General features: G+C 46.0%; 1 protein-coding gene across 1 annotated transcript; it reads left to right on the top strand.

Moving 5' to 3' along the window:
• Positions 1 to 906: 906 nt before the first annotated feature.
• On the top strand, positions 907 to 21,489 carry LOC135058127 (waprin-Phi1-like). Its single transcript, XM_063963724.1, has 4 exons — positions 907 to 1,031; positions 3,134 to 3,322; positions 21,182 to 21,282; positions 21,384 to 21,489. The coding sequence occupies exons 1-4, from the start codon at positions 959 to 961 to the stop codon at positions 21,423 to 21,425; spliced, it is 405 nt and encodes a 134-aa protein (XP_063819794.1). The 5' UTR covers positions 907 to 958; the 3' UTR covers positions 21,426 to 21,489.
• Positions 21,490 to 72,089: the final 50,600 nt, after the last annotated feature.

Consider the following 72,089-nt stretch of genomic DNA (forward strand, 5'->3'; position numbering starts at 1 on the left):
CTTCACTTTTAATTAAAGAGTATTCAAATATACAACCTCACATGACAAGCGACACCAACAAAAAAATAGAATATTAGATATTAATAATGTTATTATTATTATTATTATTATTATTATTATTATTACTATTAGTGTTGTGCTGACTAGTTTAAAAATTCAAAGACAATGCACCTTATTGATGCTCTTAAATTGCATCACACAGAAGATGGGTGCTCTCATTTAGTTAGCCCGTAAAATGGCATCAAATCCTAGCCACCTTGTACAGTATAATTTGTGTGCATGGGCTCAGACAAAGGGCCTAATTCAGCTTGAGTCAAAGGCTTGAGAAAAATCACGAAACTACAACTCACTTCTTTAACATGCGGGGTCAGCTCAGCGCAGGGTAAGTCCGCCCCGCATGCCAGGTCCTGTCCCCCCCCTTCCCAGTTAACATGCGAACGCATTGCTATAAAGCGATGCACTTGCATGATTAGGCAGATGGGGTCCATGAGCAAAATAGTTTGAGATCACCTGGTATAGAGAATGTAAGACATTTATGATGAAGTACTTTGGGTAAGATATAATTGTACTGCTAGGTTTCCTTGAGCAATATCATTTAGTGGTTAAAGGATTTATTTCCAGTAACAATAGCTCTGAAGCAACAATAAGAATATCCCAGCTTTCATTATGCAATATGATTTTGGAAAACATGATATCAGTCATTACAAGCCATGTCTTATGACCATACAATATACGATGATGAATTTATTTTCTTTTTTTAATATCATGTTTGCTTCTGTAGTTTTAAATAGATTGATGTATTTTTGACTTGTCCTTTATAATTCTTTTGTTTGTCTTCTTTTGTGAGTAGGCTTGTAACAGTATATATAGGATTGCCACCACACAGGCATCACCCCAGCACACTGACAGCTGCTTCCATATTACATTGGTCTTGAGAGTTCTATTACTTCACTCCAGAATGCTCAGAGTACTGTTTTTGTTCGCACTGTTGACTGTGGCTCGTTGTCATGACAGTGGCCATAAAGACCATGGTAAGAACTTTATGAAATGCAATATATTACTTTATACATACCTCCCAACATGACCCTCTCCAGGAGGGACACAATGCTCTGCTTCTGGACTTTTCCTTAATTTATGATTGCCATCACATGTTTTGAACAGGTTAATGGATAAGAAAGGTGTTTCAGCACAGGTGATGGCAATCATAAATTAAGAGAAAAGTCCAGGAGCAGAGCATTCTGTCCCTCCTGGAGAGGGTCATGTTGGGAGGTATGCTTTATATATAGTAGACCATAGGTTCTCAAACTCGGTCCTCAGGACCCCACACACTGCATGTTTTGCAGGTCTCCTCACAGAATCGCAAGTGAAATAATTAGCTGCACCTGTGGGCCTTTTAAAATGTGTCAGTGAGTAATTTATACACCTGTGCACCTGCTGGGTTACCTGCAAAACATGCACTGTGTGGGGTCCTGAGGACCGAGTTTGAGAACCTCTGTAGTAGACTAAAGTATTTTGGTAACTGTAACTTAGTGTAACCAGAGCTGTGACCATTCTATGAAGGCATATATTGGTATTACTAAATGGAGTCTGTATGGTATAAGCTCTACAACACCAGCATTTCAATAGGCACAGACAGTAGTGGAATTTAGTATATTTATAAAACATTTTACAGCATACTTGCCTACCTGACCCTCTCCATGAGGGAGAAAATGCTCTGTTCCTGGACTTTCCTGGTAATGTATGATTGCCATCACCTGTGGTGAGCTAGTTAATTGATAAGAAAGGTGTTTCACCACAGGTGATGGCAATCATACATTACCAGGAAAGTCCAGGAACAGAGCATTTTCTCCCTCATGGAGAGGGTCAGGTAGGCAAGTATGTTTTACAGTTGTTCAAATGAATGTTTTTTTATTCTCTTTTTGCCCTAATATACTGTATGTTCATAGCAAAGCAGGAAATACTGATATCTGATAAGCAATAATAATACAATAAGTGCCTGGTGATAGGTGTCACATAAAAAGGGTATGCGGTCTGTAGGTCGACAACACTTAAGTCGACAATGTCTAGGTCGACCACTATTGGTCGACAATAAGTAGGTTGACATGGTCTCTAGGTCAACATAGCCTATATGTCGACATGTTCTAGGTCGACATGTCAGATGGTCGACATGAGTTTTTCTATTATTTTTTTAAACTTTTTCATGCTTTACAATCCACTTGGACTACAATTGGGAACGGTAACCTGTGGCGAGCGCAGCAGTAGCAGAGCGAGGCACCTTGCCCGAAGCATGGCGAGCCATGCGATGGGACACGGTGCACTAATTGGGGTTCCCGGTCACTCTATGGAGAAAATGACACCATTTGTTTTTAAACTCATGTTGACCTTCTGTCATGTCGACCTTGTACATGTCGACCTAGAGACCCTGTTGACCTAGAAACCATGTCAACCTACTTACTATCGACCAATGGTGGTTGACCTAGACACTGTCCACCTAAGTGTGGTCGACCCTATAATCCACACCCATAGAAAGATACATGTTGTTGATTCCTTTCTTTACATAGTTTTCTTCCTTCCAGCAATGTTATCAGTGAACCTGTAACCTATATCCAGTAGAGGTGGCCATTATTTGGGTGGAACCAATATGCATAGAAATGCAGTCTATCAATTTATGTGTGCCCCGTGCCTCAGATGCGACACTAGCCCCTACTCCTTTCATAGTCTTAACATTGTGTCAGCCACAAATACCATTTTCTGCTGTGGGGATGTAGTTATGTGACCGGCAGTCAGGAGATTGGCAGTCACAATACTGGCACCTACATCCCGCCGCCATCACTATCCCGACAGTCGGCATGCCAACTAACATGGACTATTCCCACTTGCCACCGAGCCCACGACAGGCTTTGTTGCTCTCGCCCACCCTGTCGGGCATCTGATTGCCGGGATCCCGGGGTCGGCATGGTGACCGGCGGTCTCCTGACCAACCTCTACTGTGTGCAGGTGACAGGAACACAGTAGAAGCCCCTCTATCGACACTGGTTCTTATATCAGGAGAAGTGGCAAGGTTAGTTTGGGCAATGTGAATCTATGGAAACATTACCAAGGCTTGTTGTCATTTGTATATTTGTTTTCCCAGAACATCTTGCAGAGATGAGAGCCCACTGCCCATCTGCCTCCAGTAACTCTTCTGCCGCAGCCTGTCCCACAGCATGCACTAATGGAACTGACTGCACAGTTATAAACTGCTCATCCGACACCAACTGCACAGGAGCCCAGAAGTGCTGTGACACCAACTGTGGACTAATGTGTGTGGATCCTGAGTACAGTGAGTATTTCTAAGTTATAAGGTCATTTATACTGTACAATAACTCAGTGTCATGTTTTACATGTGTACTAACGGATGGAATACGAAATAATGGCAGTCGGGATTCCAACAGTCAAAATGCTGACAGTGGCATCCCAACAGAATCCTGATGCATCATGGTATTTTATCCCTACCACTACCCAAAATCCTAACCCTATCCCTATCCCACCCCTCTCGCAGCCTAACCTTAACCATCCACTCCCGGAAACTAACTGTAACCCCGCCCCATCTAACTCAAACCTCACCCACCCCGCAGCCTAACCCTTACCCTCCCCCTAGTGCCTAACCCTACTTACAGGATCTGCCATAAAGGTATTATTAATGGTGTATTAAAATGAAAACACAATGTCTATGTGGTTGGAAACTTACAATCTTTGTCCCAATATGTTTAATGTAAGTTTTACTTATGGAATGGCGCAGGCATTATTTTAGGGTTATGGTGAGATAAAGCCCAAAGGTGCCTTGAATTAGCACCACCAGTGATGCACACAGGGGAGTTTCCTGAGTAACCAGAAACCAAACCCCCCACCCCCCACCCTCATGGGACCAAAACCCCCCCCCCCCCCTACCCATGGGACCAATTTTTTTTTTCAGAGACAGAGACTGCTATGCCTCCGTCTCTACATAAACCGCAACTACGACCACTACCGCGATCGTAGCTGCCACTACAGAGAGAGAGCTCTCTGGATACCAAATGTTTTAGGAGCAGGGGAGTTGCTGCACATGCTCAGTCACTGCAGTTCGCTCTCTATCCTTACACGCTGTCAGTTTTCTCATCACAGTTCCGTGTGTGTGTGCATACCTATACTGTACTACATATACTGTATGTATATGTGTGTGTGTATATATATATATATATATATATATATATACTATATGTGTGTGTGTGTATATATATATATATATATATATACTACACTATACTGTAAGTGTGTATGTATATAAATATATATATACAGATGTAGCCACCTTTATCTTGAGTGGCTGAGGCGTTTGTCCCGATCGAGCATATGCAGCGTAGGGAGGCGCGCCTAGTCACAGAGAGGCGTACCTAATCGCACGGAGGCAGACATGGCGTTTGGCGTTACCTTTACGTGTAATACCTGCGATCAGCCACCAGATGTCGCTTTTTACAATCACCACTGCGCATGCGTGTGGTCTCCCGTAAAATACAATACTGAAATACATAATAAGGACTACTTTACTAAGGCGTCTCATTACGCTGCATACAGTAAATACTCATTACGCTGCATTATTTAATACAGTACTGTATATACAGTACGACACAGACGCAAATAGTACAGCATACAGTATATGATCCATCTACAATACTTTATGAATACTGTAGGTGAGCGTCCAAGTCCTGCAGACAAAACATACTGTAAAACCAGTAGTGTACACTGTCGCAAATGGATGTGTGTTAGAAATTCACTATTGCCTCTCAAGATTAGGAATTTTGTACAGTATGTTATCGTCCTAATCCCGTAGCCATTACAGCATAATCAAAACCAATGGATTTATACATTTGTCTGCGGCGAAGTGGTGAAGTGTTTCGCTTCCTATACTCAGAGTCCCGGGTTCGATTCCTTAAGTACGAATGCATGTTAGTTTTTTTCAGACACTTTATTATTTTTTTTATTCACATAAACCAGGGCAAAGCTGCATGAGCGGTTCTATGCGATCGAGTCCGGTGTACCATAATGTGCAGGTTCTATGCAGGTTAAGGTTCTATGCTCCGTACAGTACACATACAATTCTGTAGCTGGGCAGACTGAATAGAAATGGCTACCACCTATGACTCCTTGCCCCACAGAGGCCCTAGGCTACGGAGCAAGTAATACTATAGTCCAGATTGTACAGACTATGGGGCAATGCTGAAGGAGCGTCACAATCCCCTAGCTAAAATACACAGTATGCACATTATGGTACACCGGACTCGATCGCATAGCACACTGGCAAAATGGCCGCCGCCCCTGAACCCTTGTGCAGGTTATGGGGCAATGCTGAAGGAGCGTCACAATCCCCAAAATACACAGGGGCGATGAGGATAAGCTACTGTAGGATTGCATACAGTATTACGGTACACCGGACTCAATCGCATAGCACACAGTCAAAATGACCACTACCCCTGAACCCCCACCTCCTGAACCCCCACCTCGTGGCAGGCAGCAGTCGGGTATGGAATGAGAAATGGCATAAGCTGTGCAGGCTACGGGGCGATGTATACTGTACTATACTATACTATGCTGTATGTGTGTGTGTGTGTGTGTGTGTGCGTGTGTACAGCATGTGTGTAGTGTGTTAAGTTATGAACTGTCTGTGTGCAATGTGTCTATCTATCTATCTATCTATCTATCTATCTATCTATCTATCTATCTATCTATCGCAGCAGAAAGAGGAATATGATATGTATGAATAAATATACAGCAATGTTATAGCACTAGGTGATTCATCGCGCCCTACGGGCGCTCTTCACACCGTCGTAAGGGGCTATGCCCCCTTAACCCTTGCACACCCTTGTGGCGTGCAATATTTTTATTATATGGAGTATTACCTCCAAGCATAATTGTGTGAGTGGTTAAATATTGCACGGACAAAGGGTGTGCAATGGTTAAGGGGTGGAAGCCCCTTGCAACGGCGTGAACAGCGCACGCAGGGCCTGGTGAATCACCTAGTAGGTGCTTTGGTTGGGGGAGTAGGGGGTGCGGGGAAGAGGCGGATGGGATCCTGGGGTGCCACGGGAGGTTGCGGTGGTGCCGCAAGTGGGGGAGGGTGCGTGGGTGCCGCGGGTGGTGGTCCGGAGGCGCTGCGGGTGGGGGAGGAGCAGTTGCAGGGTTGCCCCGGGTGGGGGAGGGGTGGATGGGGTGGTGTGGCGGGAGGTACGGGTGCGGGGTCGCTGCGGGTGGGGGAGGGGGTCCTGAGCTATCGCGGGCGCTGGAGGGGGTGTGTGGGGGTGCCGCGGATGGGGCCCGGAGGTACTGCGAGGGGGGTAGAGGCGGGTAATGCTTCTCCTGCTTCTCCTCCTGTCAGCAGCTAAGCTGCTGTCCTCCCTTTGGCAGCGGCTCTCCCAGAGACTCGCACAGCAGCCAGTCACTATTGTTCGCGCCGGTGTCCCAATGTGCCGCATTACAGGGAAGAAGATGTACGCAATAAACTACAGCTCCCAGCAGCCCTAAGGGGCGGAATGCTTAGGCGCTAAGGGCTGCTGGGAGCTGTAGTTTATGTAGTGCGTCTACTTCCCTGTAATGCGGCGCGTTGGGACACTGGTGCTAACAATAGTGACTGGCTGGCAGAACTGTGTGACTGGCTGAATCAATGTAAAAGGTGAGTGCTGTGCAGTGTCAGTAACACTACACACATGCAGCGGCGCCGGAAGCACAAAACCTTTTCTCCCCCTCAGTGCCGGCAGCACAAAGCCTCCTCTCCCCCTCGGCGCCGGCAGCACAAAACCTCCTCTCCCCCCTCCCCTCCCCTCCCCTGTGTGACATTCAGTGGCCGGGAGGGAGCCAAAGTGGGCGGAGCTAGATGGGAGTAAGGGGCGGAGCTACACGGGACCATGCTGCAGCAGGAGGATGATCTGCTACAGCTTCGGCCAGCCAGACTTCATTAGATAAGTGTCTGGAAAGAGAGTGAGTGTGTGTGTATATATACAGTGTCTGTGTATACTGTATATATGTGTGACTGTGTATGTGTGTAATGTATGTACAGTATGTATGTGCGTGTGTTTGTATATATGTGTGTGTGTATGTGTGACTGCTGCATAATGTGTGTGTTACTGGTACAGGGGGCGTTACGTGTGTAAGCGACACTGGTACAGGGGGCGTTACGTGTGTAAGCGTCACTGGTACAGGGGGCGTTACGTGTGTAAGCGTCACTGGTACAGGGGGCGTTGCGTGTGTAAGCGGCACTGGTACAGGGGGCCTTACGTGTCTAAGCGGCACTGGTACAGAGGGCGTTACGTGTGTAATTGTCACTGCTACAGGGGGCGTTACTTGTGTAAGTGTCACTGGTACGGGGGGGCGTGACATGTGTAAGCGTCACTGGTTCAGGGGGCATTACATGTGTAAGCGTCTCTGGTACAGGGGGCATTACATGTGTAAGTGTTTCTACTACAGGGGTCATTATGTGCGCTGTGCATTTGTAAAGTATGCGAGGGTGCAAATTTATAGTTTGCAGGGGGGCGCCGAACACTCTAGCAACGGCCCTGACTGCACACCCACTGCAGTGCACAGCACTGTCACCTTTTACATTGATTCAGCATCCAGACATTACCCTCCGCGATATCACCCTCTATATCCGCTACATTAACCATCTCGGGGCTTCCAGGCCGGCAGACCAGGTGCTGTGTTGCGGAGTCAGGGCCTCTGGGCATCTGGGTGCGGCTGTGGTGGGGAGGCACTTCTGTGACATCACACGCAGAGCAGGCTCTGGGGCTCAGAGAGTATGCGGCGCAGGGAGGCCTATGAAAGTCTTCCGCTGCGCCGCTTTCATACACATCTATGCCAGTGGCCGCAGCAGCTTTTGTTCCACCTGCGGTGCGGCTAGGGAGTGGGGATTGTTGATGCCGGAGGGGGCAGGTGGACTGGCAGCAAGACATTGGTGGTCATTCCGAGTTGATCGCTCGCTAGCAGTTTTTAGCAGCCGTGCAAACGCTATGCCACCGCCCAGTAGGAGTGTATTTTAGCTTAGCAAAAGTGGGAACGAAGGGATCGGAGAGCGGCTACAAAAATTTTTTGCCCAGTTTCAGAGCAGCTTCAGACCATTCAGTTCCTGATTTGATGTCATGAACACGCCCTGCGTTCGGCTAGCCACGCCTGCGTTTTTCCGAACACTCCCTGAAAATGATCAGTTGACACCCAGAAACGCCCTCTTCCTGTCAATCACTCTGCGGCTGCCTATGCGACTGAAAAGCATCATCGCTAGACCCTGTGTAAAACTACATTGTTTGTTGTAATAGTAAGACGCACATGCGCATTGCACTGCATATGCATGCGCAGAAGTGCCGAGTTTTAGTCTGATCGCTGCACAGCGAACGAATGCAGCTAGCGATCAACTTGGAATGACCCCCATAGGACGCTGCAGTAAAAGGATTGTTTTTTCCCCTATCTACAGCGCAGAGACTTGCTGCAGATGCAGTGGCATACCCTCCAGCTGCACCTTTTTGGCAGGTACATGACCTTTTTTTTATGGTCTGGCATACCCTCCAGCTGCACCTTTTTTTTATGGTCTGTACCGTTTTTTGACTCTCCAAGCTTCCATTGAAAGTATAGGAAAAGGGGCGTGGTCACGCAGCTGTACTCGTGGCCACGCCCCCTTTCGAATTTGCATCAATGTCTATGTGTAAATTGTTGGAGGGTGTGTTGCTGCAGATGCAGAGGGACTATTTTGGGTTGTGGGCCTGGGGCTGGAGCTGCAGCTCCATCAGTCCCATTGCTAATCCTGCTCTGTGAAAACACAGCAGGCAAAGGGCAGAGCCTCCCATTGGATGTAACCTGTGTGGGAGGGCGTTTCTCGGCCAATCAGCTGTGGGCTGAGTGTGATAGACCTGCCACTAACCCAATGGGAGCTCCTAGCCACGCCCAGCGTTAGAAACCCAGGCACAGAATCACAGGGCTATTATATAGGAGATTATTATTATTATTATTATTATTATTATTATTATATAAAAATTTGAAAAGTGCAAAATACCCAATTAAATAAAGAAGTGAATAACATAAAATAAATAAAAGTATTTCAGTCTCAAAATTCACAGGGGCTGAATACTAAACTACAATAAGTGGTTTCCAGACTAGTATAAATAAAATATGCAATACTCTTTTGTGTAGTAATATTGCCTGATAATGTGTAAAAATGTAAATAAACTTAATAATACATGCAATAAGTGTATTAGAAGGCACAGCACAAAGCTGGCTAGTATGGCCATGTCAATTGGCAATAACATTTTGAGGCTGTGGTAAGAATGCTGTGCTGCGTCATTTGCTTTGCATAGCATCTCTATGGGGGTCATTCTGACCTGATCGCATGCTGCCATTTTTAGCAGTGCAGCGATCAGGTCACTTCTGCACATGCACAGCGTATCATTGCTGGGCGATGGATTTAACGAAGAATCCATTCGCACAGCCGATCGCAAGAAGATTCACAGGAAGAAGGCGTTTGTGGGTGTCAGCTGACCATTTTCAGGGAGTGGTTGGAAAAACGCAGGCGTGTCCCAAGCGTTTGCAGGGCGGGTGTCTGACGTCAATTCGGGGACCAGACAGACTGAAGTGATCGCATCGGCTGAGTAAGTTCAGACCTACTCAGAAACTGCACAAACAATTTTTGTAGTGCTCGGCTGCACAGGCGTTTACACACTTGCAAAGCTAAAATACACTCCCCAGTGGGCGGCGACTATGCGTTTGCACGGCTGCAAAAAGTAGCTAGCGAGCGATCAACTCGTAATGACCCTTTTAATTCTTTAGTAATCAATTGTGCTATGATAGTAAGCGCCATTTAATTTTGCACACTGGTGCTTACTACATTAAGGGCCTAATTCAGCAAGGATCGCAAAGCAGCAAAAATCGCTAAATCTGCACCATATACCGTATATACTCGAGTATAAGTCGACCCGAATATAAGCCGAGGCACCTAATTCTACCACAAAAACCTGGGAAAACTTATTGACTCGAGTATAAGCCTAGGGTGGGAAATGCAGCTCTAGCCGTACACAGCCCTCAGTGCCAGATATGCCCTCATAGTGCCAGATATGCCCCCACAGTGCTGCCAGATATGCCCCCACAGTGCTGCCAGATATGCCCCCACAGTGCTGCCAGATATGCCCCCACAGTGCTGCCAGATATGCCCCCACAGTGCTGCCAGATATGCCCCCACAGTGCTGCCAGATATGCCCCCACAGTGCTGCCAGATATGCCCCCACAGTGCTGCCAGATATGCCCCCACAGTGCTGCCAGTTATGCCCCCACAGTGCTGCCAGATATGCCCCCACAGTGCTGCCAGATATGCCCCCACAGTGCTGCCAGATATGCCCCCACAGTGCTGCCAGTTATGCCCCCACAGTGCTGCCAGTTATGCCCCCACAGTGCTGCCAGATATGCCCCCACAGTGCTGCCAGATATGCCCCCACAGTGCTGCCAGATATGCCCCCACAGTGCTGCCAGATATGCCCCCACAGTGCTGCCAGATATGCCCCCACAGTGCTGCCAGATATGCCCCCACAGTGCTGCCAGATATGCCCCCACAGTGCTGCCAGTTATGCCCCCACAGTGCTGCCAGATATGCCCCCACAGTGCTGCCAGATATGCCCCCACAGTGCTGCCAGTTATGCCCCCACAGTGCTGCCAGTTATGCCCCCACAGTGCTGCCAGATATGCCCCCACAGTGCTGCCAGATATGCCCCCACAGTGCTGCCAGATACGTTCCCTCCCCAAGTGCCAGGTATGCCCCACAGTGCTGTTACTTACCCCTCCGTCGATCCCGCGCTGTCTTCTGGAGGGACACGAAGCACACAGCGTGCGCGGCTCTCCTGTGTCCCTCCTGCATCTTCGGCGGCCGCGGCGGGTCTATTATAGGAAGTGCCGGTTCGTGATCAGAGGTCACGAACGGGTATTTCCTGTAATAGAACCGCCGCTGCTGCCGCCGGAGATGCAGGAGGGACACAGGAGCGCCGCGCGCTGTGCGCTCCATGTCCCTCCTTCACACTGCTCTGCCTCTGCCTGCACTGACTCGAGTATAAGCCGAGGTGGCTTTTTCAGCACAAAAAAAAGTGCTGAAAAAGTCGGCTTATACTCGAGTATATACGGTACCACAAAAACTGAGAAAAAAAAATACAACTTCTGAGACGAAGCAAAAACTGCGTATGCACTACGAAAAGTAGGCGTGTAGGGGTCGTACTAAAGGGCTACAAGCAGGGGCGTGTTGTGGGTCGTATGCTGATGTTTGGTATGCGGTGCATATGCAATTTTTACAACTGATGACACATTTATGTTGTGCAGTTTCTGAGTGACTACAGGTCTACCTTATAGGCCCTACACACTGGCGATAATATTCAAAGATATGAACGATCTCGTTCATTAATGAATGAGATACCGTTCATATCTTTGAGTATGGAGGCACCAGCAATGAACGATGCGCGGCCCCGAGCTCGTTCATCACTGGTGCCCCGTCGCCTGTGCATGCAGGTCAATATGGATGAGCTCGTCCATATTTGTCTGCACTTCTATGGAGCCGGGTGACGGGGGGAGTGAAGAAACTTCACTCCCCCCGTCACTGCCCCCCCGCCGTCGGATCAGCCATCGGCCAGCTCGGCGGCGGATCGCTCAATGTGTATGGCCCTTTAAATTCTGCACAAGTTAACCTCAGTTGTAGACTGTTCGATGTATACTACAATCATTGTTTCATTACACCCAGCTGAAGAAGCTCACACCTCAGACCACAAATCACTACATTCAGCTGTATTGAAACTAGTGATGTGCACCGGACATTTTTCGGGTTTTGTGTTTTGGTTTTGGATTCGGTTCCGCGGCCGTGTTTTGGATTCGGACGCGTTTTGGCAAAACCTCCCTGAAATTTTTTTGTCGGATTCGTGTGTGTTTTGGATTCGGGTGTTTTTTTCAAAAAACCCTAAAAAACAGCTTAAATCATAGAATTTGGGGGTCATTTTGATCCCATAGTATTACTAACCTCAATAACCATAATTTCCACTCATTTCCAGTCTATTCTGAACACCTCACACCTCACAGTATTATTTTTAGTCCTAAAATTTGCACCGGGGTCGCTGGATGGCTAAGCTAAGCGACACAAGTGGCCGACACAAACACCTGGCCCATCTAGGAGTGGCACTGCAGTGTCAGGCAGGATGGCACTTCAAAAAAATTGTCCCCAAACAGCACATGATGCAAAGAAAAAAAGAGGCGCACCAAGGTCGCTGTGTGACTAAGCTAAGCGACACAAGTGGCCGACACAAACACCTGGCCCATCTAGGAGTGGCACTGCAGTGTCAGACAGGATGGCACTTCAAAAAAATTGTCCCCAAACAGCACATGATGCAAAGAAAAAAAGAGACGCACCACAGTTATAGAATGTAGATGGATAGTATACTTAATGACGACACAGAGGTAGGTACAGCAGTGGCCTTCCGTACCGTACTGCTATATATAGTATACTGGTGGTCACTGTGTCAGCAAACTGCAAAACTAAAATGCACCACAGGTATAGAATGTAGATGGATAGTATACTTAATGACGACACAGAGGTAGGTACAGCAGTGGCCTTCCGTACCGTACTGCTATATATAGTATACTGGTAGTCACTGTGTCAGCAAACTGCAAAACTAAAATGCACCACAGTTATAGAATGTAGATGGATAGTATACTTAATGACGACACAGAGGTAGGTACAGCAGTGGCCTTCCGTACCGTACTGCTATATATAGTATACTGGTGGTCACTGGTCAGCAAAACTCTGCACTGTACTCCTCCTATATAATATTATACTGGTGGTTCCCAGTCCCCACAATAAAGCAGCACACTGAGCACAGATATGGAGTGTTTTTCAGGCAGACAACGTATACTGGTGGTCACTGTCAGCAAAACTCTGCACTGTACTCCTGCTATATAATACAGCTGCTCCCCAGTCCCCACAATTAAGCAGTGTGAGCACAGATATATGCAGCACACTGTGAGCACAGATATGGAGCGTTTTTTTCAGGCAGAGAACGGATAACTGGTGGTCACTGATCAGCAAAACTCTGCACTGTACTCCTCCTATATTATACAGCTGCTCCCCAGCCCTCCCCACAATTAAGCAATAATGCACAATCAAGTTCAACAATAACGGAGAGGACGCCAGCCACGTCCTCTCCCTAACATTTGCAATGCACGAGTGAAAATGGCGGCGACGCGCGGCTGCTTATATAGAATCCGAATCTCGCGAGAATCCGACAGTGAGATGATGACGTTCGGGCGCGCTCGGGTTAACCGAGCCATACGGGAGAATCCGAGTATGGCTCGGACCCGTGTAAAAAGGGTGAAGTTCGGGGGGGTTCGGTTCCCGAGAAACCGAACCCGCTCATCACTAATTGAAACTTCTAAACATGTAAGGGAGCTTTAAACTCTGTAACACGTTTCTTTATAAAATATATGTTAGTTACCTAATTGTTTTTACACTTACTAACATTTAAGGTTTGACAACCACAGTCCACACTATTTTTTAAAAGCAAACGTTAATTAACATTTCCAAGCATTTTATTTTGTAGGGTCTGCTTAATGTTTTATAGCTTCCTAACAGTTTTTTAATGCTTTTTAAGCAACCAACACGTTTTTTGTTAACAAAACATACCCACATACATTTGGTTACATTTTTTATATATATATATATATATATATATAGTTACCCCGGTGCGGCACTCGGTACTTGACAAACGGACTCTGGAAACCAGTATAGTTTAACAACGTTTCAGTGCTCGCCGGCACTATCGTCAGGTTTATAAGATTAAACAAGCCATTACATACCTTAAATACACGTGCACCCGTGAAAGACGCCGCGCCGGCGGTTGAGGGAGAACCTCCTCCTTTCCGGACGCAGCTGATTACGTCATCCTAAAGTGACTACCATCACCATAGTAACATACAAACATTAAAACAACGGATCTGTAAATGCAGAATCACATAGTTATAGAATCAAAATAACATTAGTCCCTATCTCAGCTACATATTGATACAAGTATCTAATCATCAAAAGCAGTTAAAACTCAAGTACTCATTTAGCCCGCGTGGGGCTACTACATCCAACCGGTGAATCCATTGGACCTCTCGCTGAATTAATAACCGGTTTCTATCACCACCTCTCACTGGTTTTTTTACCCAGTCAATCATCCTATATTTAATGCTTGCAATTGAATGTTTTTGTTCTGCAAAGTGACGTGCAACAGGTTGATCTGCTCTAGTGCTGCTACTTAAAGCTGCTCTTATTGCAGATCTATGCATGGCCATACGATCTTTAAATCTCCCCTGGGTCTTTCCTATATATGAAAGACCACAGGGGCAGATGATCTGATATACAACATAACTTGAGTTACAAGTAAGATGGTGACGGATCAGAAATTTTTTACCTGTATGGGGGTGATAGAATGAGTCCCCTGGTATCAAGTAACTACAAGTAGTGCAGCCGCATTTAAAACATCCAAAAGCTTTCTTAGAGAGAAAGTGAACAGGTTTATTTTCCTCGTATTTACCTATGTCAGCATGTACTAATAAATCCCTGAGATTTTTCCCCCGGGTATAGCATGGCATAGGATTTATATCTCCAAACGGTAGTTGTCGATCAGATTTAATAATATGCCAGCTATCTTTAATTACCATGTTCACCTCCCTTGAGTGTGTGTTAAATTGATTGACAATGGGCATCTTATTACTCCGTTGATTGGTATTGATTTTTTTAAGCAAGGAATTCCGATCTATTCTTAAAACTTTGTCTCGAGTATGTAAGAGCATTTCTCTAGAATAGCCTCTTACTACTAATTTTTCAATAAGAACTTCAATTTGTTCAGTGGCAATCTCACTGTTCGAATTAATTCTCCAGATGCGTAACATCTGGGAATATGGTAATGAGTTCTTTAGTTTACCCGGGTGACAACTATTATACTGTAATAGAGTATTTCTGTCAGTTGATTTTATGTGCACAGATGTTACAAACTGGTTACCAATTAGTTTAATATCAACATCTAGGAAATCAATTCTTTCCTGACTCATACGGTAAGTAAATTTAACCGGACATGCACTAGAATTATTATCTTCCATTAACTTCACAAAAACATCCACAGGCCCTGTCCAGACAATAAATAAATCGTCAATAAAGCGGGTATATAATGCAATGTGAGACGATACAGCCAAATCTAAAAAGAATAATTCCTGCTCGACCACAAACATAAAAATATTGGCTATTGCCGGGGCTACTGCTGAGCCCATCGAGCAGCCACTCATTTGAATATAATATTTTTTGTCGAACAGGAAATAATTCTTCTTTAGAGTGAACTCTAAAAGTGCTAAGCAAAATTTCTACATATTTGGACGCAATATTCCAACCTTTAGTACAACAGCATAAGAACTTTTTGTTGGACACAACAATGTTTCTGAATAAGCTGACCACACTGCGTGAGATCCCGGAAAATTCATGGATGATCTGCGCTGATGTGGTTAGCTTATACACAATAATTCCACATGATTCTTGTCTATATGCAGTGAAAAGGTTTCTGATTGCAAGTAATATCTTTGATATGGCATTTATTGATTTTTGCTTAGCACTTTTAGAGTTCACTCTAAAGAAGAATTATTTCCTGTTCGACAAAAAATATTATATTCAAATGAGTGGCTGCTCGATGGGCTCAGCAGTAGCCCCGGCAATAGCCAATATTTTTATGTTTGTGGTCGAGCAGGAATTATTCTTTTTAGATTTGGCTGTATCGTCTCACATTGCATTATATACCCGCTTTATTGACGATTTATTTATTGTCTGGACAGGGCCTGTGGATGTTTTTGTGAAGTTAATGGAAGATAATAATTCTAGTGCATGTCCGGTTAAATTTACTTACCGTATGAGTCAGGAAAGAATTGATTTCCTAGATGTTGATATTAAACTAATTGGTAACCAGTTTGTAACATCTGTGCACATAAAATCAACTGACAGAAATACTCTATTACAGTATAATAGTTGTCACCCGGGTAAACTAAAGAACTCATTACCATATTCCCAGATGTTACGCATCTGGAGAATTAATTCGAACAGTGAGATTGCCACTGAACAAATTGAAGTTCTTATTGAAAAATTAGTAGTAAGAGGCTATTCTAGAGAAATGCTCTTACATACTCGAGACAAAGTTTTAAGAATAGATCGGAATTCCTTGCTTAAAAAAATCAATACCAATCAACGGAGTAATAAGATGCCCATTGTCAATCAATTTAACACACACTCAAGGGAGGTGAACATGGTAATTAAAGATAGCTGGCATATTATTAAATCTGATCGACAACTACCGTTTGGAGATATAAATCCTATGCCATGCTATACCCGGGGGAAAAATCTCAGGGATTTATTAGTACATGCTGACATAGGTAAATACGAGGAAAATAAACCTGTTCACTTTCTCTCTAAGAAAGCTTTTGGATGTTTTAAATGCGGCTGCACTACTTGTAGTTACTTGATACCAGGGGACTCATTCTATCACCCCCATACAGGTAAAAAATTTCTGATCCGTCACCATCTTACTTGTAACTCAAGTTATGTTGTATATCAGATCATCTGCCCCTGTGGTCTTTCATATATAGGAAAGACCCAGGGGAGATTTAAAGATCGTATGGCCATGCATAGATCTGCAATAAGAGCAGCTTTAAGTAGCAGCACTAGAGCAGATCAACCTGTTGCACGTCACTTTGCAGAACAAAAACATTCAATTGCAAGCATTAAATATAGGATGATTGACTGGGTAAAAAAACCAGTGAGAGGTGGTGATAGAAACCGGTTATTAATTCAGCGAGAGGTCCAATGGATTCACCGGTTGGATGTAGTAGCCCCACGCGGGCTAAATGAGTACTTGAGTTTTAACTGCTTTTGATGATTAGATACTTGTATCAATATGTAGCTGAGATAGGGACTAATGTTATTTTGATTCTATAACTATGTGATTCTGCATTTACAGATCCGTTGTTTTAATGTTTGTATGTTACTATGGTGATGGTAGTCACTTTAGGATGACGTAATCAGCTGCGTCCGGAAAGGAGGAGGTTCTCCCTCAACCGCCGGCGCGGCGTCTTTCACGGGTGCACGTGTATTTAAGGTATGTAATGGCTTGTTTAATCTTATAAACCTGACGATAGTGCCGGCGAGCACTGAAACGTTGTTAAACTATACTGGTTTCCAGAGTCCGTTTGTCAAGTACCGAGTGCCGCACCGGGGTAACTATATGTATGTACTGCAGTACATGTGAAGGCACCGGTATATTATTATAGCTTCATCGAGGAGTGCCGGACCTATGCTACCGTATATATATATATATATATATATATATATATATATATATATATAGCAGAAATGAAGGAGCGGCACTCAGCGTCTTGAAAATAGTTGAGTGTATTTCAAAAAACACAGTGGGAAACCAACGTTTCGGGGCTTACATGCCCCTTTGTCAAGGTGTGTGTAAGTGCTAAGAATAAAACATACCATTATAAGGTGAAAGAAACCCCGTGCGTTCGATCCGTGTGCGCCAAACAGTCACATGGTCCGGCGCTTATCGGTGACATCATCCGCGAGCGGCCGCCCGGTATCCTAGCAACCATGTCCGTGTCGTAGCCGCACAGGGACATGGGAAGTGTAGTTCTGTGAAAAAACGTGGAAGTACAGTGCTGTGTTGTGAACGGACATAAAGTTACAGTGCCCACACCTGTTATATACTGTGTACAATTGCAGCAGAGGGAATTGAGCGTGTCTGGTATAACATGTTAACTTGAAATAACCAGGGTCCCTTAATCTATGCAGGGAGAAGTGAACCCGTGTGGGCTAAATTGGTCCACAGGGTATACTTATAATATAAAGGTCGTAATGGCCCTGGGTGACAATGTTGAATCCTCTGCTGGGATTATATCACAGGGTGGGGGGGGGGGGGGGAAAGGGGGAAGGAGGGGGAAACGATAAGCCAGCTACACCCTAATAAGGTGTGTACATACAAGTTGGTAAATGTATAAATATAAATATATGTAAAGACATCACATAGATAAATTATAATATTCCCAGCTGTGAGTATGTAGAGCAAGAGCACTGGCGTGAGCTGAAAGTGGCCTCGAATTGGGCTCTAAAAGACAAAAAGATCTAACATAATAATTATATAATATAAAGATGTAGGGAAGTCCCGGTGAAATCTGTCATCGGTGTACAAATAAATGCCAGGGCATCATCTCGTTCAGTCCTCCTGGGTTGAGGGTGCCCAATCGATGAATCCATCTGGCTTCCAATCTGAGGAGTCTGCCCTCACGGTCACCTCCTCTTGTTGATTTTTCCACATGGTCAATAGCCATGTGTTTGAGGTCCTTGATGGAGTGACCTGCTTCCAAAAAATGCCTGGCGACTGGTTGATCTGATGTTTTGCCCGAGCCGGCTTTTTTGATGGCCGAGCGATGCAAGGCCATTCGCTCTCTCATGGTTCTGATTGATTTTCCTACATACATCAAGTTGCATGGGCATACTATGATGTAAATAATGAATGAAGACGTGCACGTGAGTACGTGTCTGATAGCCATATCACGATTGGTATGTGGATGTTTGAATGTGGGTCCAGTTAGCATATGTGAGCAGGTGGTACATTTTATGCATTTGTAGCACCTGGGCGCTTTGCTCAAAAACCCAGCTGTATTTTCTGTCGTCTTAGAAAAACCTGTCACATCCGTATAGACTATCAGATCCTTAATGTTGCGTCCCCTGGTGAAACATGTCATAGGACGTTTGTTTTTAAAAATTGGTAAAGTAGAATCTGTGGAAACCAATGGCCACAATGCTCTAGATGCACGGGGGACCACTGCACTAGTGGTGTTGTACTGTGTAACAAAAGGAATGGCTTCTACATCGCTTTTCTTGATTTTAGGGGAAAAAAGTATGTTACGTGGTGTTGACATGATTTCCCGTTTGTGTTCCAATAGTTGTTTATGGTCATATCCCCTATGTAGAAACTTCAAAATCATACGGTCAATTTCATCTTCTAGCTTGGACCGGTCACTTGTGATTCTAGCGATCCTTATCATTTGTGACCTGGGTAATCCTTTTATTAGGCCTTTCGGATGATGACTATTGGCCTGAAGAAGGGTATTTTGATCGGTGGGTTTGGTGTAGAGACCCGTGTGTATTTGTCCATTCGTGATGGTCACCTGGACATCCAAGTAATTGATGGTAGTGTCATTGGTGTTGTAGGTAAATTTGATCGGTGACTCCCGTGCGTTTATTGTGGACATTAGGATTCAAAAGTAGCCAGGGGGCCAGTCCACATGATGAATAGATCGTCTATGAAACGAGTGTACAGGAGAATGTGCTGGGCTATTTCTGGATCCTTGAAAAAAATATCTGCCTCTTCTTTGAACATAAAGATGTTAGCAAAGGAAGGGGAGACATTGCTCCCCATCGCACACCCCGTTCTTTGACGAAATAAATGACCGTCAAATAAAAAGAAATTATGTGTGAGAATTAGCTCTAACAGGTCAAGAAACAATTGATGGTCCAAGGTGTTTATTTGTTCTGATGTTAGGAATTCTTTCATCACTAGTAAACCCTGTTGGTAGGGTATGCTAGTATAGAGGCTACATACATCAACCACGCACATAATTGTGCCCGCTGGTACTTCATTCACTGTGGCCAGTCGTTGAAGGAAGCAGGTGGTGTCTTTGATAAATTTTTGGTGCCTTAAGATAAACGGTTGTAAGATGTTGTCCAAGAAGACTGAAATGGGTTGGAATATGGAATTCCTGGCCGAGATGATGGGACGGCCAGGGGGCGAATGAAGGCTTTTGTGGATTTTCGGTGCCGTGAAGAACACTGGGACTTCAGGATGAGGCTTTGTAAGAGCCTTAAGTAATTTCAAAGAAATAAGTCCCTGTTTATGTGCTGCTTGTAGCAAATTGTCGACTTCGGTCTTGTATTCAACTGAAGGATCATGGGTGAGTTTTTCATAGGTGGATTGGTCGTTCAGTTGTTGGTAAGCTTCTTCTAGATAGTCGCTCAGGTTGAGAATTACAATCCCGCCCCCCTTATCAGCGGGGCGGATGACTATGTCTCTGTAGGATCCTAGACTTTTAAGTGCCTGTTGTTCCATTCGAGACAGGTTGTGATGAATCCTAGGCTGCGCCTGCTGGTACCTAATCACCAATCTCTTTGGAAAAGGCACAAGCGCAGCATTGGGACTAGTAAGGGAGTGCCAACTCATCCACTCACTATATATATATATATATATATATATATATATATCGCTACACACACAAACACATGTTCAAGAACAGCAACACCATATTTTTATTTATTTTTTGGCCAGGAAAGTAGGTAGTGCAATATTTGAGATTAACACACAGTTGTTTGCAAAAATTGCAACGTCAGAAACATGTAAGCAAAAAATGCTTAAAATTGTAAACTTATACGCAAATAATGCATATTTTTTTAGGTCTTCTCAATAGTTGCACATTTCACAAGCCCACCTTATTTTTGTAACATTAAATTACTGTTGCAGTTGGGCATGCTTTTCGCAATTTTGCGAATGGTCGCAATTTTTGCAAATTTGTAATTTTTACAATCCTTACTGAATTGGCCCCTAAATCATATCAAAGAGAATGTATATAAATGGCAGGACAGATAAGTTTGTTATTAATGCCAATGGTGACTTCCAGTAGTTATTAATCTACTCAGGATTGCATTGGTTTTAAAGAAAGTTTATATTCTGTAATAAATCAAGAGACAAATTAAATATGAGAGTTTTACATATGAGTCAGTCCCGATACTATTACATATAGTGTAATATTTTCTCATTGCTTGGCTGCTATTTTTTTTCCGTGTCAGTAAAGATATTATATTTTAATTCCAAAATAAATTCCAAAACACACACACACACACACACACACACACACACACACACACACACACACACACACACACTTATTTATATACACGGAACCCCCCTTCCCCCAGGTAAATCCTGCATTTGCACCTGCTTGTAACTATTAATGTACTGTATTTGTCATCTTTATACTAGTAAAAACATGTATTGTATTTGAAATATCACATCTATGACTATTTTAAAACTAGAGACAATCTGTGGCGAGGATGATGACTGTGTAGGAGCTCTGGTCTGCTGTAAGGAAAGCTGCGTCACAGAGTGCGCACCCCCGAAAAAGGAAATGAAAATGGTATGTCTAGCTCCATTACCACTGCTCTCTTGTACGTACTTTACTTTCCCTCTGCTCAGACCACCAGTCTAAACACTGTGTACATCTTCTCTTTTCATTAGAATGAAGAAGAAGACGAAGACGAAGAAGAAGACAATGAATAATGTGTTAAGGAGGATTCTCCATTCACACAGGAGACACAGCAAATGCTGTTCATAAGATTATAAAGCATCAACTAATAAAATGTTGCAGAAATGCAAATATGTGTGTATTGTGTTTTCTGTAGCACTTTAGTTAGCAGTTGAGCCTAATACAGGTAGTGTTTGGGGTGTCCTAACCCACTGTGAATAAATACGACTTGCTAATGTTATGATATGGTGAGCTCCGTACCTGTCTCCTTCTGTGTATCAGTCTATGAGAGACAGAGTCCTGGTGTACAAGTGGGCAGAGCTGAGACTGGGAGCAGATCTCAGCTAGAGAGACTCAGAGTGTTCCATTGCATGCATCCAAGCTCCAGAGCTGATGCTGAGCTGGGCACCACATCATCTTCTCTACAGTGGGAGTCAGACTGCATGGCTGTGCAGTCCTCCAATCCTCACCACCACAGACATCTCCTGATAAGTACCGCTACCTAATGCTGTTACCTTGTGTGATATATGGGCTCCTGATTACTGATATCAGTGTTACATCAGAGTCACCTGTGTACACTAAATAAACCTGCGTTACTGTTTAAGTCATCAAGTGTGTGGCCTGACGTCACTGCACCAGATAGCCCAGTACACTCTGCCAACAGCTAATAGTACTGTAATTATGCTTCTAAGCATCTAATCATTACCCCAACCTGTGTTGTTAGAAAACAAGTGGCTTGAACTGATCAGAAAGCAAATACGGATAAAAAGAAATAGGTATAATTATGTCATACTGTACTTGCCTACTTTTGGAAAAAGTATTTCAGGGAGATTGTGAAAGCAACACCTATAAGCGCAGTATTACAGTGGGCATGTACTGTAAATCTGACAGGCGTGTCATAAAAATGACTTACATCCAAATGTAAATAAGCCCCAAAGTAGTTAGCAAGATCTACTTGTTGATGAAAAGACACTGATACTTTTCAGGACTTGCTTGTGTATTGTGTTTTACAAGTGTTTCCATATAAATACTAGTGATGAGCGGGTTCGGTTCCTCGGAATCCGAACCCGCCCGAACTTCAGCTTTTTTTACACGGATCCGAGCGACTCGGATCTTACCGCCTTGCTCGGTTAACCCGAGCGCGCCCGAACGTCATCATGACGCTGTCGGATTCTCGCGAGGCTCGGATTCTATCGCGAGACTCGGATTCTATATAAGGAGCCGCGCGTCGCCGCCATTTTACACGTGCATTGAGATTGATAGTGAGAGGACGTGGCTGGCGTCCTCTCCGTTTAGAGAAGAAATAGATAGGAGAGTGAGAGTGAGACAGTGACACTTCATTTACTGGAGCTTAGGAGGAGTACTCAGACAGAGAGTGCAGAATTTTGCTGATAGTATTAGTTAGTTATACTAGTGACAGAGTGAGACAGTGACACTTCATTTACTGGAGCTTAGGAGGAGTACTCAGACAGAGAGTGCAGAATTTTGCTGATAGTATTAGTTAGTTATACTAGTGACTGACCAGTGACCACCAGTGCAGTTTTATATTATTTAATATAATCCGTTCTCTGCCTGAAAAAACGATACACAGTGACTCAGTCACATACCATATCTGTGCTCAGCCCAGTGTGCTGCTGCATCATCTATGTATAATATCTGACTGTGCTCACACAGCTTAATTGTGGGGGAGACTGGGGAGCAGTTAGGTTATAGCAGGAGCCAGGAGTACATATTAAAATTAAACAGTGCACACTTTTTTTCTGCAGGAGTGCCACTGCCAGTGTGACTGACCAGTGACCTGACCACCAGTATATAGTATACTATATTGTATTGTGAATGTCTGCCTGTAAAAGTTAAACACACGTCGTGTGACTTGTGTGGTGTTTTTTTATTCTATAAAATAAAAAACTCATTCTGCTGACAGACAGTGTCCAGCAGGTCCGTCATTATATAATATATACCTGTCCGGCTGCAGTAGTGATATATATATATTTTTTATATCATTATTTATCATCCAGTCGCAGCAGACACAGTACGGTAGTTCACGGCTGTAGCTACCTCTGTGTCGGCACTCGGCAGTCCATCCATAATTGTATACCACCTACCCGTGGTTTTTTCTTTCTTTCTTCTTTATACATACTACATCTCATTATCATCCAGTCTATATTAGCAGCAGACACAGTACAGTACGGTAGTCCACGGCTGTAGCTACCTCTGTGTCGGCACTCGGCAGTCCGTCCATAATTGTATACCACCTACCCGTGGTTTTTTTTTCTTTCTTCTTTATACATACTACATCTCATTATCAACCAGTCTATATTAGCAGCAGACACAGTACGGTAGTCCACAGTCTATATTAGCAGCAGACACAGTACAGTACGGTAGTCCACGGCTGTAGCTACCTCTGTGTCGGCACTCGGCAGTCCATCCATAATTGTATACCACCTACCCGTGGTTTTTTTTTTCTTTCTTCTTTATACATACATACTACATCTCTTTATCAACCAGTCTATATTAGCAGCAGACACAGTACGGTAGTCCACGGCTGTAGCTACCTCTGTGTCGGCACTCGGCAGTCCGTCCATAATTGTATACCACCTACCCGTGGTTTTTTTTTCTTTCTTCTTTATACATAGATACTACATCTCTTTATCAACCAGTCTATATTAGCAGCAGACACAGTACGGTAGTCCACGGCTGTAGCTACCTCTGTGTCGGCACTCGGCAGTCCATCCATAATTGTATACCACCTACCCGTGGTTTTTTTTTTCTTTCTTCTTTATACATACTACATCTCATTATCATCCAGTCTATATTAGCAGCAGACACAGTACAGTACGGTAGTCCACGACTGTAGCTACCTCTGTGTCGGCACTCGGCAGTCCATCCATAATTGTATACCACCTACCCGTGGTTTTTTTTTCTTTCTTCTTTATACATACATACTACATCTCTTTATCAACCAGTCCATATTAGCAGCAGACACAGTACGGTAGTCCACGGCTGTAGCTACCTCTGTGTCGGCACTCGGCAGTCCGTCCATAATTGTATACCACCTACCCGTGGTTTTTTTTTCTTTCTTCTTTATACATACATACTACATCTCTTTATCAACCAGTCTATATTAGCAGCAGACACAGTACGGTAGTCCACGGCTGTAGCTACCTCTGTGTCGGCACTCGGCAGTCCATCCATAATTGTATACCACCTACCCGTGGTTTTTTTTTCTTTCTTCTTTATACATACTACATCTCATTATCATCCAGTCTATATTAGCAGCAGACACAGTACAGTACGGTAGTCCACGGCTGTAGCTACCTCTGTGTCGGCACTCGGCAGTCCATCCATAATTGTATACTAGTATCCATCCATCTCCATTGTTTACCTGAGGTGCCTTTTAGTTGTGCCTATTAAAATATGGAGAACAAAAATGTTGAGGTTCCAAAATTAGGGAAAGATCAAGATCCACTTCCACCTCGTGCTGAAGCTGCTGCCACTAGTCATGGCCGAGACGATGAAATGCCAGCAACGTCGTCTGCCAAGGCCGATGCCCAATGGCATAGTACAGAGCATGTCAAATCCAAAACACCAAATATCAGTAAAAAAAGGACTCCAAAACTTAAAATAAAATTGTCATAGGAGAAGCGTAAACTTGCCAATATGCCATTTACCACACGGAGTGGCAAGGAACGGCTGAGGCCCTGGCCTATGTTCATGGCTAGTGGTTCAGCTTCACATGAGGATGGAGGCACTCAGCCTCTCGCTAGAAAAATGAAAAGACTCAAGCTGGCAAAAGCAGTAGCACCGCAAAGAACTGTGCGTTCTTCGAAATCCCAAATCCACAAGGAGAGTCCAATTGTGTCGGTTGCGATGCCTGACCTTCCCAACACTGGACGTGAAGAGCATGCGCCTTCCACCATTTGCACGCCCCCTGCAAGTGCTGGAAGGAGCACCCGCAGTCCAGTTCCTGATAGTCAGATTGAAGATGTCAGTGTTGAAGTACACCAGGATGAGGAGGATATGGGTGTTGCTGGCGCTGGGGAGGAAATTGACCAGGAGGATTCTGATGGTGAGGTGGTTTGTTTAAGTCAGGCACCCGGGGAGACACCTGTTGTCCGTGGGAGGAATATGGCCGTTGACATGCCTGGTGAAAATACCAAAAAAATCAGCTCTTCGGTGTGGAAGTATTTCACCAGAAATGCGGACAACATTTGTCAAGCCGTGTGTTCCCTTTGTCAAGCTGTAATAAGTAGGGGTAAGGACGTTAACCACCTCGGAACATCCTCCCTTATACGTCACCTGCAGCGCATTCATAATAAGTCAGTGACAAGTTCAAAAACTTTGGCCGACAGCGGAAGCAGTCCACTGACCAGTAAATCCCTTCCTCTTGTAACCAAGCTCACGCAAACCACCCCACCAACTCCCTCAGTGTCAATTTCCTCCTTCCCCAGGAATGCCAATAGTCCTGCAGGCCATGTCACTGGCAATTCTGACGAGTCCTCTCCTGCCTGGGATTCCTCCGATGCATCCTTGCGTGTAACGCCTACTGCTGCTGGCGCTGCTGTTGCTGCTGCTGGGAGTCGATGGTCATCCCAGAGGGGAAGTCGGAAGCCCACTTGTACTACTTCCAGTAAGCAATTGACTGTCCAACAGTCCTTTGCGAGGAAGATGAAATATCACAGCAGTCATCCTGCTGCAAAGCGGATAACTGAGGCCTTGACAACTATGTTGGTGTTAGACGTGCGTCCGGTATCCGCCGTTAGTTCACAGGGAACTAGACAATTTATTGAGGCAGTGTGCCCCCGTTACCAAATACCATCTAGGTTCCACTTCTCTAGGCAGGCGATACCGAGAATGTACACGGACGTCAGAAAAAGACTCACCAGTGTCCTAAAAAATGCAGTTGTACCCAATGTCCACTTAACCACGGACATGTGGACAAGTGGAGCAGGGCAGGGTCAGGACTATATGACTGTGACAGCCCACTGGGTAGATGTATGGACTCCCGCCGCAAGAACAGCAGCGGCGGCACCAGTAGCAGCATCTCGCAAACGCCAACTCTTTCCTAGGCAGGCTACGCTTTGTATCACCGCTTTCCAGAATATGCACACAGCTGAAAACCTCTTACGGCAACTGAGGAAGATCATCGCGGAATGGCTTACCCCAATTGGACTCTCCTGTGGATTTGTGGCATCGGACAACGCCAGCAATATTGTGTGTGCATTAAATATGGGCAAATTCCAGCACGTCCCATGTTTTGCACATACCTTGAATTTGGTGGTGCAGAATTTTTAAAAAAACGACAGGGGCGTGCAAGAGATGCTGTCGGTGGCCAGAAGAATTGCGGGACACTTTCGGCGTACAGGCACCACGTACAGAAGACTGGAGCACCACCAAAAACTACTGAACCTGCCCTGCCATCATCTGAAGCAAGAAGTGGTAACGAGGTGGAATTCAACCCTCTATATGCTTCAGAGGTTGGAGGAGCAGCAAAAGGCCATCCAAGCCTATACAATTGAGCACGATATAGGAGGTGGAATGCACCTGTCTCAAGTGCAGTGGAGAATGATTTCAACGTTGTGCAAGGTTCTGATGCCCTTTGAACTTGCCACACGTGAAGTCAGTTCAGACACTGCCAGCCTGAGTCAGGTCATTCCCCTCATCAGGCTTTTGCAGAAGAAGCTGGAGACATTGAAGGAGGAGCTAACACGGAGCGATTCCGCTAGGCATGTGGGACTTGTGGATGGAGCCCTTAATTCGCTTAACAAGGATTCACGGGTGGTCAATCTGTTGAAATCAGAGCACTACATTTTGGCCACCGTTCTCGATCCTAGATTTAAAACCTACCTTGGATCTCTCTTTCCGGCAGACACAAGTCTGCTGGGGTTGAAAGACCTGCTGGTGAGAAAATTGTCAAGTCAAGCGGAACGCGACCTGTCAACATCTCCTCCTTCACATTCTCCCGCAACTGGGGGTGCGAGGAAAAGGCTCAGAATTCCGAGCCCACCCGCTGGCGGTGATGCAGGGCAGTCTGGAGCGACTGCTGATGCTGACATCTGGTCCGGACTGAAGGACCTGACAACGATTACGGACATGTCGTCTACTGTCACTGCATATGATTCTCTCAACATTGAAAGAATGGTGGAGGATTATATGAGTGACCGCATCCAAGTAGGCACGTCACACAGTCCGTACTTATACTGGCAGGAAAAAGAGGCAATTTGGAGGCCCTTGCACAAACTGGCTTTATTCTACCTAAGTTGCCCTCCCACAAGTGTGTACTCCGAAAGAGTGTTTAGTGCCGCCGCTCACCTTGTCAGCAATCGGCGTACGAGGTTACATCCAGAAAATGTGGAGAAGATGATGTTCATTAAAATGAATTATAATCAATTCCTCCGCGGAGACATTGACCAGCAGCAATTGCCTCCACAAAGTACACAGGGAGCTGAGATGGTGGATTCCAGTGGGGACGAATTGATAATCTGTGAGGAGGGGGATGTACACGGTGATATATCGGAGGATGATGATGAGGTGGACATCTTGCCTCTGTAGAGCCAGTTTGTGCAAGGAGAGATTAATTGCTTCTTTTTTGGGGGGGGTCCAAACCAACCCGTCATATCAGTCACAGTCGTGTGGCAGACCCTGTCACTGAAATGATGGGTTGGTTAAAGTGTGCATGTCCTGTTTATACAACATAAGGGTGGGTGGGAGGGCCCAAGGACAATTCCATCTTGCACCTCTTTTTTCTTTTATTTTTCTTTGCGTCATGTGCTGTTTGGGGAGGGTTTTTTGGAAGGGCCATCCTGCGTGACACTGCAGTGCCACTCCTAGATGGGCCCGGTGTTTGTGTCGGCCACTAGGGTCGCTTATCTTACTCACACAGTCAGCTACCTCATTGCGCCTCTTTTTTTCTTTGCGTCATGTGCTGTTTGGGGAGGGTTTTTTGGAAGGGACATCCTGCGTGACACTGCAGTGCCACTCCTAGATGGGCCCGGTGTTTGTGTCGGCCACTAGGGTCGCTTATCTTACTCACACAGTCAGCTACCTCATTGCGCCTCTTTTTTTCTTTGCGTCATGTGCTGTTTGGGGAGGGTTTTTTGGAAGGGACATCCTGCGTGACACTGCAGTGCCACTCCTAGATGGGCCCGGTGTTTGTGTCGGCCACTAGGGTCGCTTATCTTACTCACACAGTCAGCTACCTCATTGCGCCTCTTTTTTTCTTTGCGTCATGTGCTGTTTGGGGAGGGTTTTTTGGAAGGGACATCCTGCGTGACACTGCAGTGCCACTCCTAGATGGGCCCGGTGTTTGTGTCGGCCACTAGGGTCGCTTATCTTACTCACACAGTCAGCTACCTCATTGCGCCTCTTTTTTTCTTTGCGTCATGTGCTGTTTGGGGAGGGTTTTTTGGAAGGGACATCCTGCGTGACACTGCAGTGCCACTCCTAGATGGGCCCGGTGTTTGTGTCGGCCACTAGGGTCGCTTATCTTACTCACACAGCGACCTTGGTGCAAATTTTAGGACTAAAAATAATATTGTGAGGTGTGAGGTATTCAGAATAGACTGAAAATGAGTGTAAATTATGGTTTTTGAGGTTAATAATACTTTGGGATCAAAATGACCCCCAAATTCTATGATTTAAGCTGTTTTTTAGGGTTTTTTGAAAAAAACACCCGAATCCAAAACACACCCGAATCCGACAAAAAAAATTCGGTGAGGTTTTGCCAAAACGCGGTCGAACCCAAAACACGGCCGCGGAACCGAACCCAAAACCAAAACACAAAACCCGAAAAATTTCCGGCGCTCATCTCTAATAAATACCCTTGAGAAAACTTATTCAATTACATATAGCCATAGGGATCATTGGGGCAGATGTATTAAGCCTGGAGACGGCATAAGGAAGTGATAAACCAGTGATGAGTGCAAGGTGATAAATACACCAGCCAATCTGCTCCTAACTTTTAATTTACAACTTATCACCTTGCACATATCACTGGTTTATCACTTCCTTATGCCTTCTCCAGGTCAATACATCTGCCCCATTGTGCCATATACCCAATACAGGGAAATGGAACTGATGATCCCTTTTGAATGTTTATAGCTCTGATTTATTTTTCCCCCCAAGAACATGCCAGCTACATAGTGGGGTAACGTGCAATCAGTGAGATTGTTAGACTCTTCAGGGAAGTCAGGAAGATTGCTACTATTTTAATCATGAAGAGTTGTCAAGTATGTTACCACTGGCGTATCTATAATGGGTGCAATGTGTGCGGTGCACACAAGCCCCTGAGTCCAGGAGGGGCCCACACCGCACATGCTGCACCCATTTGTTTAATACTCACCCCTCCGGAGTCCCGCGCTGATGTCACCAGCGCTGTGAAAACCCTGTGAAAATGCCTGCCGTGCCATTTTCTAAGAGATCTGCGCATGCGCAGTAGAGTCTGAGCCCTCTAGTGCTCAGACTCTACAGTGCTCCCGGCAGAGAGGAGGGGGGCCGAATGGCGGATGCTGCACACGGGCCTCCTCCTCTATTAAAGTGCCCCCGTATGTTACATTACAGTTTGTTGGTAGGTTAACTGGTTAGTGTATATGTGTGTGTGCTTGTGTTGTTGGGAATATAGGCTGTAAGCACCACTGGGGCAGGGACTGTTTTGAATGACTAACTATTCTCTATAAAGCAACATGTAATATGAGGCTGATTCTAAGTTGGGGACAAATACTGTCTATTCTGCACGTAGCACACAAATGCTGGACAGTTTCATTTTTGCACTAGATGGCACCTGACGCAGCAATTCAAGTATTGCTCCATTAGGGCGCGCACAGCTGCCGACGCTGACATTACTGATATGTTGTTCTGTCATTTAAATGGGCCGGAAACTACTGTAGTATAGTGTATGTACTAGAACTGTTCAAAATAGGAAGAAAACCTGTGACACTGCCATTTGTACAGCTGTACCAGCGTCTGCACAGGCTCTTCCCTGTAAGAGAATGATTCTTCTAGTAGATCTTTCCAGAGAACAATATTTGGTACAGTACTGTAATTTATATACTGTATCCTGTCTGCAAAATTTTATTTGGATTTACTGTATATAGGTGGTCATTCCGAGTTGATCGCAGCCAGCAACTTTTTGCTGCTGCTGCGATCAACTAGTCCATGCCTATGGGGGAGTGTATTTTAGCTTAGTAGGGCTGTGATCGCTTGTGCAGCCAGTAACGGATCTTGCCACGGGCAAGCAGGACTTTTGCCCGGGGCGCCGCCTTCCGGAGGGCGCCGGCGCCATCCGGAGGGCGCCGCACCACAGCAAGATCCGCTGCTGCTGTGCCCCCTGCTGCCGCTGCCCGCTGTCCCCGCTGCCTGCGGTCCCCGCTGCCTGCTGTCCCGCTGTGAAGGGAAATTAGACGCTACGTGTCTAGTTTTCCTTCGTGGAGAGGACCTTTTCTGTAATGATGTGCGGTGCGCGTTGACGTCATCGCGCACCGCACAGCAAAGGTCCTCTCCATGAAGGGAACTAGGCGCATAGCATCTAGTTTTCCTTCGTGGAGAGGACCTTTGCTGTGCGGTGCGCGATGACGTCATCGCGCATCGCACATCATTTCAGCGGCGCTACTACTGTACAGGGGGGGTAACTGACCATGCCCCCTGTATGAAGCCACGCCCCCTATGGCCGCCCGGGGCGCTAAAAGACCCTGAGCCGGCCCTGTGTGCAGCCCTGCTAAGCTAAAATAATTTCAAGCAGAACAAGGCTAGCCCTGGACATTCTTATCCTGTGCGACGATCTCAGCGATACTGGGGCCGGTTTTGACGTCAGACATCTGCCCTCCGTTCTCCTGGACACGCCTGCGTTTACTTCACCACTCCCAGAAAACAGCAGGCAACGGTCCGGTGACGCCCAGGAACACCTTCTTTCTGTCAATCTTCCTGCGGTCGTCTCTGTGACCACTTTCTTAGTTGTGCGCGACGTAACCAGGCTACCCCTGTCGCTGGGCAACAATGCATGTGCACAGAGCAGCCACCGCGCATGCGCATTCCGGACCCATTCGCAATGCAGCGACAAACCGCTGCGTGCGAACGGGTTGGAATGACCCCCTAAGTACATATGCATTTTGGTGGAAGGAGAATACTGTGGCAAAATCCTGTGCTTGCCCTCACAGGCTGATATTCCACATTATTATTCTAGTCATGGATTCTTTATATTGTACATATATGAATGGAAACTGAGCATCAAAAGAAGTTGAAAACTACTAAGTGTCAAGAAAAAGTATGTCGATATAATAGTCAAATCAAAAGTACATCAGCCAAACCTTTTTAAATGGGGTGAGGTCAGAATGCCGGCAGTCGAAATACCGGCGCCGGAATCCTGACACACATTATTATTATTATTATTATTATTATCCTTTATTTATATGGCGCCACAAGGGTTCCGCAGCGCCCAATTACAGAGTACATATGCACATAATCAAAACAGGAAAACAGTGACTTACAGTTAAATACAATATAGGACAAGTACAGGGTAACTAAGCATAATTACACCAGTAAACGACATAGAGAAAAGTTCCAGGTGGCCAAAAACGGGGGGATTTGGGCAGTTGAGGATTATTAAAGTAAGAAAAGTATAAGCACATGAGGGAATAGGGCCCTACTCATGAGAGCTTACATTCTAAGTAGAGATGAGCGCCTGAAATTTTTCGGGTTTTGTGTTTTGGTTTTGGGTTCGGTTCCGCGGCCGTGTTTTGGGTTCGAACGCGTTTTGGCAAAACCTCACCGAATTTTTTTTGTCGGATTCGGGTGTGTTTTGGATTCGGGTGTTTTTTTCAAAAAACACTAAAAAACAGCTTAAATCATAGAATTTGGGGGTCATTTTGATCCCAAAGTATTATTAACCTCAAAAACCATAATTTACACTCATTTTCAGTCTATTCTGAATACCTCACACCTCACAATATTATTTTTAGTCCTAAAATTTGCACCGAGGTCGCTGTGTGAGTAAGATAAGCGACCCTAGTGGCCGACACAAATACCGGGCCCATCTAGGAGTGGCACTGCAGTGTCACGCAGGATGTCCCTTCCAAAAAACCCTCCCCAAACAGCACATGACGCAAAGAAAAAAAGAGGCGCAATGAGGTAGCTGTGTGAGTAAGATTAGCGACCCTAGTGGCCGACACAAACACCGGGCCCATCTAGGAGTGGCACTGCAGTGTCACGCAGGATGGCCCTTCCAAAAAACCCTCCCCAAACAGCACATGACGCAAAGAAAAAAAGAGGCGCAATGAGGTAGCTGTGTGAGTAAGATTAGCGACCCTAGTGGCCGACACAAACACCGGGCCCATCTAGGAGTGGCACTGCAGTGTCACGCAGGATGTCCCTTCCAAAAAACCCTCCCCAAACAGCACATGACGCAAAGAAAAAAAGAGGCGCAATGAGGTAGCTGTGTGAGTAAGATTAGCGACCCTAGTGGCCGACACAAACACCGGGCCCATCTAGGAGTGGCACTGCAGTGTCACGCAGGATGTCCCTTCCAAAAAACCCTCCCCAAACAGCACATGACGCAAAGAAAAAAAGAGGCGCAATGAGGTAGCTGACTGTGTGAGTAAGATTAGCGACCCTAGTGGCCGACACAAACACCGGGCCCATCTAGGAGTGGCACTGCAGTGTCACGCAGGATGTCCCTTCCAAAAAACCCTCCCCAATCAGCACATGATGCAAAGAAAAAGAAAAGAAAAAAGAGGTGCAAGATGGAATTGTCCTTGGGCCCTCCCACCCACCCTTATGTTGTATAAACAAAACAGGACATGCACACTTTAACCAACCCATCATTTCAGTGACAGGGTCTGCCACACGACTGTGACTGATATGACGGGTTGGTTTGGACCCCCCCCAAAAAAGAAGCAATTAATCTCTCCTTGCACAAACTGGCTCTACAGAGGCAAGATGTCCACCTCATCTTCACCCTCCGATATATCACCGTGTACATCCCCCTCCTCACAGATTATCAATTCGTCCCCACTGGAATCCACCATCTCAGCTCCCTGTGTACTTTGTGGAGGCAATTGCTGCTGGTCAATGTCTCCGCGGAGGAATTGATTATAATTCATTTTAATGAACATCATCTTCTCCACATTTTCTGGATGTAACCTCGTACGCCGATTGCTGACAAGGTGAGCGGCGGCACTAAACACTCTTTCGGAGTACACACTTGTGGGAGGGCAACTTAGGTAGAATAAAGCCAGTTTGTGCAAGGGCCTCCAAATTGCCTCTTTTTCCTGCCAGTATAAGTACGGACTGTGTGACGTGCCTACTTGGATGCGGTCACTCATATAATCCTCCACCATTCTATCAATGTTGAGAGAATCATATGCAGTGACAGTAGACGACATGTCCGTAATCGTTGTCAGGTCCTTCAGTCCGGACCAGATGTCAGCATCAGCAGTCGCTCCAGACTGCCCTGCATCACCGCCAGCGGGTGGGCTCGGAATTCTGAGCCTTTTCCTCGCACCCCCAGTTGCGGGAGAATGTGAAGGAGGAGATGTTGACAGGTCGCGTTCCGCTTGACTTGACAATTTTGTCACCAGCAGGTCTTTCAACCCCAGCAGACCTGTGTCTGCCGGAAAGAGAGATCCAAGGTAGGCTTTAAATCTAGGATCGAGCACGGTGGCCAAAATGTAGTGCTCTGATTTCAACAGATTGACCACCCGTGAATCCTTGTTAAGCGAATTAAGGGCTGCATCCACAAGTCCCACATGCCTAGCGGAATCGCTCCCTTTTAGCTCCTTCTTCAATGCCTCCAGCTTCTTCTGCAAAAGCCTGATGAGGGGAATGACCTGACTCAGGCTGGCAGTGTCTGAACTGACTTCACGTGTGGCAAGTTCAAAGGGCATCAGAACCTTGCACAACGTTGAAATCATTCTCCACTGCACTTGAGACAGGTGCATTCCACCTACTATATCGTGCTCAATTGTATAGGCTTGAATGGCCTTTTGCTGCTCCTCCAACCTCTGAAGCATATAGAGGGTTGAATTCCACCTCGTTACCACTTCTTGCTTCAGATGATGGCAGGGCAGGTTCAGTAGTTTTTGGTGGTGCTCCAGTCTTCTGTACGTGGTGCCTGTACGCCGAAAGTGTCCCGCAATTTTTCTGGCCACCGACAGCATCTCTTGCACGCCCCTGTCGTTTTTTAAAAAATTCTGCACCACCAAATTCAAGGTATGTGCAAAACATGGGACGTGCTGGAATTTGCCCATATTTAATGCACACACAATATTGCTGGCGTTGTCCGATGCCACAAATCCACAGGAGAGTCCAATTGGGGTAAGCCATTCCGCGATGATCTTCCTCAGTTGCCGTAAGAGGTTTTCAGCTGTGTGCGTATTCTGGAAAGCGGTGATACAAAGCGTAGCCTGCCTAGGAAAGAGTTGGCGTTTGCGAGATGCTGCTACTGGTGCCGCCGCTGCTGTTCTTGCGGCGGGAGTCCATACATCTACCCAGTGGGCTGTCACAGTCATATAGTCCTGACCCTGCCCTGCTCCACTTGTCCACATGTCCGTGGTTAAGTGGACATTGGGTACAACTGCATTTTTTAGGACACTGGTGAGTCTTTTTCTGACGTCCGTGTACATTCTCGGTATCGCCTGCCTAGAGAAGTGGAACCTAGATGGTATTTGGTAACGGGGGCACACTGCCTCAATAAATTGTCTAGTTCCCTGTGAACTAACGGCGGATACCGGACGCACGTCTAACACCAACATAGTTGTCAAGGACTCAGTTATCCGCTTTGCAGTAGGATGACTGCTGTGATATTTCATCTTCCTCGCAAAGGACTGTTGAACAGTCAATTGCTTACTGGAAGTAGTACAAGTGGGCTTACGACTTCCCCTCTGGGATGACCATCGACTCCCAGCGGCAACAACAGCAGCGCCAGCAGCAGTAGGCGTTACACGCAAGGATGCATCGGAGGAATCCCAGGCAGGAGAGGACTCGTCAGAATTGCCAGTGACATGGCCTGCAGGACTATTGGCATTCCTGGGGAAGGAGGAAATTGACACTGAGGGAGTTGGTGGGGTGGTTTGCGTGAGCTTGGTTACAAGAGGAAGGGATTTACTGGTCAGTGGACTGCTTCCGCTGTCACCCAAAGTTTTTGAACTTGTCACTGACTTATTATGAATGCGCTGCAGGTGACGTATAAGGGAGGATGTTCCGAGGTGGTTAACGTCCTTACCCCTACTTATTACAGCTTGACAAAGGGAACACACGGCTTGACACCTGTTGTCCGCATTTCTGGTGAAATACCTCCACACCGAAGAGCTGATTTTTTTGGTATTTTCACCTGGCATGTCAACGGCCATATTCCTCCCACGGACAACAGGTGTCTCCCCGGGTGCCTGACTTAAACAAACCACCTCACCATCAGAATCCTCCTGGTCAATTTCCTCCCCAGCGCCAGCAACACCCATATCCTCCTCATCCTGGTGTACTTCAACACTGACATCTTCAATCTGACTATCAGGAACTAGAGATGAGCGCCTGAAATTTTTCGGGTTTTGTGTTTTGGTTTTGGGTTCGGTTCCGCGGCCGTGTTTTGGGTTCGAACGCGTTTTGGCAAAACCTCACCGAATTTTTTTTGTCGGATTCGGGTGTGTTTTGGATTCGGGTGTTTTTTTCCAAAAACACTAAAAAACAGCTTAAATCATAGAATTTGGGGGTCATTTTGATCCCAAAGTATTATTAACCTCAAAAACCATAATTTACACTCATTTTCAGTCTATTCTGAATACCTCACACCTCACAATATTATTTTTAGTCCTAAAATTTGCACCGAGGTCGCTGTGTGAGTAAGATAAGCGACCCTAGTGGCCGACACAAACACCGGGCCCATCTAGGAGTGGCACTGCAGTGTCACGCAGGATGTCCCTTCCAAAAAACCCTCCCCAAACAGCACATGACGCAAAGAAAAAAAGAGGCGCAATGAGGTAGCTGTGTGAGTAAGATTAGCGACCCTAGTGGCCGACACAAACACCGGGCCCATCTAGGAGTGGCACTGCAGTGTCATGCAGGATGGCCCTTCCAAAAAACCCTCCCCAATCAGCACATGATGCAAAGAAAAAGAAAAGAAAAAAGAGGTGCAAGATGGAATTGTCCTTGGGCCCTCCCACCCACCCTTATGTTGTATAAACAAAACAGGACATGCACACTTTAACCAACCCATCATTTCAGTGACAGGGTCTGCCACACGACTGTGACTGATATGACGGGTTGGTTTGGACCCCCCCCAAAAAAGAAGCAATTAATCTCTCCTTGCACAAACTGGCTCTACAGAGGCAAGATGTCCACCTCATCTTCACCCTCCGATATATCACCGTGTACATCCCCCTCCTCACAGATTATCAATTCGTCCCCACTGGAATCCACCATCTCAGCTCCCTGTGTACTTTGTGGAGGCAATTGCTGCTGGTCAATGTCTCCGCGGAGGAATTGATTATAATTCATTTTAATGAACATCATCTTCTCCACATTTTCTGGATGTAACCTCGTACGCCGATTGCTGACAAGGTGAGCGGCGGCACTAAACACTCTTTCGGAGTACACACTTGTGGGAGGGCAACTTAGGTAGAATAAAGCCAGTTTGTGCAAGGGCCTCCAAATTGCCTCTTTTTCCTGCCAGTATAAGTACGGACTGTGTGACGTGCCTACTTGGATGCGGTCACTCATATAATCCTCCACCATTCTATCAATGTTGAGAGAATCATATGCAGTGACAGTAGACGACATGTCCGTAATCGTTGTCAGGTCCTTCAGTCCGGACCAGATGTCAGCATCAGCAGTCGCTCCAGACTGCCCTGCATCACCGCCAGCGGGTGGGCTCGGAATTCTGAGCCTTTTCCTCGCACCCCCAGTTGCGGGAGAATGTGAAGGAGGAGATGTTGACAGGTCGCGTTCCGCTTGACTTGACAATTTTGTCACCAGCAGGTCTTTCAACCCCAGCAGACCTGTGTCTGCCGGAAAGAGAGATCCAAGGTAGGCTTTAAATCTAGGATCGAGCACGGTGGCCAAAATGTAGTGCTCTGATTTCAACAGATTGACCACCCGTGAATCCTTGTTAAGCGAATTAAGGGCTGCATCCACAAGTCCCACATGCCTAGCGGAATCGCTCCGTGTTAGCTCCTCCTTCAATGCCTCCAGCTTCTTCTGCAAAAGCCTGATGAGGGGAATGACCTGACTCAGGCTGGCAGTGTCTGAACTGACTTCACGTGTGGCAAGTTCAAAGGGCATCAGAACCTTGCACAACGTTGAAATCATTCTCCACTGCACTTGAGACAGGTGCATTCCACCTACTATATCGTGCTCAATTGTATAGGCTTGAATGGCCTTTTGCTGCTCCTCCAACCTCTGAAGCATATAGAGGGTTGAATTCCACCTCGTTACCACTTCTTGCTTCAGATGATGGCAGGGCAGGTTCAGTAGTTTTTGGTGGTGCTCCAGTTTTCTGTACGTGGTGCCTGTACGCCGAAAGTGTCCCGCAATTCTTCTGGCCACCGACAGCATCTCTTGCACGCCCCTGTCGTTTTTAAAAAAATTCTGCACCACCAAATTCAAGGTATGTGCAAAACATGGGACGTGCTGGAATTGGCCCAGATTTAATGCACACACAATATTGCTGGCGTTGTCCGATGCCACAAATCCACAGGAGAGTCCAATTGGGGTAAGCCATTCCGCGATGATCTTCCTCAGTTGCCGTAAGAGGTTTTCAGCTGTGTGCGTATTCGGGAAAGCGGTGATACAAAGCGTAGCCTGCCTAGGAAAGAGTTGGCGTTTGCGAGATGCTGCTACTGGTGCCGCCGCTGCTGTTCTTGCGGCGGGAGTCCATACATCTACCCAGTGGGCTGTCACAGTCATATAGTCCTGACCCTGCCCTGCTCCACTTGTCCACATGTCCGTGGTTAAGTGGACATTGGGTACAGCTGCATTTTTTAGGACACTGTGACTCTTTTTCTGAGGTCTGTGTACATTTTCGGTATCGCCTGCCTAGAGAAATGGAACCTAGATGGTATTTGGTACCGGGGACACAGTACCTCCAACAAGTCTCTAGTTGGCTCTGCAGTAATGATGGATACCGGAACCACGTTTCTCACCACCCAGGATGCCAAGGCCTCAGTTATCCGCTTTGCAGTAGGATGACTGCTGTGATATTTCATCTTCCTCGCAAAGGACTGTTGAACAGTCAATTGCTTACTGGAAGTAGTACAAGAGGGCTTACGACTTCCCCTCTGGGATGACCATCGACTCCCAGCGGCAACAACAGCAGCGCCAGCAGCAGTAGGCGTTACACGCAAGGATGCATCGGAGGAATCCCAGGCAGGAGAGGACTCGTCAGAATTGCCAGTGACATGGCCTGCAGGACTATTGGCATTCCAGGGGAAGGAGGAAATTGACACTGAGGGAGTTGGTGGGGTGGTTTGCGTGAGCTTGGTTACAAGAGGAAGGGATTTACTGGTCAGTGGACTGCTTCCGCTGTCACCCAAAGTTTTTGAACTTGTCACTGACTTATTATGAATGCGCTGCAGGTGACGTATAAGGGAGGATGTTCCGAGGTGGTTAACGTCCTTACCCCTACTTATTACAGCTTGACAAAGGGAACACACGGCTTGACACCTGTTGTCCGCATTTCTGGTGAAATACCTCCACACCGAAGAGCTGATTTTTTTGGTATTTTCACCTGGCATGTCAACGGCCATATTCCTCCCACGGACAACAGGTGTCTCCCCGGGTGCCTGACTTAAACAAACCACCTCACCATCAGAATCCTCCTGGTCAATTTCCTCCCCAGCGCCAGCAACACCCATATCCTCCTCATCCTGGTGTACTTCAACACTGACATCTTCAATCTGACTATCAGGAACTGGACTGCGGGTGCTCCTTCCAGCACTTGCAGGGGGCGTGCAAATGGTGGAAGGCGCATGCTCTTCACGTCCAGTGTTGGGAAGGTCAGGCATCGCAACCGACACAATTGGACTCTCCTTGTGGATTTGGGATTTCAAAGAACGCACAGTTCTTTGCGGTGCTTTTGCCAGCTTGAGTCTTTTCAGTTTTCTAGCGAGAGGCTGAGTGCTTCCATCCTCATGTGAAGCTGAACCACTAGCCATGAACATAGGCCAGGGCCTCAGCCGTTCCTTGCCACTCCGTGTGGTAAATGGCATATTGGCAAGTTTACGCTTCTCCTCCGACAATTTTATTTTAGGTTTTGGAGTCCTTTTTTTACTGATATTTGGTGTTTTGGTTTTGACATGCTCTGTACTATGCCATTGGGCATCGGCCTTGGCAGACGACGTTGCTGGCATTTCATCGTCTCGGCCATGACTAGTGGCAGCAGCTTCAGCACGAGGTGGAAGTGGATCTTGATCTTTCCCTAATTTTGGAACCTCAACATTTTTGTTCTCCATATTTTAATAGGCACAACTAAAAGGCACCTCAGGTACACAATGGAGATGGATGGATTGGATACTAGTATACAATTATGGACGGGCTGCCGAGTGCCGACACAGAGGTAGCCACAGCCATGAACTACCGCACTGTACTGTGTCTGCTGCTAATATATAGACTGGTTGATAAAGAGATAGTATACTCGTAACTAGTATGTATGTATAAAGAAAGAAAAAAAACCACGGTTAGGTGGTATATACAATTATGGACGGGCTGCCGAGTGCCGACACAGAGGTAGCCACAGCCGTGAACTACCGCACTGTACTGTGTCTGCTGCTAATATATAGACTGGTTGATAAAGAGATAGTATACTCGTAACTAGTATGTATGTATAAAGAAAGAAAAAAAACCCACGGTTAGGTGGTATATACAATTATGGACGGGCTGCCGAGTGCCGACACAGAGGTAGCCACAGCCGTGAACTACCGCACTGTACTGTGTCTGCTGCTAATATATAGACTGGTTGATAAAGAGATAGTATACTCGTAACTAGTATGTATGTATAAAGAAAGAAAAAAAAACCACGGTTAGGTGGTATATACAATTATGGACGGGCTGCCGAGTGCCGACACAGAGGTAGCCACAGCCGTGAACTACCGCACTGTACTGTGTCTGCTGCTAATATATAGACTGGTTGATAAAGAGATAGTATACTCGTAACTAGTATGTATGTATAAAGAAAGAAAAAAAAACCACGGTTAGGTGGTATATACAATTATGGACGGGCTGCCGAGTGCCGACACAGAGGTAGCCACAGCCGTGAACTACCGCACTGTACTGTGTCTGCTGCTAATATATAGACTGGTTGATAAAGAGATAGTATACTCGTAACTAGTATGTATGTATAAAGAAAGAAAGAAAAACCACGGTTAGGTGGTATATACAATTATGGACGGGCTGCCGAGTGCCGACACAGAGGTAGCCACAGCCGTGAACTACCGCACTGTACTGTGTCTGCTGCTAATATATAGACTGGTTGATAAAGAGATAGTATACTCGTAACTAGTATGTATGTATAAAGAAAGAAAAAAAAACCACGGTTAGGTGGTATATACAATTATGGACGGGCTGCCGAGTGCCGACACAGAGGTAGCCACAGCCGTGAACTACCGCACTGTACTGTGTCTGCTGCTAATATATAGACTGGTTGATAAAGAGATAGTATACTCGTAACTAGTATGTATGTATAAAGAAAGAAAAAAAAACCACGGTTAGGTGGTATATACAATTATGGACGGGCTGCCGAGTGCCGACACAGAGGTAGCCACAGCCGTGAACTACCGCACTGTACTGTGTCTGCTGCTAATATATAGACTGGTTGATAAAGAGATAGTATACTCGTAACTAGTATGTATGTATAAAGAAAGAAAAAAAAACCACGGTTAGGTGGTATATACAATTATGGACGGGCTGCCGAGTGCCGACACAGAGGTAGCCACAGCCGTGAACTACCGCACTGTACTGTGTCTGCTGCTAATATAGACTGGTTGATAAAGAGATAGTATACTACTAATATTATATATACTGGTGGTCAGGTCACTGGTCACTAGTCACACTGGCAGTGGCACTCCTGCAGCAAAAGTGTGCACTGTTTAATTTTAATATAATATTATGTACTCCTGGCTCCTGCTATAACCTATAACTGGCACTGCAGTAGTGCTCCCCAGTCTCCCCCACAATTATAAGCTGTGTGAGCTGAGCAGTCAGACAGATATATAATATATATAGATGATGCAGCACACTGGCCTGAGCCTGAGCAGTGCACACAGATATGGTATGTGACTGACTGAGTCACTGTGTGTATCGCTTTTTTCAGGCAGAGAACGGATATATTAAATAAACTGCACTGTGTGTCTGGTGGTCACTCACTATATAATATATTATGTACTCCTGGCTCCTGCTATAACCTATAACTGGCACTGCAGTAGTGCTCCCCAGTCTCCCCCACAATTATAAGCTGTGTGAGCTGAGCAGTCAGACAGATATATATAATATTATATATAGATAATAGATGATGCAGCACACTGGCCTGAGCCTGAGCAGTGCACACAGATATGGTATGTGACTGAGTCACTGTGTGCTGTGTATCGCTTTTTTCAGGCAGAGAACGGATTATAAATAAAACTGGTGGTCACTGGTCACTATCAGCAAAACTCTGCACTGTACTGAGTACTCCTAATGCTCCCCAAAATTAGTAAATCAAGTGTCTCTCTAATCTATTCTAAACGGAGAGGACGCCAGCCACGTCCTCTCCCTATCAATCTCAATGCACGTGTGAAAATGGCGGCGACGCACGGCTCCTTATATAGAATCCGAGTCTCGCGATAGAATCCGAGCCTCGCGAGAATCCGACAGCGTCATGATGACGTTCGGGCGCGCTCGGGTTAACCGAGCAAGGCGGGAAGATCCGAGTCGCTCGGACCCGTGAAAAAAAACATGAAGTTCTGGCGGGTTCGGATTCAGAGAAACCGAACCCGCTCATCTCTAATTCTAAGGGGAGGTGTAGACAGACAGGGGTGACACAGATGGGGTACATAGAGAGCGTGGAACAGAGAGTTAGGATGAGATTTGGCTGGGTTTGGTAAAGAAATGGGTCTTAAGAGCCCGTTTGAAGTTTTGTAGAGAGGTGGAGAGGTAAAGAATTCCAGAGAAAGGGAGCAGCACGTGAAAAATCATGGAGATAGGAGTGGGAGGAAGTAATCAGAAGACAGGAGAGTCGGCGTGCATTAGCAGAGCGAAGAGGACGGGTGGGAGAGTAAAGGGAGATAAGGTCAGAGATGTAAATGGGAGAGGAGTGGGTGAGTGCTTTGTAAGTGAGTGTGAGAAGTTTGAATTGGATTTTGAAAGGGAAGGGAAGCCAGTGAGGGGCTTGTAGAAGAGGGGAGGCGGACGTAGTGCGTTTGGTGAGGAAGATGAGCCGGGCAGCAGCATTGAGGATAGATTGGAGTGGAAAGAGGTAATTGTCAGGGAGGCCAGTTAGGAGGAGATTACAGTAGTCCAGTCTGGAAATAATCAGTGAGTGAATAATGATCTTAGTGGCATCCTGGGTGAGAAAAGGTCTGATCCTGGAAATTTTTTTGAGATGAAAATTACAGGTTTGTGAGAGGTGCTGAATGTGTGGTTTGAAGGAGAGGGAGGAGTCAAGGATTACGCCAAGACAGCGTACTTGGGGGCTAGAGGAGATAGTCGTGCCATCAATGGATAATGAGATTGTGGGAGGTGAGGTTGTGCTGGAGGGTGGGAAGATGATCAGCTCAGTCTTAGACATGTTGAGTTTAAGAAAGTGCTGAGACATTCAGGAAGAGATAGCAGAAAGACAGTTGGAGGTACGAGTGAGGAGAGCCGTGGACAGATCAGGGGAGGAGAGGTAGATTTGAGTGTCATCAGCACAGAGGTGGTATTGGAAGTTAAAAGAACTAATGAGTTCACCTAAAGAGGACGTATAGAGAGAGAAAAGGAGAGGACCAAGAACAGAGCCTTGGGGGACACCTACAGTTAGTGTAAGTGGGGGGGAGGTAGCATCATGAGAGGAGACAGAGAAGGAACGATCAGAGAGGTAGGAGGACAGCCAGGAGAGGGCAGTATCACGCAGACCAAGAAAGTGAAGGATTTGCAGAAGGAGAGGGTGGTCCACAGTGTCAAAAGGAGCAGAGAGGTCAAGAAGAATAAGCAGAGAGTAGTGGCCCTTAGATTTGGCTGCATGGAGGTCATTGAAGACTTTTGTGAGGGCAGTTTCAGTGGAATGGAGAGAACGGAAACCAGACTGAAATGGGTCAAGCAGTGAGTGAGAGGAAAGAAAGGCAGTGAGGCGATTATAGACAATACGCTCAAGAAGTTTGGAGGCAAAGGGGAGGAGAGAGATGGGTCGATAGTTTGAGAGAGTGTTAGGATCAAGGGTAGGTTTTTTAAGAATAGGCGAGACAAGAGGATGCTTGAATGCAGAAGGGACAGTGCCTGATGAGATGGAGAGATTGAGAAGGTGGGCAAGATGGGAACAGGCAGAAGGAGAGAGGTAGCGGATGAGGTGGGAGGGGATAGGGTCGAGTGGGGAGGTTGTGGGGGTGGAGCAACGGATGAGAGCCATGACTTCCTTGCCAGATACATGGAAGAAAGATGTCGTCGGAGTTGGTAAGATGGAAGGGGAGGGGTGGCAAGGGATGGGGGTGGCTAGTCTGGTGGGATGTGATATCCTGACGTATGGAGTTGATCTTGGATGTGAAATAAGTGGCAAAGTCAAGAGCAGACAATGAGGAAGGGAGAGGAGGTGGTGGTGGGCAGTGGAGGGAGTTAACAGTGGCAAAGAAGCGCCGGGGGTTGGAAGACTGGGTAGAGATGAGGATTTTGAAGTATGATTGTTTAGCCAGGGTTAAGGGCAGCCCTGAAGGATGAGAGCATGAATTTGAAATGGAGGAAGTCTGCTTTAGAGCGTGATTTCCTCCACTGTTGCTCGGCAGTATGTGAGCATTTTTGTAGCTATCTGGTGCATTTGGTGTGCCAGGGTTGAGGTGTTGATCTGCGAGGGTGAATAGTGGTTGGCGGAGTCAAGGGCAAAAGTAAGAGATGCATTGTATAGGGATGTGGCTTGTTCAGGGCATGTGAGAGAGAGAAGAGGAGAGAGAATTGAGTCAAACAGGGAGGATAGAGATGAGGTGTCAATAGCCTCAATGTTACGCTTAGTGATGGTAGCCTTAGGAGGGAGAGATGGGGAAGCAGAGATAGACAAGTTGGAGCAAGTGACGGTCAGAGAGGGGAAAAGGGGAATTGGAGAAATCAGAAATATCACAGCAGTGAGTGAAAACCAGATCCAGTGAGCTCCCGTTCACATGGGAGGGTAAGGTGGTCCACTGGGAGAGACCAAGTGAAGAGGTGAGGTTAAGGAGTTTAGATCAGATGCTGATGTTTTTTGTGGGGTTATCGATAGGGATGTTGAAATCACCCAGTGAACCAAACAGGAATAAAGAAATCTGCTCCCCCAACACAGAGGTATTGTTTCTGCAGGCAAAGGGAATAGGAAGCATATCCACAGCAACAGAAGATAATTCAGATCAAAACCAAATAAAAATAGGCAGAGAGAAGAACATAGCTAGGAACAGAAAAAGCACAAGCAAAACTCTAAAAGCTATGTGTGCAAATGCTAGGAGCTTAGGAAATAAAATCCCAGAACTAACTGCAATAATGACAAGGGATGATCTAGACATTGTGGCAATTACAGAGTCATGGTACAATGAAAATCATGACTGGGACATAGCTATACCGGGATATACTTTATTTAGGAAGGACAGAATTGGAAAAATCGGAGGAGGGGTAGCAATGTATGTAAAAAATGCCATAAATACTACATTAATACAAAGTATTGAAGAAAAAACTGAGGCCCTTTGGGTGACCATAGAAACAGGGGAAAAGTTGATTATTCGTATTGGCGTGATATACAGGCCACCAGGTCAGGAAGAGGAACTTGACAAGAACCTATTGCAGGACATAACTAAAATGGCATTAAAAGGAGAGGTAATAATCATGGGAGACTTCAATCTTCCTGATGTAAACTGGGAGGTGTCTGTTGCTAGTTCCACTAGAAGTAGGAAAATTTTAAATTCCCTTCAGGGAGCATCCCTCCACCACTCGGAAAGACGCAATATTAGACTTAATACTTACAAATGGAGACAGATTATCGGACGTAAAAGTGGGTGAAAACCTGGGATCCAGTGATCATCAAGCAGTATGGTTCAGCATTAAGACAGAGACTGACTCGTCCCATACAAAAACAAAGGTGTTGGATTTTAGGAAGGCTGATTTTGTAGGGATGGGAAAATGTGTAAGCGATTCTTTGGCAGAGTGGAGGAACTTGGAAACAGTGCAGGAGAGGTGGGAAACATTAAAATGTGCAATATTGAAGGCAACAGACCTTTGTATCAAAACTGTTAGGAAAAACACAAGGAAAAGGAAGCCAGTGTAATTTGCAAAAGAAGTAGCAAATATTGTGAGAGCAAAAAAGATGGCTTTTAGGAAATATAAGCAGGCACAAAATAATGAAGACAAAAAGATATATCTTGTTAGACAGAAGGAGACAAAGAAGGTAATCAGATGTGCAAAGGCACAAGCTGAGGAGAAAATGGCCCAGTCAGTGGGTAAAGGAGGCAAAACTTTTTTTAGGTATATAAGCGAAAGGAGAAAAACAAAAGGCGGAATTATAAAACTAAAGACGGACACTGGGAGTCTTGTTGAAGGAGACAATTTAATAGCAGATCATCTTAATGATTATTTTTGCTCAGTATTTACTACTGAAAGAGAGGGGAAGGGGCCACAGTTAAGTTGCAGGGATATTCAGGAAAATTAAACAAGTACATTTACAGAGGAGAAGGTCCTAACAGAACTCTCAAAGCTGAAAGTGGACAAATCTATGGGGCCAGATGGGATACATCCAAGGATACTAAAAGAACTTAAAGAGGTGCTGGTAGCACCATTGACAGAATTATTCAACCAGTCATTAGCTACAGGAGTAATTCCAGGGGACTGGAAAAGAGCAAACGTAGTCCCACTGCACAAAAGTGGAAGCAAGGAAGAGGCAAACAACTACAGACCAGTGAGTCTTACATCAGTAGTAGGGAAATTGATGGAAACACTCTTAAAAGAAAGAGTTGTAGATTATCTCAAATCCGGCAATTTACTGGATCCCAAACAGCATGGATTCACTGGGGGGAGATCATGTCAAACAAATCTTATTGACTTTTTTGATTGTGTGACTAAAGTGATGGATAAAGGTGGAGCCATGGATATAGCTTATCTAGACTTTAGTAAGGCTTTTGACACAGTTCCACATCGCAGACTGCTAAATAAACTTGAAAGTTTGGGATTGGATATTAGAATTATTGAATGGATAAGATCTTGGTTGAAGGATAGAAAACAGAGAGTTGTGGTAAATGGAGTGCATTCACAGGAGGGAAATGTTACCAGTGGAGTACCCCAGGGATCTGTACTTGGACCAGTGCTTTTTAATATCTTTATTGGTGACATTGCAAATGGCATTAAAGGGAAAGTATGCCTTTTTGCAGATGACACAAAGGTATGCAACAGGGTAGACACACCAGGTGGGGTAAAACAAATGATTGAGGATCTAGGTAGACTAGAGGAATGGTCAAGAGTCTGGCAATTACAGTTTAATGCCAAAAAATGCAAAATCATGCACTTGGGTCTCAAAAATCCTAAAGCTAAATACAGTATTAATGGCACTATACTGGAAACTACTGAGGAGGAAAGGGATCTAGGAGTCACTATTTCAGATGACTTAAAGGCAGGTAAGCAATGTAACAAGGCAATGAGGAAGGCTAGTCAGATGCTTGGCTGCATTGGGAGAGGAATCAGCAGCAGAAAGAAAGAAGTAATAATGCCACTGTATAGGTCATTGGTACGGCCTCATCTAGAATACTGTATTCAGTTCTGGAGGCCATATCTTCAAAAGGATATTAATACATTAGAAACTGTACAAAGGAGGGCAACTAAAATGGTGCATGGCCTACATCACAAAACATACCCAGAAAGACTAAGAAATCTCAATATGTATAGTTTGGAGCAGAGAAGGGAAAGGGGGGACATGATAGAAACTTTCAAATATATCAAGGGTTTTAACAAAGTCCAGGAGGGAAACATTCTCCAAATGAAGAGAAGCAATAGGACACGAGGACATGCACTGAGACTGGAGGGGGGGAGGTTCAGGGGAAATTTGCGGAAAAATTATTTCACAGAAAGGGTAGTGGACAAGTGGAATAGCCTCCCATCAGAGGTGGTAGAGGCTAAGACAGTAGAGCAATTTAAACATGCATGGGATAGACATAAGGATATCCTTACAAAGAAATAAGGATCAAATAAGGTTAGAGATAAAAATAATATTAAAAAAAAAAAAGGGGGGCAGACTAGATGGGCCAAGTGGTTCTTATCTGCCGACAAATTCTATGTTTCTATGTTTCTATGTTAATGGAGGGAATGTCAGAAGAGAGGAAGTGAGGTAGCCAGGAAGCAAAGTTGTCAAGGAATTTGGAGGAAATGCCAGGTGGATGGTAAATGACAGCAACTCAAAGATTAGTAGGTTGGTAGAGGCGTAGTGCATGGACCTCAAATGTAGAGAATGTAAGAGATGGTTCTGGAGGTATAAATTGGTATGTGTAGCTTGAGGGTAAAAGGATCCCAACACCACCCCCATGGCGACCCCCGGGTAGGGGTGTGTGTGAGAATGTGAGGCCCCCAGCAGAGAGAGCAGCAGGATAAGTGGTGTCATAGGGAGTAATTCAGGTTTCTGTAATGGCCAGGAGGTGCAGGGAGTTGGAAATGAAAAGGTCACGAGTGGGGGACAGTTTGTTGCAAACAGATCTGGCATTTCAGAGTGCACAGGATAGGGGGTAGGAGTTTGTGGGAGAGATGTGAATGAGATTATCAGGATTGCTGTAGCGTTGAGGTAGGAGTAATTTGGATGGAAGGGATAAAGAGGGTGTAATGATGGTGCTGGGGCCTTGGCTAGGAAGGGAGACTGCAGGAGTGAGGTAGGGAGGGAGTGCAGTATGATACTGGTGTAGGAGAGGGGAGGTGACAGGCAGAGGAGGGAGAGAGCAGGGTTGAGTGGTGGGGTATAAATGGTGTGAAGGGGCAGAAGTGAATTCATTGGGGAAACAGAAGAGGAGCGGAAGGGAGGCAGTCAGAGGAGAGGCGAGAGGTTGAGATGTAGGAGACTGGGAGAGAGGGATAGAGGCGGTACCAGGGTACAGTATAAAGGATTAGGAAGACAAGGATTAATGGGGGATGTTGCCAGCTTGGCCATAGTGTGAATGGGGTAAATAGTGGTAGTAAAATGAGAGTAGGAGGAGGAGTGGAATTCCGCCGCTGGAACTCTGACAACACTTGGAATACCAACACTGGAATCCTGACTGTCAGCAATCCGACGGTAAGTACAGTATGCCGGGGTCTCCTAAATTTTAGCCACGGGGGGGTTGGGGGTTTAGGTTAAGGTTGCGGGGGGAGGGTTATGGTTAGACTGCGGGCAAGGGAGGGTTAGGCTGCAGGGAGGAGATTTAAGAGTTAGACCCCCCCCAGGTAGGGTTAGGGTTAGGCTGTGGGGAAGGAACAGTCAGGTTTATGCTGTGGAGAGGGGTGATTAGGTTTAGGCACCACCGGGTAGGGTTAGGGTTAGTCAGCATGGGGGGAAGGGTTATGGCTAGTCTGCGAGAAGGGAATGTTATGGGGTAAGGGGGAGGGTTAACATACTTGCCTGATCCCTGTCGGAATTCTGTGCATTGGGATGCTGGTGGCGGTCATATGAATTCTGGCATCCCATCCTCCGGCATATCACATGTATTCCTTTTAAATAGCTGTGGGAGAATTTTTTTTATGTATTTCTTTTTAGGGTTTACAGAACTAATTAAATCAGTACATTATATATATGTCATATAAAAGTACAGTAATTGTACAATACTAAGAAAAAGTGCTGATACTCATCTCATCTTACAAGTTACAAGATTTATTGTTCCTACTACCTTCTATACTCTGGATAAGCCTTCTGATGTTCATTTTATTCTATTTTTTTTCCTGCTTAAGAAACACGTGAGAACAATCACAAATTATACAAAACTATGTGCAATACATACCATCAGCAAACAAACTCCAAAGCATAGGTACAGGTTGAGTCTCCCAGATATGAAATTCCGAAATCCAAAGTATTCCAAAATCCAATTTTTTTTTTTTTTTTTTAGTGCAACTGAGATTGCTTTCTGATGTTTCAGTGTACACAAAGTTTGTTTCATGTACAAAATGATTAAAAAATATTGTATAAAATTACCTTCAGGCTACAGTATTTACTTACTTATTTATTTATTTATTTATTTATTAACAGTTCTTACATAGCGCAGCAAATTCTGTTGTGCTCTACAAATGGAAACTACCATGATTACAAAACTGCGTAATAACAAACAGTCATAGAGGTAGGAAGGCCTTGCTCCAAGCTTACAATCTATATGGAAATAGGCATTGATACACAAGGATAGGTGCATTCTATTGCATAATTGTCCACCAGATTTCAAAAGTTCTCGGTGGGCTGCATAATATGGCCACGGCAATTATGAACCGGGTTGAGAAGGGAGGCAAAGTGAAGTAAGAGAAAACGTGAGGATATGTAAGGACTGTACAATGGGGATGTTCTTGGATAGGAAAGCTTATGAAGGTTATGTAGGCGGGTCTGAAATTTGATAAGCTAGCATGAACAGGTGAGTAATCAAGGAACGCTAGAAGGTTTGGAGACTAGAGGTTCAGTTATGTTGTGGTGTATAGTTGTGCTTCTGATTGTCCACATGTTTCACGATTGTCAGTCACTAGCACTGGTTTGCCTATCACTTTGGCCATATAGTAAGTCATTTGATTTGGTACTGGACCACCACGAGGCACACGTGCAGGAACATCGCAGCACCCCAGAGTGCAGAGGCACACAGTTTAGGAACCACTGCTATAAGGTGTAAATGAAACAAATTCAATTCGTGTTTAGACTTGCTTGCGATCCCTAATGTACCTCATTACGGTATGCAAATATAACAAACTAAGAAAAAATCTGAAATCCAAAATACTTCTGGTCCCAAGCATTTCGGATATGGGGGACTCAAACTGTATATACAGGATTGAGGATCAGAGGCATAACTAGGGTTTTCGGAACCCAGGGCAAAATGGAAAATGGCGCCTCCCCCCCCCCCCCCAAAAAAAAAGCAAAAGAAGCATGTGCGCGCGCGTCGAAAAATGGGCGTGGCCACGCCCCAGAAGGGGTGTGGCCACTGAAAATGTCCCACAGTGCCAGTTACATTGCCCCACAGTGCCAGATACAATGCCCCACAGTGCCAGATACATGCCCCACAGTGCCAGTTACATTGCCCCACTGTGCCAGTTACATTGCCCTACAGTGCCAGATTCATTGCCCCACAGTGCCAGATACATTACCCCACAGTGCCAGATACATGCCCCACAGTGCCAGATACATGCCCCACAGTGCCAGTTACATTACCCCACAGTGCCAGATACATTGCCCCACAGTGCCAGATACATTACCCCACAGTGCCAGATACATGCCCCACAGTGCCGGTTACATTGCCCCACTGTGCCAGTTACATTGCCTCACAGTGCCAGATACATGCCCCACAGTGCCAGATACATGCCCCACAGTGCTAGTTACAATGCTCCACAGTGCCAGATACATTGCCCCACAGTGCCAGATACATTGCCCCACAGTGCCAGATACATGCCCCACAGTGCTGGTTACAATGCCCCACAGTGCCAGTTACATTGCCCCACTGTGCCAGTTACATTGCCTCACAGTGCCAGATACATGCCCCACAGTGCCAGATACATGCCCCACAGTGCCAGTTACATGCCCCACTGTGCCAGATACATGCCCCACTGTGCCAGATACATGCCCCACTGTGACAGTTACATGCCCCACTGTGCCAGATACATGCCCCACTGTGCCAGATACATTCCCCAATGTGCCAGTTACATGCCCCACTGTGCTCGCCCCCGCCCCCGGTCACTCACCGCTTGTGGCTCGCCTCTGATATGTGAGGGGAGGAGAGCGCAACGCAGCGCCTCTCCTTCCCCTCACCGCTCCAGGTCTCCGGCGGCTGTGTGGCGCCGGTTCGCTAGCCAATCAGAGCTCGCGGACCGGCAGCCAATCAGGAGCCGGTCCGCAAGCTCTGATTGGCTAACGCCGCCGGAGACCGGACACACACAGCGCTGCTGGCAGCGCTGCTAGTGCTGGCAGCGGCGGTGAGGGGAGGGAGAGACGCTGCGCTCTCCTCCCCTCACATTTCAGCATTACGGGGGCGAGTGGGGCATGATGCCCTGGCCGCCGGCTGCGCCCCCCTCTCCTGGGCCTGCCAAGGCGCCCAGGGCACGTGCCCCACTCACCCTACCCTAGTTACGCCTCTGTTGAGGATTCAGTTTACAAAGTATAATATAAGCACTGGGTTAGTTAAAAAAGGGGATGTGTCTATAGAGATGAGCGGGTTCGGTTTCTCTGAAACCGAACCCGCACGAACTTCATGTTTTTTTCACGGGTCCGAGCAGACTCGGATCCTCCCGCCTTGCTCGGTTAACCCGAGCGCGCCCGAACGTCATCATGACGCTGTTGGATTCTCGCGAGACTCGGATTCTATATAAGGAGCCGCGCGTCGCCGCCATTTTCACACGTGCATTGAGATTGATAGGGAGAGGACGTGGCTGGCGTCCTCTCCATTAGAAATTAGATTAGAAGAGAGAGAGAGATTGTGCAGAGTCAGACAGAGTTTACCACAGTGACCAGTGCAGTTGTTGTTAGTTAACTTTTATTTATTTTAATATATATCCGTTCTCTGCTATATCCGTTCTCTGCCAGAAAAAAAACGATACACAGCAGCAGCCAGTCACACAGTGTGACTCAGTCTGTGTGCACTCAGCTCAGCCCAGTGTGCTGCACATCAATGTATAAAAGGCAAAGCTTATAATAATTGTGGGGGAGACTGGGGAGCACTGCAGGTTGTTATAGCAGGAGCCCCCAGGAGTACATAATATTATATTAATTTAAAATTAAACAGTGCACACTTTTGCTGCAGGAGTGCCACTGCCAGTGTGACTAGTGGTGACCAGTGCCTGACCACCAGTATAGTAGTATATTCATTGTTGTATGTATTGTATACTATCTCTTTATCAACCAGTCTATATTAGCAGCAGACACAGTACAGTGCGGTAGTTCACGGCTGTGGCTACCTCTGTGTCGGCAGTCGGAACTCGGCAGGCAGTCCGTCCATCCATAATTGTATTATTATTATAATATATACCACCTAACCGTGGTTTTTTTTCCATTCTTTATACCGTCGTCATAGTGTCATACTAGTTGTTACGAGTATACTACTATCTCTTTATCAACCAGTGTACAGTGCGGTAGTTCACGGCTGTGGCTACCTCTGTGTCGGCAGTCGGCAGGCAGTCCGTCCATCCATAATTGTATTATTATTATATTATATACCACCTAACCGTGGTTTTTTTTCCATTCTTTATACCGTCGTCATAGTGTCATACTAGTTGTTACGAGTATACTACTATCTCTTTATCAACCAGTGTACAGTGCGGTAGTTCACGGCTGTGGCTACCTCTGTGTCGGCAGTCGGCAGGCAGTCCGTCCATCCATAATTGTATTATTATTATAATATATACCACCTAACCGTGGTTTTTTTTCCATTCTTTATACCGTCGTCATAGTGTCATACTAGTTGTTACGAGTATACTACTATCTCTTTATCAACCAGTGTACAGTGCGGTAGTTCACGGCTGTGGCTACCTCTGTGTCGGCAGTCGGCAGGCAGTCCGTCCATCCATAATTGTATTATTATTATAATATATACCACCTAACCGTGGTTTTTTTTCCATTCTTTATACCGTCGTCATAGTGTCATACTAGTTGTTACGAGTATACTACTATCTCTTTATCAACCAGTGTACAGTGCGGTAGTTCACGGCTGTGGCTACCTCTGTGTCGGCAGTCGGCAGGCAGTCCGTCCATCCATAATTGTATTATTATTATAATATATACCACCTAACCGTGGTTTTTTTTCCATTCTTTATACCGTCGTCATAGTGTCATACTAGTTGTTACGAGTATACTACTATCTCTTTATCAACCAGTGTACAGTGCGGTAGTTCACGGCTGTGGCTACCTCTGTGTCGGCAGTCGGCAGGCAGTCCGTCCATCCATAATTGTATTATTATTATAATATATACCACCTAACCGTGGTTTTTTTATACCACCTAACCGTGGCAGTCCGTCCATAATTGTATACTAGTAAACTATCCAATCCATCCATCTCCATTGTTTACCTGAGGTGCCTTTTAGTTCTGCCTATAAAATATGGAGAACAAAAAAGTTGAGGTTCCAAAATTAGGGAAAGATCAAGATCCACTTCCACCTCGTGCTGAAGCTGCTGCCACTAGTCATGGCCGAGACGATGAAATGCCAGCAACGTCGTCTGCCAAGGCCGATGCCCAATGTCATAGTACAGAGCATGTCAAATCCAAAACACCAAATATCAGAAAAAAAAGGACTCCAAAACCTAAAATAAAATTGTCGGAGGAGAAGCGTAAACTTGCCAATATGCCATTTACCACACGGAGTGGCAAGGAACGGCTGAGGCCCTGGCCTATGTTCATGGCTAGTGGTTCAGCTTCACATGAGGATGGAAGCACTCAGCCTCTCGCTAGAAAACTGAAAAGACTCAAGCTGGCAAAAGCACCGCAAAGAACTGTGCGTTCTTTGAAATCCCAAATCCACAAGGAGAGTCCAATTGTGTCGTTTGCGATGCCTGACCTTCCCAACACTGGACGTGAAGAGCATGCGCCTTCCACTATTTGCATGCCCCCTGCAAGTGCTGGAAGGAGCACCCGCAGTCCAGTTCCTGATAGTCAGATTGAAGATGTCAGTGTTGAAGTACACCAGGATGAGGAGGATATGGGTGTTGCTGGCGCTGGGGAGGAAATTGACCAGGAGGATTCTGATGGTGAGGTGGTTTGTTTAAGTCAGGCACCCGGGGAGACACCTGTTGTCCATGGGAGGAATATGGCCGTTGACATGCCAGGTGAAAATACCAAAAAAATCAGCTCTTCGGTGTGGAGGTATTTCACCAGAAATGCGGACAACAGGTGTCAAGCCGTGTGTTCCCTTTGTCAAGCTGTAATAAGTAGGGGTAAGGACGTTAACCACCTCGGAACATCCTCCCTTATACGTCACCTGCAGCGCATTCATAATAAGTCAGTGACAAGTTCAAAAACTTTGGGTGACAGCGGAAGCAGTCCACTGACCAGTAAATCCCTTCCTCTTGTAACCAAGCTCACGCAAACCACCCCACCAACTCCCTCAGTGTCAATTTCCTCCTTCCCCAGGAATGCCAATAGTCCTGCAGGCCATGTCACTGGCAAGTCTGACGAGTCCTTTCCTGCCTGGGATTCCTCCGATGCATCCTTGCGTGTAACGCCTACTGCTGCTGGCGCTGCTGTTGTTGCCGCTGGGAGTCGATGGTCATCCCAGAGGGGAAGTCGTAAGCCCACTTGTACTACTTCCAGTAAGCAATTGACTGTTCAACAGTCCTTTGCGAGGAAGATGAAATATCACAGCAGTCATCCTACTGCAAAGCGGATAACTGAGTCCTTGACAACTATGTTGGTGTTAGACGTGCGTCCGGTATCCGCCGTTAGTTCACAGGGAACTAGACAATTTATTGAGGCAGTGTGCCCCCGTTACCAAATACCATCTAGGTTCCACTTCTCTAGGCAGGCGATACCGAGAATGTACACGGACGTCAGAAAAAGACTCACCAGTGTCCTAAAAAATGCAGTTGTACCCAATGTCCACTTAACCACGGACATGTGGACAAGTGGAGCAGGGCAGGGTCAGGACTATATGACTGTGACAGCCCACTGGGTAGATGTATGGACTCCCGCCGCAAGAACAGCAGCGGCGGCACCAGTAGCAGCATCTCGCAAACGCCAACTCTTTCCTAGGCAGGCTACGCTTTGTATCACCGCTTTCCAGAATACGCACACAGCTGAAAACCTCTTACGGCAACTGAGGAAGATCATCGCGGAATGGCTTACCCCAATTGGACTCTCCTGTGGATTTGTGGCATCGGACAACGCCAGCAATATTGTGTGTGCATTAAATATGGGCAAATTCCAGCACGTCCCATGTTTTGCACATACCTTGAATTTGGTGGTGCAGAATTTTTTAAAAAACGACAGGGGCGTGCAAGAGATGCTGTCGGTGGCCAGAAAAATTGCGGGACACTTTCGGCGTACAGGCACCACGTACAGAAGACTGGAGCACCACCAAAAACTACTGAACCTGCCCTGCCATCATCTGAAGCAAGAAGTGGTAACGAGGTGGAATTCAACCCTCTATATGCTTCAGAGGTTGGAGGAGCAGCAAAAGGCCATTCAAGCCTATACAATTGAGCACGATATAGGAGATGGAATGCACCTGTCTCAAGTGCAGTGGAGAATGATTTCAACGTTGTGCAAGGTTCTGATGCCCTTTGAACTTGCCACACGTGAAGTCAGTTCAGACACTGCCAGCCTGAGTCAGGTCATTCCCCTCATCAGGCTTTTGCAGAAGAAGCTGGAGGCATTGAAGAAGGAGCTAACACGGAGCGATTCCGCTAGGCATGTGGGACTTGTGGATGCAGCCCTTAATTCGCTTAACAAGGATTCACGGGTGGTCAATCTGTTGAAATCAGAGCACTACATTTTGGCCACCGTGCTCGATCCTAGATTTAAAGCCTACCTTGGATCTCTCTTTCCGGCAGACACAGGTCTGCTGGGTTTGAAAGACCTGCTGGTGACAAAATTGTCAAGTCAAGCGGAACGCGACCTGTCAACATCTCCTCCTTCACATTCTCCCGCAACTGGGGGTGCGAGGAAAAGGCTCAGAATTCCGAGCCCACCCGCTGGCGGTGATGCAGGGCAGTCTGGAGCGACTGCTGATGCTGACATCTGGTCCGGACTGAAGGACCTGACAACGATTACGGACATGTCGTCTACTGTCACTGCATATGATTCTCTCAACATTGATAGAATGGTGGAGGATTATATGAGTGACCGCATCCAAGTAGGCACGTCACACAGTCCGTACTTATACTGGCAGGAAAAAGAGGCAATTTGGAGGCCCTTGCACAAACTGGCTTTATTCTACCTAAGTTGCCCTCCCACAAGTGTGTACTCCGAAAGAGTGTTTAGTGCCGCCGCTCACCTTGTCAGCAATCGGCGTACGAGGTTACATCCAGAAAATGTGGAGAAGATGATGTTCATTAAAATGAATTATAATCAATTCCTCCGCGGAGACATTGACCAGCAGCAATTGCCTCCACAAAGTACACAGGGAGCTGAGATGGTGGATTCCAGTGGGGACGAATTGATAATCTGTGAGGAGGGGGATGTACACGGTGATATATCGGAGGGTGAAGATGAGGTGGACATCTTGCCTCTGTAGAGCCAGTTTGTGCAAGGAGAGATTAATTGCTTCTTTTTTGGGGGGGGTCCAAACCAACCCGTCATATCAGTCACAGTCGTGTGGCAGACCCTGTCACTGAAATGATGGGTTGGTTAAAGTGTGCATGTCCTGTTTTGTTTATACAACATAAGGGTGGGTGGGAGGGCCCAAGGATAATTCCATCTTGCACCTCTTTTTTCTTTTCTTTTTCTTTGCATCATGTGCTGATTGGGGAGGGTTTTTTGGAAGGGACATCCTGCGTGACACTGCAGTGCCACTCCTAGATGGGCCCGGTGTTTGTGTCGGCCACTAGGGTCGCTAATCTTACTCACACAGCTACCTCATTGCGCCTCTTTTTTTCTTTGCGTCATGTGCTGTTTGGGGAGGGTTTTTTGGAAGGGACATCCTGCGTGACACTGCAGTGCCACTCCTAGATGTGCCCGGTGTTTGTGTCGGCCACTAGGGTCGCTAATCTTACTCACACAGTCAGCTACCTCATTGCGCCTCTTTTTTTCTTTGCGTCATGTGCTGTTTGGGGAGGGTTTTTTGGAAGGGCCATCCTGCGTGACACTGCAGTGCCACTCCTAGATGGGCCCGGTGTTTGTGTCGGCCACTAGGGTCGCTAATCTTACTCACACAGCTACCTCATTGCGCCTCTTTTTTTCTTTGCGTCATGTGCTGTTTGGGGAGGGTTTTTTGGAAGGGCCATCCTGCGTGACACTGCAGTGCCACTCCTAGATGGGCCCGGTGTTTGTGTCGGCCACTAGGGTCGCTAATCTTACTCACACAGCTACCTCATTGCGCCTCTTTTTTTCTTTGCGTCATGTGCTGTTTGGGGAGGGTTTTTTGGAAGGGACATCCTGCGTGACACTGCAGTGCCACTCCTAGATGGGCCCGGTGTTTGTGTCGGCCACTAGGGTCGCTTATCTTACTCACACAGCGACCTCGGTGCAAATTTTAGGACTAAAAATAATATTGTGAGGTGTGATGTGTTCAGAATAGGCTGAAAATGAGTGTAAATTATGTTTTTTGAGGTTAATAATACTTTGGGATCAAAATTACCCCCAAATTCTATGATTTAAGCTGTTTTTTAGGGTTTTTTGAAAAAAACACCCGAATCCAAAACACACCCGAATCCGACAAAAATAATTCGGTGAGGTTTTGCCAAAACGCGTTCGAACCCAAAACACGGCCGCGGAACCGAACCCAAAACCAAAACACAAAACCCGAAAAATTTCAGGCGCTCATCTCTATGTGTCTATCAGTTTTCTGACCTATATGATTTAAACTCCCAGGAAAATGACTGTTTTAGCTTTAGTGAAAGCTAAAGAGAGAGGGCAGGCTGAGAGCAGGCTAATTAGGACCTGCACCTATACGAGGCTGATATAAAGTGTGTCAGGGCTTTACTCAGGCTCTCACTACCTAGGGGGACAGTTAGCAGGCTTGTTATAAAACACTGTGATTTACTGACCACTGTACACATGCCTATGTTTGTGGTAGGGGCAGGGGTGAAAGTGAGCCAGAACGGGGAGGAACTGCGTTTCGTCAGTTCCCCTTGGAGACGGAACGCAATTCCGCCTCCTCCGGCTCACCTAACCCGATGGGTGTCTTGTGCCGAACGGAGATACCGGGCACCCGCTGAGATCGCCCGGCTCTCGCTCTCCACAGCGGAAGCTGGAACTCACTACTGACCTCCGGCTTCCGGCCCTAACAGTACGCGCTATGAGAGAGATGTCATGACATCTCACTCACAGTGCCGAGGAGAGGAAGCCGGGAGGACTGCTGCGGTCGGACGTGGGAGCGAGGCTTGGTAAGTATGGTGGGTTTTTTTTAAATCTGATTCAGTGTAAGGGGAGCTGGTACTGGGAGCAAACCACAATGGGGCAAACTATGAGGGGGCAAACTAGACAGGGGCTAACTACTGGGGGCAAATAACTGGGGGAAAACTAGACAGGGGCTAACTACAAGGGGGCAAGCTACTTGGGGCAAACTGCAAGGGGGACAAGTTACTGGGGGCAAACTAGACAGGGGTTAACTACTGGGGGCAAACTAGACAGGGGCTAACTACAGGGGGGCATTACTACTGGGGGCAAACTACAAGGGGGATAAACTACTGGGGGCAAACTACAAGAGGGCTAAACTACTGGGGGCATAACTACAGGGGCTAAACTACTGGAGGCATTACTACAGGGGGCATTATTACAGAGGGGCATTACTACTGGGAGCATTACTACAAGAGAGCAAACTACAAGGGGGCTAATCTACTGGGGGTATAACTACAGGGGAATTACTACTGGGGTCTAAACTACAAGGGGGCAAACTTCTGAGGGCTAAACTACAGGGGGCATAACTACAGGGGGGATAAACTACTGGGGGAAATACTAATGGGGGCAAACTACATGGGGGCTAAACTACTGGGGCCATAACTGCAGGGGCTAAACTACAGGGGACATTACCACTGGGGGTTAAACTACAGGGGGGATAAACTACCTGGGGCAAACTACATGAGTACTAAACTACTGGGGGCATTACCACTGGGGGGGTACACTTCTGGGGTCATAACTGCAGGGGTATTACCACCGGGGGCTAAACTACTGGGGGCATAACTACAGGGGCTAAACTACAGGGAGCACTACTACAGGCGACATTACTACTGGGGGCAATACTACACTGGGGCATTACCATTAATGAGGGCATTGTAAAGGGGGCGCTTCATAAGGGGCATCACTCCTGGGGACATAAGGGGCACTACTACTGGGGGCATTGCATAAGGGGCACCACTACTATGGGCTTTTTATAAGGGGCACTACCACTGTGGGCACTACCAGTACAGTGGACATTGCATAAGGAGTAATACTACTGTGGGCATTGTATAAAGGGCGCTACTGCTGTGGGCATTGTGTGTATTACGGGTTGCTACTACTGTGGGCATTATGTGTATAAGGGGTGCTTCTACTGTGGGCATTATTACTATTGTGTGACCATGCCCCTTTCTTTTTGGGACCACGACCCTTTTTTGCCACACGCGCAATACCTTTATTACATGGGTGCTGGGGGAGAGGGGTGAGATCCACCACCTCTCTAGGACCACTTTAAGCACTGGGTAGGGACATTAGGCCATACCACTCTGAGAGCGGGAATCTGTTTAGTCAGTGCCCAGATGGGCTAGGGTTTATTTTTATGTTTTATATTTTCTGTTAGATACAAAATAAACCTTGCGCTCACTTGTATGGATATAAGTTTTGGGCAGCAATTAACAGATGACGCTACCCCTGTAGACTTCACTTATGTTGATTATGCTAGTTTTCAATTCTGCAATTGCGCCTGGGATGCAAACTGTGATATGTGTAATAAATGCAGGTGGTTTTGTAGAAACAAAAAAAAACTTTACTCGTCAAAAAAATCAGTTATATTTTCTGTACTGCACACTAAAATTAGCTACAGCTGGACTGCATGAAAACCACTGGTGTAACTATCGAGGGTGCAGGGGGGTGCAGGTGCTATGGGGCCTGGGCTGCTTTGAGGGCCCACTGCACCCCCAAGGTTCGTATTTCCTGTCCCCTTCCACCACCCCACCCCCCCGCCAAGAACGGGAACGGCCGCCCGCTGTTATCACTAACCACCGTTCTCCCGAGAAAGTGCAGTGGAAGCCGCATGACTAGTGCAGCAAGGGGGCGCCAGCCAGCTGGTTCTGAGTCCCATGATTAGAGGCTATTTAGGGGGTTGGGCCTAATGTTGGGAAGTGCCCGCCCCATCAGAAACCTCTGAAGAAATCAGGTAGTGCTCACTCTCCCTCAGTCTCTCTCTGTCTCTCCTTCTCTCTTGCTCCTCTCTTTCTCTCTTTCTCTGATGACACTCTCTCTCCCTCACTCCCGTTCTCTCTCACTGACACTATCTCTCTCCCTCTCCAGCACTCTCTCTCTCCAAGACACTGTCTCTCCCTGACATTGTCTCTCTCTCTATCTCTCTCCCTGACACTGTCTCTTTCCCTCTCTCCCTGATCTGCCTCCCTCTTCCTCACACTGTTCTCTCTCCCCCTCCCTGACACTGTCTCTCTCTCCCTCCCTGACACTGTTGCTCTCTCCCTGACACTCTATCCCTCTCCCTGACTCAGTCTCTCTCTCTGACACTCTCTCTCTTTCTCCTTGGCACCCTCTCTCTTGTTCTCTTTCTCCCTCTCTGTCTTTCCCTCTTTCTCGCCCCAACATTTTCTCTTTCTCCCCTCACTTTCTCTCTCCTTCCCTTTGACTCTGTATTTCTATTATGTCCTAGAAAATACTGGGGTCCATTTAGTACCATGGGGTATAGATGGGTCCACTAGGAGCCATGGGCACTTTAAGAAATCAATAGTGTGCACTGGCTCCTCCCTCTATGCCCCTTCCCCCAGACTCAGTTTTTGAAAATGTGCCCGGAGGAGCCGGTCACGCTGAAGGAAGCTCCTGAAGAGTTTTCTGCATTTATTTCAATATTTGTTATTTTCAGGCAGCGCTGGTTGGCACCAGCCTGCCTGCTTCATGGGACTTAGGGGGGGAGGAATGGCCCAACCTCTTGAAGAGTTAATGGTCCCGTTCCCAGCTGACAGGACACTGAGGGAACTATTTGCAAGCCCCACCATGGCGAGCGTACATTCCCGCAGCACGCCGCCACCCCACCAGAGCCAGAGGAATGAAGAGTGGTGAGTACTGAGCCAGCGTCCCAGTTAGCGGGGTCCCGGCCATTATGGCGGCACGAGGGTACGTAGACGCGCAGCTTCTAAACGGGGCGGAATGCGTCTCCAGATACAGTACACAACTGCGTCTCAGTACATTGTCTGTATAAAAGAAGCAGGAAGACTGCGCGCCATTGAAGGGCGGGGCTTCACTATGAGAGGATCCAGCAGGTCACCAGCGCCATTTTGCTTTGCAGTGGACACAGACGCTGACTGACAGGGATGCACAGCTCCTCCAGTGTGACTCCAGATTACCTTAGCGGTAGCAGGTGGTCAATGCAGGGGGGGAGCGACTATTAGTGTACTAAGTCCTCTATCAGGGTACTTAGTCTGCGACCCGGGTAAGCGTGGCATTAGCGGTAAGGGCGGGTAGGGCTGGCTCCAAACAACTCTGTGTCTCCTCTGAAGGACTCTTTGTGGGTTACTTGTGCTTAACCTTTTCCTGTGTCTGTGTGTACTGTCACATTTACATTATGTCATGCAAAGAGTGTGTTTCTTGTACAGCGGAGTGTTCCTCTTCACCGGGGGCTCACTACTGGGTACTCAGGGTTCACAGAATAGCGGGGCTGAACCAGAGTAGGTTAATTCTCTTAAAGGAATGCTTTCCACTATTTCTACAAAATTGTCCCGCAATGAGAAAGAGACGCAATACTTAAAACAGACTGTGGATGAATTTATGAACAGAGACTCAGGGGGTCATTCCGAGTTGATCGCTAGTGAAAAATTTTCGCAGCGCAGCAATTAAGTGAAAAAGCAGCACTTATGCATTTGCGATGCAGTGCGCATGCGCGACGTACTTTCACAACGGCCGATGCATTTTTACACAAGGTCTAGCAACGCTTTTTAATCGCAATGGCAGCCGCAGAGTGATTGACAGGAAAGGGGCGTTTCTGGGTGTCAATTGACCGTTTTCAGGGATTGCTCGAAAAAACGCAGGCGTGCCAGGAAAAACGCAGGCGTGGCTGGCCAAACGCAGGGCGTGTTTGTGACGTCAAATCCGGAACTGAATGGTCTGAAGTGATCGCAAGCGCTGAGTAGGTCTGGAGCTACTCTAAAACTGCACAATTTTTTTTTGTAGCCGCTCTGCGATCCTTTCATTTGCACTTCTGCTAAGCTAAAGGGCGGCGGCTTAGCATTTGCACGATTGCTAAAAACTGCTAGCGAGCGATCAACTCGGAATGACAACCTCAGTCCCCAAAACAGTGTCTCAATCCCCTCCCATTTGTCCACAAAAGCAATCTCTGGCCCATATCCTGCAGTCTGACTCTGACGCTGACAGGTCAGACATGGAAGAGAGGGAGGTGGATTTGGAGGGTGGGGGGTGGGGTGATGTGGCTCTGTCACAGGGAATAGAGGCTCTTATAGAGGCTATCAGAGATGTTCTGCATATTCGTGATAAAGTGTCAGAGGAGTGTAAGGAATCTTATTTTAATGTAAAAAAGAAGTCCTCAATCACTTTTCCTGCATCAAATGAATTGAATACTCTGTTAGAAGAACCATGGGTTAATCTTGATAAGAAATTTCAGATCCCTAAAAGGTTGCTCTCATCTTTTCCTTTTCCTCTGGAGGATAGGAAAGAATGGGAAAATACACCGATAGTGGACGCATCAGTCTCTGGGCCAGGCAATCCCAACCACGGTCCTCAAGGCACACTAACTGCAGGTTTTAGTGAAATCCTGATTGTGTCAAGAATTCACCTTTGGGCAGTAAGAAACGCTGTGTCTTCATTCTGGGAGTAGACAACTGGGAAGCAGACTCCCTCAGCAGACACGACCTGCACCCGGGGGAGTGGGACCTTCACCTGGAAGTGTTCAGGTGCTTCAAACGTCGATGAGGATATCCACAGATCGAAATGATGGCCTTTCATCTCAACAAGAAGCTCAGGCGGTATTGTTCCAGGTCAAGAGAACCACAGGCAGTTGCGGTAGACGCTCTGATGACTCCATGGGTCTATCAGATGGTGTACGTGTTTCCTCTACTTCCTCTGATCCCAAGAATTCTTAAGCAAATAAAAAGGGAAAAGTATTCAAGCAATACTCATTGCTCCAGACTGCCCAAGAAGGGAGAAGCTTCTCGAAGATCCGTGGCCTCTACCTCTTCACGAGGATCATCTGCAACAGGGCCCGTTCGTCTATCAGGACTTACCACGGCTACTTTTGACAGCATGGAAGTTGAGTGGCTTATTCTAGCCAGGAGAGGGATCCCTAACAAGGTTATCCTGACTATTATCCAAGTCAGGAAGGGGGTAACGCCTAAGCATTACCATCGTATTTGGAAAAAATACGTCTCTTGGTGTGAGAGCAGAAATTATTCTGCGGTGGAATTTCATCTGGGACGTTTCCTGCTTTTTCTGCAGTCAGGTGTGGATGTGGGCCTGCATCTGGGCTCCATAAAAGTCCAGATTTCGTCCTTGTCCATTTTCTTTCAGAAACAATTGACTTCTCTCCCTGAGGTTCAGACGTTCTTGAAAGGTGTTCTGCACATCCAACCTCCCTTTGTGCCTCCCACGGCACCTTGGGATCTCAATTTGGTGCTGCAGTTCCTCCAATCGGACTGGTTTGAACCTTTACAGGAGGTGGACATAAAATATCTTACGTGGAAGACCGTCACACTGTTGGCCTTGACTTCACCAAGACGTGTGTCGGAGCTGGGAGCTTTGTTTCACAAAAGTCCCTTTTTAATTTTCCATGAGGACAGAGCTGAACTCAGAACTCATCAGCAACTTCTTCCTAAAGTGGTGTCTGCATTTCACATCAACCAACCTATTGTGGTTCCGGTTGTCACCGACACCTCTGCTACTTCAAAGTCTTTGGATGTTGTGAGGGCTTTGAAGGTGTAGGTCAAGCGAACAGCTCATCATGGAAAATTGGACTCAATGTTTGTTCTTTATGATCCTAATAAAATTGGGTGTCCTGCGTCAAACCAGTCCATTGCACGCTGGATCAGGCTTACTATCCAGCATGCTTATTCCACGCCAGGTTTGCCATGTCCAAAATCTGTCAAGGCCCACTCTACTAGGTCGGTGGGTTCTTCCTGGGTGGCTGCCCGGGGTGTCTCGGCTTTAAAGCTCTGCCGAGCAGCTACTTGGTCAGGTTTGAACACGTTTGCTAAGTTCTACAAAATCGATACTTTGGCCTCTGAGGACCTTCAGTTTGGTCAATCAGTTCTGCAGGAACCTCAGCACTCTCCCACCTGGTTTGGGAGCTTTGGTACATCCCCATGGTACTTAAAAGACCCCAGTATCCTCTAGGACATAAGAGAAAATAGGATTTTAATTACCTACCGGTAAATCCTTTTCTCGTAGTCTGTAGAGGATACTGGGAGCCCGCCCAGTGCTTTGTTCTTCCTGCACTGTTACTTGGTTAAGTAATTTTGGTTCAGCCGTTGCTATTCCTGTTTCAAGTTTGGTTAGCTTGGCTTTCCTCTTGTGTGTGCTGGATCGGAATCTCACCACTATCCTTATCTATCCTTCTCTCAAAGTATGGCCGTCTCCTTAAGCATTGTTTCCTAGACTGAGTCTGGTAGGAGGGGCATAGAGGGACGAGCCAGCCCACACTATTAAATTCTTAAAGTGCCCATGGCTCCTAGTGTACCCATCTATACCCCATGGTATTAAATGGACCCCAGTATCCTCTACGGACTATGAGAAAAGGATTTACTGGTAGGTAATTAAAATCCTATAATCTCTCACTTCCTCTCGCTCCCCTCCATTTCTGGCTCCTCCTCCATCTCTCTCTCTGACACACGCGGTGGGATGTAATGCAGTCTGAGATCGCCGGAGATGCGGGTTGCAGGCCGATCTCGGATGTTTTTTAATAGGACATTCACTTACAAGGCATGGTTTTTCCACCCTCTCTCTCACTGAAGTGATCTTTCTCTCTTCCCTCTCATCCCTTTGTCACTTTCTCCCAGACACCTTTTCTCTAGCTCCTCAATCTTTTTCTCTCCTTCCCTCTTTTTCCATGAAACCCTCTCACTTTCTCTCACCCTGACCAACCCACCCTCTCTCTCTTCATGCTCCACTCTTTCTTTCTCTAACCCCCTTACACCCTCTTTGTCTTTCTCTCCTACTCTCCTAGGGGACATTTTAGTCACAATAGCCATGATCCAGGCTATTTGAAGTAGGAATAGGCCTGTTAATAAGTAGTGTGATGTCAATGTGTGTGATATCAAGATACTGATTGATCTATCAATATACCAGTGTATGGTGCCGGTTAACTTTTTTGCAGGTCAAATGGTAAAAACTTAATTGACCGGCTCGTATTTCATTATAGCCCATTTCACGTCAGACTGGGCATAATTGCAAATGACATTGTATTGATAAGTAACATGCATTTTCTAATGTTGTATGTATAAATCCTTTGTGACAAGTAATTCAAAGGTTTGTGCTATGTGAAAGGTGATAAGCATCATTGCTCTTACTCTGAGCTCATAAAATCTGCCAAGGTCTGTATATAGGAGGTCATTCCGAGTTGTTCGCTCGGTAAAAATCTTCGCATCGCAGCGATTTTCCGCTCAATGCGCATGCGCAATGTCCGCACTGCGACTGCGCCAAGTAAATTTGCTATGCACTTAGGAATTTTACTCACGGCATTTTCATCGTTCTGGCGATCGTAATGTGATTGACAGGAAATGGGTGTTACTGGGCGGAAACAGGCCGTTTTATGGGCGTGTGGGAAAAAACGCTACCGTTTCCGGAAAAAACGCAGGAGTGGCCGGAGGAACGGAGGAGTGTCTGGGCGAACGCTGGGTGTGTTTGTGACGTCAAACCAGGAACGACAAGCACTGAACTGATCGCAGATGCCGAGTAAGTCTGGAGCTACTCAGAAACTGCTACGAGGTGTGTAATCGCAATATTGCGAATACATCGTTCGCATTTTTAAGATGCTAAGATTCACTCCCAGTAGGCGGCGGCTTAGCATGAGCAAATCTGCTAAAATCCGCTTGCGAGCGAACAACTCGGAATGACCTCCATAGATCTAAGTAAAAAGTCCTCTAATTTACATTGCAAAGGAACAGAACTTCAGAGGAAGTTAATTAACCTAGGATCTGGTGTGGGACAATTATCAGAGCCTGGAATCTATAAATAATAAAAACAAGGGCCAGGCCTGCAATTAAGGGAAGACTTGCTAACATTTTCCTTCCTGGCCTGTGTCTCTCAGAACAGGCCATTTTTTTACACAAGAACCATGACCAGAGCTTCAAAGGCTATTAGGAGATAAGCCCATTCGCCCCTGAGAGAGTGGCTGGGAAGCCCAGTATGTGCTGACACTCAATACCTTTCCTTCTTTGTTATTCTGGGTTAAAATGACTCCTAAAGAGTGGGACTGAAGGGAAGTGCAGCCTGGGTTTTATATATGAGAACCATAGGCTGGAGTGTGTTCATTCTGCATGAGGCTATCGAAGAATACAGATGATCCATAAATCGCCAATGGGAGGCCTTGTCCCATAACTATTGAATCCAAAGAGACTGGATTGGTTTGTTTTGCAACCAGTGGTGGCTCCAGAGGTACTGTATGGCTTCAAATTTCAAACAGTCACTTAGTTACCCTCCCACATTTAAAGCTTTTCGGAGCATTGTCCTTCATCAGAAGCATCATTCTGAAGAAGGACAATGCTCCGAAAAGCTTTAATTGTGGTGATTGTTTAACAGGTACCGTTCCAGCCATTGGAGTGGAGGTGAAGGAGCTCCGAATCTCTAGACACCTTTTCCCATTTTACACCTGGGAGGGTGACTAAGTGGCTGTTGATCGGTTGATGGAACTGTCGGAAATAAACCTCCTACTATCAATCTCCTTCAATTGTCTGTTCGTTACCTTTTGTTTACCAATCAATTGGGAATCCCAGGAAGCAGACAACACACACAGTTATGTCCACCAAATGAAACTGCTTTACTTTATTCAGCATGACATTATATAGAGAAAAAAGGTACTTGCATGAACACTTGATACACGTCACATTTTCAAAACAATAATGCATCTCTTCTCATAACTCTTCTCAGGCTGACACCCTCCTATGTGTCCTTCACAAGAAGTCTAAACACACTGAAACTGTCTAATAACATGTTTTCAAGACTTATAGCTACGACCTTGCTACGACCTTATAGCTACGACTGTGAAATGTCAGCATTATGATTTATCCAGCAAAGCATACTTCTACTTTACTACATCATGGCTGCTACTTAACAAAATGGCTGACACTGTTTAAGCTAAATACATCTATCTTCCTCAGTCCCTCCTTTTCATAATAAAATGACATTACAGTTGATAACAATATGACATTACAGTTGAGCTACAAGGCATCAGACAAACTCTACCTACAAGAGACTAAGCAAACAGTCTAGCTATAATGGTGCTAAAGGCTATGTTCCCATAGGACAGTGCTTGTCACTCTATCCCACGGAAGGTAAAGTACCGTTCGCTTCATATCCATTAAGGTAGACTGTTCACGGCTTCTTCTTGCCAAGCTCTTCTGTAGTTTCTTAAACTTGGAGGTTTCACATCTTTGAGTTTACAGATTTCTTTCTTGCTTAACACAAGATCTAGTGTGATACCACACTTCTTATATACTATCTATATATCTATATATATATCTATATATATATATATATAACACAAATATCTTTATCTTGCGCTCAAAAGAAAAGCAGCACTACAGGTGAGATCACCGTTGACAAATCTCAGATTAACATAGACCAGAAAACACAATTCCTGAGTGCGCTGTATTGATTGTATAGATTTGACGGAAGTCCTTCCCAATGGGTATATCTTATACTGTGCAGGATTTTCTGGGTTCCTAAAATGGATAACCCCTCACCAGAAAGTCACCCAAACAAATGGCCCAAGGCCAATTAGAATAAAATATTTAATAACAAAATATTCATAAAAAAATCATTTACATAAGATCTTTCAAAAATGTTATACAGAGACAATTTCTTAATAATTCCATCAGTGAAAAGAGTGTCCGGTAAGTGATGTAGATATGTATACTCCCTCACCTTCAAAAAGGTGTGAGTTCAACAAAGGGAGTATTTCCACAGACCGGATCCCTGACCAATGGCTGACAAACCCAACGCGTTTCATCTGTTAGACTTCATCAGGGGTAACAAAATATTTTTTTTTAGTAGGGATAGATCTTATATCAATAAATCTGTATAATTGGTGTTCTAAGCCACCTTTTATATAAATAGGCTCTTCATGTAAAAAGTAGTTCTTAAGAATGACTTCTTAATCAGACCCTATTTAGAGCCTCTATATCTTTAGTGGGTAATCCACCTGAACAAAATGGGATAGTTCAGTACGCTGAATTTGGAATTTTTATGAATGTGTACAGAAGTGTCAAAAGATTTATCCAGAGACAAAGATCAATAATTGTAATAAAGTGCTGGAACTCCCAAAGAGGACCCACAGTTGTATCCAGATAATTTCTCAGACTGCAACTGGTATCTTTGAACTTCTAGGGATTTCATGATCTTTACGTTAATTTGCTTAACACAAGATCTAGTGTGATACCACACTTCTTATATACTATGTGTATATATATATATATATATATATATATATATATATAAAAGAAGTACATACTTATATACTATATACTAAACACTGGTACAGAACTTTGGATTGGCGGACATGCCAGTTTCCCTACTCTCTCCTATGACAGATATAGAGTATTTTATAACAACAATGAGTACTGAAGTTCCCAATATAATGGCCCATAGTGGTCTGTCTAGTTTAGGCCCAATTAGCCTTTGCATGTTTGTGTATTTCATTGTTCAAACTTAACTTGAGCAAATTTGCAGTGGAACCCAAGTCTCTCTTTCCTTAATTGACACAGAAGTGGGCATGGTCAGCAACACTCAATATGGACCATCAAATCTGGGCTCAAGTGACTCCCTCACATGTCTTTCCAGATACACCCGATCTGCTGGTTAAAGCTTGTGGGGATTCAGATTTGCTCCTGAATCTGGGAGAAAGGCAAACTAGAAAATACAGAAGTGTCAGTTTCTTCAGTAAGACTTTTTAACATATGCAGTCAAATTACCATATTTATGCTGTAACTCTTATCAGGGCCGTCTTAACAGCAGTGTAGGCCCCTGGGCACAGCAATGCACTGGGTCCCCTACTCATCCTCCAGCGGTAGGGCTGGGGGGGTGCTATCAGTGGCAGCTTTGATGTCCCGCGGGCGGTAGGGGGTGTTCTTTCTTCCGCTCAGCATGTAGGACCTGGAGCAGTAATTTCTGATAATTACTCCTTTACTGCACAGATGGGGCTAAACTGTAGAAGGGGGCATTGGGATGAATGAAGAAGCCCTGATACATGACTTCCAGGGTGTTAGGGGGTGTTTAATACGTAGGGGAGGGGTGGATAGTGGAGTGGGCTTAATATTTATCATTTTCCGGTGGGAGGGCAGCTTGCTTGACTGCAGATATCTCATGTTCCTGAAAATATATTTCTTAGCTTTGAATGGAATAAAAAAAACTAGAGAGTCTCACCTTTCAGGAGGTACTGGGGACTTGGGGATCAGAGTTCAGGAGCCAAAGCAATCCACCAATGAAAATATAAAACTGCATATTAGGCGTGTGGAGCTGGAGCAGGGACCAGCTGCTGGAAGGCTGATATCTCTGGTTCTGGGCATAGTACAGACAAGCTGCTAGTGTCCACCAAAAGTGGAGAGTCCCAGCTTTTTGGTTATCCACTCAGAGAAACTCTAAGTCAGACAGAACCGGAGATATCTTTCTGGGAATAGCAATTAGTAGGCTTGGATGGGGACCCCTGCTTTCAAGTCGGATATCTCCAGTTCCCCACGGCCGATTTTCAAAAACCTGGTACCCCTGGAAAGAGGGGACCCTCAGCTATCAGCCTAGGGCCCTTACACTCCTGGGGCACTTGGGCAAGAGCCCATTGAGCCCATACGAAAAGACGGCCCTGACTCTTATGGATAATAACATCTTATCTTAGGTATGCTATCAAACAAAGGGGGTAATTCCAAGTTGATCGCAGAAGGAACATTTTTAGCAGTTGGGCAAAACCATGTGCACTGCAGGGGAGGCAGATATAACATGTGCAGAGAGAGATAGATTTGGGTGTGGTGTGTTCAATCTGCAATCTAAATTGCAGTGTAATAATAAAGCAGCCAGTATTTACCCTGCACAGAAACAAAATAACCCAACCAAATCTAACTCTCTCTGCAGATGTTATATCTGCCCCCCCTGCAGTGCATATGGTTTTGCCCAACTGCTAAAAAATATCCTGCTGCGATCAACTTGGAATTACCCCCAATATTTCACAAGGTGAATAACCTATGGTTTTATTGAATATGGTTCTACTATTAAACAGAACTAAAAATAAACACCTTAGCATCCCTTTCTGGTTTCTGTGACACACCCACTAACCTGTGAGGGATACATGGAATGCCTGTTGTATTCCCAAATCATACCTTATGTACTACATTATTTCTTTAATGAAATAAATACTGCTAACTTCTGGTACTCCATATCTGCAAATAACTTCTGAAACTAATTTTCTAGCTATTGATTTTGCTGTGGCTTTTGCCATTGGCAGATAACTGAAAATGTCTGTGGCTACCAATACATCTTTGGCAGTTAGATATAGTGAATTTGCAGTCTTTGAAATGGAAAATAACTTTTGGGGGATTGCTCCAAGGGTTGACTTGACCTTCTATCCTGGACTGGACATTTCCAGTAGGCCTACTACATATCTAGTAGGCTTGTACAAACTTGGTTGCGGAAGGATAACATCCTGGAACTATCCATCTTTTATTAACTGAATTTTCCATTTGATCCTCTTCCAGGTGTGTGAGTCCATGGCTGACTTAACACATAAGTGGATATAAGTTTCTGGGTAAGTATAATTTCTATTCTAATTTTCATAAGCCAGTGTCTTCTTCTTGTCTGGCTCTTCTTCTTTCCCATGCTGCTTTTTCTTCAGGACCTGCTTGTTCCTGAAATTTCTTCAAATCCTGTAGACCAGGCATTTGAGGCTTTGCTTCTTTCTCACTCTTTCCTGTTTGGTTCTGAAGTTCAATCAGCATAGCATAATCAGGCATCTGGTCTGACACTGGAATGGTTACAGGCTTGCTGGGGGCATCTTGCTGCCCTCTTGGCTTCAGCATCTTGCCAGATTGTTGCCTCTTGTTTCAGGAGTGTCATTTCTTGCATGTACCTGGATCTTCATTAGTGCAACCTTTCCTGTGGCCCTTGCAAAGCTCTGAACTGGTGTCTGATCAGTGAAGCATGTTGTATGTCTTCACCACTTGATATAATGGCACACAGAGGCTTATCAGAGCTTACTACAGTATCTGGTGTAGGGGTTTTAATGAAACAGAATGGGGTGGCACAGAGAGAAAATATGGGCACAGGGAGGTTTGACCAGTGAGTGTGGAGATACTAGAAAGACTAGCAGGCTTCAATGACAGGTGTGTTTTAAGTAGAGATGAGCGGGTTCGGGTCTCAGAGAACCGAACCGAACT

The sequence above is a fragment of the Pseudophryne corroboree genome, chromosome 3 (genome assembly GCF_028390025.1).
Source record: "Pseudophryne corroboree isolate aPseCor3 chromosome 3, aPseCor3.hap2, whole genome shotgun sequence".
Classification (NCBI taxonomy): Eukaryota; Metazoa; Chordata; class Amphibia; order Anura; family Myobatrachidae; genus Pseudophryne; species Pseudophryne corroboree.

Coding starts and splice junctions, on each gene's coding strand:
- LOC135058127 (XM_063963724.1), top strand. CDS start 959: ATGCTCAGAGTACTGTTTTTGTTCGCACTGTTGACTGTGGCTCGTTGT. Junction 1,032..3,133: donor CAGTGGCCATAAAGACCATG/GTAAGAACTTTA, acceptor TTGTTTTCCCAG/AACATCTTGCAGAGATGAGA. Junction 3,323..21,181: donor GTGTGTGGATCCTGAGTACA/GTGAGTATTTCT, acceptor TTTTAAAACTAG/AGACAATCTGTGGCGAGGAT.